Raw genomic sequence first — 70,778 nt, forward strand, 5'->3', positions numbered from 1 at the left:
CCTCCAGGCCCAGTTTTAATAAATAGAACATGAGTATGTGAACGACTTCCCCTGACTTTATATACACTGATTTTCTATGTGCATGAATGAAATGCAGTCCTTCATCTCATTCATATGAGATTTATAACCTAAATACAGAATAAAATCAGTTGGCCTAACAACATCAAGACATTGGGATCGTGCAGAAAAACCGAAAGCAACAACACTGTCTCTAAAATAAGGAAGAATTAACTGCAATGATGGGGCCACATGTTTCACATGCAGGGAAACTGCATCCCAAAAATGGCCTTGAGTTCACTGTCAACTTTGAAACTTTGAATAAAAGCATGCTTCAAGCTAACACCAAGTAAAATAAAATTTAAAAAAACCACACCACTAGAGTAAAAACTGGGCTAATAAACACACATTTCCTGCAAAGTGTGTTGTTAAGTTTGGCGCTATTTGGGATTAAACACATTTTTTGCAGTTTTATTTATCCACATCTATTATGGGAGTCTTATGGGTGTAAAAATGATTGATTTTGTTTTCAAGGAGCATGGAGATGTAGGTTTTCCCTCAGGAAACAATGCTGTTGATTGTCATGTAGCCTTAGAGAACACTGACACCCAGTGGTCTAGGTGCATCCCTACATCCCAGTGTTGAGCACTGTCCCAAGAATCAAGGCTCAGTTTCTATAACCTTTAAAAACTGGAAGTTTTGAACTGAAGTTCCACTTTTGATTCTGATTTTTCTGTGAAATTCTTGTATTATTCTGAAACTGGCTAAATAAATAAATAAATAGATAGATAGATAGATAGATAGATAGATAGATAGATAGATATAAATCAACAACAACAAACTAATAAGTATGGATCCCTTAGAGTAAAACATTAAATGGGGGTTCATGAGGTCTAATGCATGTCCATTTAGGGGTCAAAAACATTTCAGTCAAAGTTATTAGCAATCAATTATCATCCTTGAACCACTGTTTTGATGCTTTAGGAGCTAGTTTCCTCTCTCTAGCCAACGAGAGGCATTGATTTCCCAACAGCGGCCGTCATTTGGCGCTTCGCTGGGCTTCAGATGTGATTGATGACCCAAAGCAATGACGAATGAGAGAGAAATTAACAGGGAGCCAGGATTTGCATAATGTCCTATTAATCACTATGACAGAGGGACAGAGGTGGTGATGGCAAGGAGTGGTGGGGAGGGGGGGCAGCAACAACAAACAACTCCATAAGGAAAATAGAAAATCCATGAGAGACAAGATATTTATTTATCTATTTATTCATATTTGAGATACTAAAACCTCACACTTTGGGTGCAGTTGTGTTGTCAGTCAGGTTATCGGTTCGGTAAGTGCAGAAAACTGTCTCACAGGCATTTTGTAATTACAAAAACAATTAATAAAATACATTGCAATAATATGACAAATTCATATATATACATGTATAAATTAGTGGCCAGCTATTGGACCCTCAGGCAGCAATTACCACACATGCACTGTGTTTCTGTACATTTGACATATTTTACAGTACATCAGACATGCCATTCATTTTCTATATTCAGCGAAGTTGTGATTTTTTATCATGGCATTGATCAAAAAACTGCGTACTTCCTTTGGAATGTGATAGAGTTTTATTCTAATGCCTCAATTCTGAGAAGGGAAGCTCCATTTTCCCATGACCCAAAATGCAACACTTCTAACTCCTTACGTCAGCACGCTGAGCGCCAAATTTGTTTAATGCGGAAGGCGCAACAATAACACGCGAGCGGATTTCGGTGTTCTTAAACACTTATCTCTTTTTTAACAGATATTTTTTCAGATATTTCATTCTTCATTATGTCTCAGCAGGCAGGTTATTCGCCCAGCTTCAAGCGCCCGGCTGAAATAATGCGAATGAGGAGGAAAAGAACCCGAAGCGACGCCGGTGTTTTCTCCAGTCCGAGCGGCCAGGAAAGCACCGACAGTCCCAGACAAAGCGGCTCTTCCCCGGCATGTGTTCGTCCTTTCTCCCCAGGACCGCTTTTCAACACTCAGCACCGCTCCGGAGGTGGAATTAAACGCAGAAACCCGTTTGCAAATATTGAAAACACTTACAGCCCGAAAAAGAAAATCCTGATTTATAGCGACGACGGGAATGCTGAAGCCGACGTGTCAACACAGAAAGAGTGTCAAGGAGTTTTGTCTTTCAGCGCAAGTTTGACAGAGGCAGAAAAGCATGAACACCAGGATATTTCCAGCAAGGTTGGTTAGAATAAATTGTAATTGTAAATAATTGAAATATACCTTTGTCTAGAGCTGCTGAGAACATTATTTAAAGGTAACATATCTATATATATGTCAGTTAGTTAGCTACATCGTGGTTTGTTTGTTGCTAACTTAAACGCTAGCTAACGTTGTTGACAAGGGCTCGGGCACAGACACACAGAATTCCCCTTTAAAAAGGTCCATTTATGAGCTACGCGAGCGTGCAATGAACTACTTCTAAAAAGAGCCTATCATCACCTTGAGCCTATCATTATGTTAAAGCTTTAACAATAGCATGTGGTTACACAGGCTTTTATTTTTACTTAAAATGCTCAAATGTTAAACTTGAAAGACTAAGTGAATTGATTATTATGTTGTTACTGTTGCACAGATGTGTCTGATCATCATGTCTGTCCTCTGCTTTAGAAGTGTCTCAATTTCTCTGAGGATGACTCTCTGTTTGAAGAAGAGGAAGCAGATATTAAAAGTCCATTACTGAAGGTTGGATCTTTTTTCTGTACTTTTAACACTTAAATTTGTGATATGCATATAAAACATCTGTCTGTTTACATCTTTCTGTTTGTTCCTCCTCCTCCCAGAGTCCTCAGTCCATTGCTCCTGCCTCTATAGCTCCCCCGGTCTGCACTGAGTATCCAGCCGATTGGAGCCTGAAGACTCGCCTCCTCTTCACCTCCCCGCTCTCCTTATCGTGGGCTGAGCAGCCCAAAGCCCAGGAGGAAGCTCTGGGGCTGAGCCAGCACTGCAGAGCTCAGTTTAGCACCCTTCCTCACAGTATACAGGTAGCATTTTTACGTTATTATTACATGTGACATGATCTTGTTGTGTTATGTTTTGTAAGAATTCCCTCTGTCCCCCCCCTCCTGCAGGACCCCAGGTCCTGCTCAGAGCTTCGTTGCGCCTTCCAGCAGAGTCTGGCCTACTGGCAGCATCCCTCCCTGCCCTGGATCTCTCTGTTTCCTCGGATCAACGCCGAGAGGAGCTTCACGGGGAAAAGCACCCCCTGGGCACAAGATACATCACTGCAGCAGAGTCTCATGAGCGAATGGTGAGACTGGAGTTATTAGCTTTAGCCACATTAGCCTGTAACAATGTGGTCCAGGGTGAAACATCCGTACAACAAGTCTCATCTCTTCTCCACAGGGCAGTCAGTCTGTCATCTCTCTACAGTCTACTGAAGACCAAATTGTGTCCGTACTTCTACCTCTGTTCTTATCAGGTAGCTGTTTTTTGTGTGTGTGTGTGTTGAATTTTGTTTTGTTTTAAAAATGTGGACTTCTTTTCCCTCAACATGCAATTTCCCCATCTGTCAGTTCACAGTCTTGTTCAGGGCAGCAGGTCTTGGGGGTTCTGGTACTATCACAGCCTTGATTTCTCCTACAACCCGTGGTCTCAGAGAGGCAATGAAGGCTGAAGGTGAGCTTGAATATAAAATTGGTTTCTAATTTGTTTAACTTTATTGATCAGAAGTCCTTGTTCCTGACTGGGCCTGTTTATCTGTTCAGGCATAGAGTTTAGTCTCCCTCTAGTGGAGGAGAGGAAGAAGAGCAAAGACCAGGAAGAGAATGAGGAGGAGGTTGATGAGGAGTAAGTGTGTTTTCCTTTCATTGTCTGTATCTTCTTTGTAGAATTGACAGCATAGGTTTGAATTTTAGATGAGTTAAATGATTGTTTTTGTTTTTTTAATATTAACAGCAGGTGTCCTGAGCTGAAGGACGGTGCGAACTGTGAAGAAGGCGACGGGGACGTCAAGGAGGGATACAATGATGATGAAGACGGAGATTTCTCCTGGCTGAAGGAGATGGGAGTCCAGGACAAAATCAAAAAGCCAGACAGCATCTCCATCCAACTGTATCCTTTGTCTTTTCTGACCCTTCCTGTCTCCTGAGTGTCTCATAGCTCAGTTAAAGGCTCATGACGGTAGCACACAATATGTCCACTAAGAGCGACCAGTCAATGCTCCTTGACCACTTAGTGTAGTCGGAAAGAGGGTCACACCGTGTCCCTGGACCACAAACCAGAGTCTGTGGTGTGCGTGGAGGGACCTCACACTTTCACCCTCATTAACTTCCTCATTAATTGCAAGAGTCTGGTGGCGGCAGCCGGGTCCCAGGCTGGGTTGCCGCCAACGCTGTTGGCCCCCGTTGCTTTTAGAGGGGCAACAATGCACACACTGAAGGTAAGGAGACACACACACACATACATGTACTAATATCTTTGTGAGAACCCTCAAACAGATCTTTTATTTATGTTTTTGTCTATTTTTGTGTTTTTTTTTTGTTATTGTTGTTGATTTCAGGCCCGCAGTGTGAACGTGAAAAGCCAGGTGGGTTCCACCTACCAGAACATCAGCAGTCTGGAGATCACAGGTAACACAACTGCAGGATTTGATCCCATTTATCTCAAAGGATAGAATCTGTCATGTCGAACTTTTTTTTTTCTTTCATTCCTTTTATCCTGCAGGACCCATCCTCCCCTCCTCTCTCCACGCCATCACAGCTCTCCTCCGGCCCTCGCAGAGAGGAAACTTCTCAGCCACGCTTTACACACACACACCCACGGCTGTCATGAACATACACACCGCCAAGCAACAGGTAGCATTCACACCCCTTCACCTTTTTACACACTTCATTGATTTCATTTTAATTCCTGCCAAACTCCCTTCAAAAAAGTACAAATTTAAGGGTCTGAATACTGGTAATTTGTGGATTGTAGTTTTTGATTTTTTAATAAAAAACATGTTTTCACCTTATTATTATGGGTTATTGATCCACACACACCACCACACCTGTGCTTCCTTGAATATGTACTTGCAACTATAACTTCCCCAAAACCAGACCCCTATCAAATTTTCATCAATTCTAAACATGATTTTTAAAATAAATATAAAAATGAGACACAAATGCATCTCTAAAATTGACGTGATAAATTGTCAATAAAATAAATGTCCGCCCTCTGCTGCTGCTGAAAGAGTTTTTCAGAATAAAGTGAAACAAGTGAGTTGTGGCTAATTTACAATATAAATAGTGTTCATTTCTTAATGAAACACATGCAAAAACAAATCTGGTCTTGATCCATTCACGGATGTGAGAAGGGAGGCACAAATATGTCCACCCAGCGCTCACTCCAGCTGTCTCTTTGTCTACATTCACAGTGCTCTAGCGGGTCGGTGGACCTGTCTGGTTGTGGTCTCAGTCCCGCTTCAGTCCAGCAGCTGCAGCAGCCCTCCAACCTGGGCAAGACTGCTCTGACACACATCAACATGAACAACTACAGTTACACCTGGAAGAACTGAAGGGGAAGTGTTACTGTGTGTTTTCCTGGAACTATCATCAGCTGTCTACAAACTGGAAGGTGTGTGACTGAAACATCTGCTCTCTTACACTATTTCCAAAACAAATTTTATTACATTGTATTGTATGTTTGTTTGTTTTTTATCTTTTTAAAATGCATTTTATTTTGAAGAAAGTTGATTTTCTTTTCCCATCCACTTTTTTTTTAACTAAATTAAATTATTGCTGCACTGCAACATGTTTTGAGGTACTGTTCTTAGACTGGATTGCTGATTCCATGTGGAATTTATTAAGTGTCTGTGAAGTCACATTTCCAGAATAAATGCTGATTTAAAAAAAAAAGTTTTCTAGGTGTTGTTATTTCATGCTTTCTGTAAATTAATTGTAGCAGAACAGGCTGAAAAGAAAGAAAGAAAACTTGGGGTTTGTTTGGGTTTATTTTCGTGTGATTATTTTATTCCAGAGAGTTAAGGATCATAAGGGATTTAAAATAGGGGAATATTTGATTTGATGATATTTCATAGGGGGTTGGGTCAACATGATCATGTGTGACTGGTGCTGGGAAACTTTGCTCAGCTGATGTTCTGTGAATCCCTCTCACAGTCATTGTTTGCCTTTGCGCAACCATTTGCGAAAACATGTTGACAACTTCTTGTTTAGCCGGATTTGCTAAAAAACGGGATTTCCAGTTTGATCGCCAGTCAGGGTATAAATGGTTCTGCGAGAACACTCAGAGCCAGTGCAAGCTATCCCTAAGGAAAACACAAGCAGGTAAGTCATTTCAAAGCTCTTCACTTTTAATTTGAAATGCCAGGTTTTTAACTACAAAAGCTCATTTTGCTCCACAACCATTAAATCTGTAGTAACATAAAACTACTACTACCAACAGAACTTTAAAAAAGATAATTAACTGACTTTCATTTTAAATGTTTAGTGTCTTAAACAGAAAACCGGCTCTTGAGGAAGAATCGAAAATGAAAGCCTTTCATCTTGCTGTTGTTCTCCTGATTGTCTGCATCAGCAGTGGTACGTTTTCCCTCCCTCCATCTCCAGGGTTTTTGTGGCTCTGTAAATATACAGATATATAGATGTATATATTTTTGTCTTCCAGCAATGGCTCTGAAGTGCAACCGCTGTGTTCCGTACACAGCTGGCGGCAGGTGCACCAACACAGTGGAGACCTGCCAGAGAACAGATGAAGTCTGCGCCTATGTCATCAATACATTCCCTAGTAAGTCATTTCAGTGACAAAGCTATAAAATTATCTAAACAAATTAAATTTTTTGTGCTTTTTTTCTCAGTATGTTCTCATATTGTCAACCCCACCCCCCACCCCCCATCCCCTTTCTCTGCAGAGTACTCCTATTTCAAGAGGTGCATGAGGAGAGCGGATGCCTTCGCTTTGCAGTCCGTGTCCAGCTTCCAAGTCTTCACGTGCACCACTGACCTCTGCAACTGAGGACCTTCACCACATCTGTAGAAATAACGCCATCAGGATAATCTCATTATCCATTATCAAAGTAGTTTGAAGATTTTTCTGCACGATTTTCTTTTTCCTGTACAAAAAACACGTAATTTCTTATCTGTTACCTTCAATAAACATCTTTTCTATCGTTGCATAACACTGGAATATGTTTTTATGTATGAATAAATAAGGTGGAGGGTGGGTGGGGGTGGGGTCTAAAGTCAAGCCTGGACTGAGTACCCGAAAGAAACCCATGCAGCTACTGGGAGAACATGCAAACTCAGAAAGGTTTCTAACCAGAAGGCTGATACTGCTGCAGTTAGTTTAATATACACTCACCAGCCACTTTATTAGGTACACCTGTTCAATTGCTTGTTAATGCAAATATCTAATCAGCTAATCCCATGGCAGCAACTTAGTGCATTTAGGCACGTAGACATGGTCAAGATGAGCTGCAGAAGTTCAAACCGAACATCAGAATGAGGAAGAAAGGTGATTTAAGGCAATTTGAACATGGCATGATTGTTGGTGCCAGACTAGCTGGACTGAGTATTTCAGAAACTGCTGATCTACTGGGATTTTCCCAAGCAACCATCTGTGGGGTTTACAGAGAATGGTCTGAAAAAGAAACAATATCCAGTTAGGGTCAGTTCTGGCCACAATGGCCACAACAAATGGGCTACAGCAGCAGAAGAACCACACTCCTGTCAGCTGAGAACAGAACAAGAACAGGAAACTGAAGCTTCACCAAAATTGGACAATAGAAGACTGGAAAACCAGTTTGATGAGTCTTGATTTCTGCTTTGGATGATAGGGTCAGAATTCTCTGAGGAATGTTTCCAGCACTTTGTTGAATCTATGCCATGAAAAATGAAGGCTGTTCAAGGTCAAGGCAAAAGAGGGACTAAACCAGTATTGGCAAGGTGTACCTAATAAAGTGGCCAGTGAGTGTAGTTGTTCCCCAACCTCCATACAGTCACAATGTGAATCTGAGAGGTCATGACACTGGTTGAAGAACAAAGAAGTTAAAAAACAAAAACCAACTTAAGTTCTGCTTTTTTGTCTCAGAGCCAAAAAAAAGGTTAATATGTCTGGTTTCATCTTTAAAATAAATGATATAAAGGCATGAACTTGTAAATAGGGGTCAAATGAGTAAATAGGTAGATTCCTCTTTTGTATCACCGCTGGAGAGTCAGTTATGTCGCAAGCAGGCCTGAACAATAACGGCCTGTCAAGTGAAGCTGGGTAAACCTGCTCTGCAGCACTGGGTCCAAAATGAACAAGTGTTCTTTGTACAGTGAATCTGGGGGGGGGGGGGGTTGGGACACTTGACAGTCTGGGGTGGTAGACGAGTCAATCCAGATCTGATAATGTTAACATTTTTCATTCATTTGTATCAGTTTTGGTTGAAATATAAAGAAATCTATGGATACACAGACACAAACTAATTTCCCACCTTTCCCAACCTTAGTGCTTTGTTTTAAATCTTTATTCTATACCTTGAAAAGTAACTTTCCTTTTTTGTTAATTGCAAACAAACAAAACAAACAAACAAACACAAAACAATACAGAACATTAACAGGACGAACAGTGATGAGTAAATAGGCAGATTCCACTTTTGCATCATTGCTGTAAAGTCAGTTATGTCGCAATCTGTAACCAATAACTGCCTGTTCCACTCTAAAAACAAACGTTTCAAGCTTTCTTTTTTAAAAAACATTAAATAAGGTGAATGAGCCACATTGAAAAATATCATGCACTTAATAATCAGCAGCAAAAGATTTAAGTTGACTAGTTCTTTCACTTCAAGCCAAGTGATTTATTTGGCTAAATTCGACTTAAATTTGGCTGGAGTCTGGTTGACGGGGTTAAATGTAACTATAATGTGGGGATGGGGATCAGATGTGCAAGAGCAATGGTGTTGTGTTGCATGGGTAGAGAACTCCAAAGCATAGCTGGGGAGGCAGTCATGATTGCTCCTGCAGTCTTGACCAATCACAGTGCAGACAGCAAGCAGGGTCTTGTGTCTGACTTCCTTGAAAGAGTAAAGTGTAAATGCAGAACTTTTCTGGTGAACACATTTTCAACTGAGCAACTGAGGCACAAGGTAACAACCAATCCTTGTATTTTACCAGTAGATTAGGAACGTTGTCATCTTTATGCTACCTCTGCGTAGACCAGATCCTGCAGGTCTTTCTAAAACCCTGATTGTGCAGTGTGGCACTGAGTTTAAGAGGTAAAACTTGTTGTGACCTGAAAACTAATTTTCCTTTCGTGCATTCTTTGGATTCTAGACTAAAGAAAAATGAGAGCTGCCGTGTTTGCTGTCCTCATCTTGCTGACTCTGCATCAAGGTATGTGGGTTTTTTTTTAGTCTTTGCATTTATAAGCACTGCTTTGTAATAATCTATACAAGTCTATAATGTAGTGTATGTTCTTGTTAGAAGCCAGAAAGGGTCTGGGGATGAGTTAAGAGACTGAATAGGCGATGAAGAAACTTGAAACTAAATAATAGACAAAAAAAGAAAGCATTGACTATTCTAAGCTATGAAACAAGAACAAGAATCAGATTTTTAAAAAATACAAAAGGGGAATAATGCAACAAACAAGATTTGACCCTCAATGCCTGGGAAACTCCTTTCAAATGTCTAACTTCCTGTTTGCGACGGCTTTCGGTTGTGAATTTGCAACGTGGGGTGTTTTTGCAAATGCTCATAAAAATGTTATTGTGTGTGTGTGTTGTTCCCAGGCGAGGCTCTGAAGTGCAACTTCTGCTTCTCAAAGGGGGGCAGCCTCTGCACCTCCACCAGCACCCAGACCTGTTCAGGATTCGCAAACGCCTGTGGTGCTGTCTTGTTGTCAGGCCCCCTGAGTAAGTCCTTCTGCAGAGCCTGCAGTGTTCCACCTGATGCATTATCACCTTTTTCCAAAATTAAATTACCTTGTCACGGCTCTCTTAATTTATTTACATTAATTTACATTAAAACATGTTCCAAAAGAAATTTTGGAACATGTTTCCTTTGTGTATTCAACTCAGATGAGGCCGACAAGGTCTTCCATCACGTCACGTGGAAGCAAATTAAAAGCAGATCTCTGGATGTTTAATTGTATCCCCTTTTGCTTTTTCATTCCAGGCAGTTCCTTCCGTCAGTGCATGAACATGGCGGTGTGTCAGGGTTACATGAAAACCCCGGGAGCGTTCGCCATATGCTGCAGCACCGACCTCTGCAACTGAGCCTCTTTGCTTCGACCTGGGACCCTTGTGATGATGGATCATGAAACCCTGGTCCTCCATTGGCTTCATATTGCTGCTACAGGCACAGCTTCACGACACTAGATGGCAGTAGAGCGCTGAGCAGAACTTTGGCAGCCGCTGCATGTTTTTTTTTTTGAAAGAGCATTATTAAAAAGACAAGTAATGAAAGTGACTTTTTGATGCCTTCCTCCTTCATGATGGATCCAAATGACAAGCGGTGAGGCTTGTCATTTATTAAAGCCAGGTCCATTTCACCTGCAGCTTAATGATGGATCATCTATTGAGCAGAGCATATGCAAATGCATCACACAGTCACGAGCTGAAATAGAGATAAATGTGTTCCACCTGCAGCCACAGGTAATGTGGGTAAAAGGCTCCAAAATGTTCTACAAAAAAACATATATATATGCACAGCAAACTTAATATATATAAGGTCTCTAAAAATGATATTTATTTTTGGGTGCTGACCAACAGAAAAAGTCTCTTTAACGTGAATAAATATAAAGTAAACACAGTGAAAAAAAAAAAAAAAAAAATCCCACGTCCCTGTTCTATTAATAATACTTAGGCCCTCGAAGTAAAGTGAGGACACTTTCAAAAATAATCAGTTAACTTCATACAAAGTGCAGTAAAGAGATTCATATTTGCCGTGACCCCCCTTTTGCCTTGAGAACACCACCAGTTTGTTATAACAAGGTAGTTTGTTCTCAAACTAGACCCTAACGCAACACTTGGCATGCAGAGGAAGGAGTAAAATTTTAACAGTGTATTGCAACACGGAGGGTGTCTCTAGGTTTGTAGGCAGAGGCAAGGTGGCTGGTGTTGACAGGGTCTGAGGAAATCCTGGCATGTGCTCCAGGGCGAGTGAACTAACAGAGAACCTTCCTCTAAAGACCAAACGAGCAGGACAAGGCTCAGAGTAAGCCACAAACAAGTCTGGAGAGTTTCCTCAAACAGGTCAAGTCAAATCACAACTAAAGTCAGCCAACGTGCATGAGGTCAGAGAAACTGGAGAGGAGTGGAGTGAAACGCTGGTCTTAAATGGTCGCAGGTGGGAGGTGAGGTAATGACCAAATGCTGATCAGGTGCGCAGGTGAGTTGCAAGGGTCCCCATACTCACCATACACACCAGGAAGGGAAACACAGCAGAGACACAAGATGAAGGAGAAGCCCCCCCACCACCACCACCAATTTTGGACTCCCTCCTCCCCACCACACACATGTAAAAACCCCAGGAAGTAGCCCAACCTCCTCCTTTATGAGGTGCACCCCATTAAAACGGGGGCTTCCCTTCAGTAACAAGTGCCTGAGAGCTATGTGGAAATACCACACAGCTGTCTGGTCTGTGCAGAGCCTGAAGGATCCCCACACTGGAAAAAAACACACTGGGATTCCACCAGCTACCACGCAGAGATGCGCACATATAAACATATAAACAAGCATGGGCAGAAACAATGGAAAACCTGATGGGAAATCCACAACAGAGCTGGGTTTTATATATATATATATAGCCATTATGAGTCTTGTTTCAATAGCTTTTAATTTACATATTTTTATATATATTTAAATATGTTTTACTTAAGAGCTTTGTTAATATAAAGAACTTTGATTATGTTTTTCCAAAAATATTTTTTTACGGAACATTACAACACTTTTATTTCATATTAGTTTTATTATGTTTCCTCATTCATCTTATTTTAATGATTTGTGTTTGAGTAAAGTAAAATTTATATTGTCATATTTTCTCTATATATTTTATATATTCTACATATGTGTATATATATTTTTTGGTTGAATATATCATATTAGATCAGACCACATCACATATCATGCTTTTATTATATTCTCCACGATAATTGCGTTTATATTGCTTCATTTATTTTGAAATATAAACTATGGGCTATGCACACAGCCACAGAACTGGAGTTACATCTGAGTAACTTCTATTTAGATCCCGAACCGTATTGACTGAACTGTATTTGACATTTTGAAAAAAACATCTGCCCCGGCCAACTGGCACACGCAACTCAATGCACAATGAGTCAATTACACCGTCATCAAGTGTTGTTTTTAATTTGTGAAGCAGTAAGTCAAATCCTTAGCAGCGGGGGGTGGGGGCATCGGAGGGCTCCTTCCTGTTTGGGGGCTGGACCACCAGAGCGTCAGCTTCCCTGTGGATCCTGAAGACGATCACTTCATTAACACCCTATTTTGGGAACAGCCCAAACAGATTTGGATGCCAGTTTCTTCAGTCGACTAGGTGAAACACATGAAAATTGATGTGAGAACACCTCATTACCTTTTAGTCTATGAGATTATAAATATAGAGGTGTAATGATGCTCACTCTCCGAATCAGAGAGGTAAAAACTCTCAGCTGCAAAGGCTCATTAGGCTGAAGACATGGATGCTATAAAACCTGAGAAGGAGAGCACTGGATCATAAGTGTGTTTGTAAAATGCAATGGAAATATAGGCGTCTTGTTAACCCTGCAGGATCCTCCAGCGAGGGGCAGGCGGGGGTCCCCCCTCTTTTGTGCCAGGCATGTGAGAGAGAGAACCTGAGGAGGAGGATCTCCTCAGAGTTTCCAAAACGTCATGTTTTTGCTTCTTTCCCTGGGCAAGGAAACCAGCTGAGGTATGTTTGCGGTTACTTTAATAGAGGAGTCCATAAAATATATTGAGATAGATAAATAAATAAATAAATAAATAAATAAAGTTGTTTTTGTAGCTACCAGTGATTACAGCTGGGATTCCCTGCTTCCCATGCTGAGGAGAATCCTCCACACTCCTGGAAAATCTCAGATTTGCCAACGTAAATGTTTCCTCTGCTTTAATAGAACAGCAAGAGGTGTGAGAGAGTTTGCTCTCGTGCTACAACATCTGGCCTTACCACAACATAAAACCCACTGGAAATACGCCACACAAAGCAGCGCTCCCCCAACCCCACACCCTCAAAGCCAATCCCAACTGACACTGGGCAAGAGCTGGGGTACACCTGGATGCCCCCCCCACCAAAAGGGTCTGACACCGGGGGGCCAGGCCAAGCCTTGTCCAGGCTTGCCTCCAAGCACACTTCACGGCTCATCAGCACAAAAATAGCCAAGAGAGTGAACATCCTGGGTCAAGGGCAGAAGACCTACCCCCCCAGCACCAGCACTACTAATTCCTTATGGCCATCACAGTCCAGTATCCAGCATCCTCTAGCAACAGTCTTGGTCTGAATAAAAAGCTGAACCCCTCCCCTCGGGTTAAAATAAATAAAACTATTTTAAAATTATATGACAGATAATATACAAGAACATACAAAATAATGAAAAACCAAACAGATTTATTGAATTAAATAGATCCAGTTTTCTTTAAGAACTGAAAATTAAGTCCCTGAACTGAAGTTTTGCCTCTTAAAAGTTTTGGTCTGGTCCTGGTTTTGTTACTTTCTTATATATTTCTTTTTAACACAGGAGGAAGTTCTGGTTGTAAATCACATCAGGTGCTTTGGCACAGGCTGGTGGTTCAGAGCTCAGCCTCTCAGCATCCTGACCCCGGACTGTGTACGCCTAGATCTTCTAGCTCCTCCCTTGGCTATATAATTTCTAGTTTTAGCTGGACTTCCATCAGATTATACTCCCCACTGCATCCTCTTGTTTCACAGCCCCCCGCCCCCCTCCTTATACCCACGACTACTACCACCGCCGCCCCCCTCCATTGCCGGACTCGAGGGGGAAGAAAAAAAAAAGGATGCCGGCAAGCTCGTCTCTGTGGATTATTTTCCTCCTCAGCTCCGGTGTCTGCGCCAGAAAGCAGCGCGCCGAGGAGGATGCTGAGGAGCCCTGGCCGGAGAGCGTGTCCAGGGCGAGGTGCGCGTCGCGGTGCCTCAGCCTGCACAGCGTCGCCGCGCTCTCCACATCGCTCCAGGTAAAGAAGCCACGATGCGCACCGTTGCGCACGGGGTTCCAGCTGCTTTTATTGTACATTGAACTCAATTCAGAGCCATTCAGTTATAATAATGATAATAATAAGCACGTTTAAGAACCAAATAAGTTTACTTTTATTAATTAAGTTTATTATTTAGCATGAAAAGATAAGAAGCTTGCTTGAAATCAGTGCACAGCATAAATTTAGTAATGTAATTCCATTGAAAGTAAATAAAAAAAATCATACGGTACAAGTAGCTGCCATGATACATAAAATCATTATGTATAATTATTATATAATATTAATTAAAATTATAATATTTTATTTTGTTAAATATTACATAATGAATAAAAACACTCGCACACACATAGTGCAGCGAGTCCCCTCTTTGCTCCAGGCTTCAGAGTGATAGCAATTCACTTAAACCAATGATAACCACAGAGAGTGATGGTCCACTCCACGAAAACGGAGCAGTCAAACTCAATCATTTGCTTTCTTTTATCACCATGTAACCAAGAGCTGCACTACTCCAAGAACCTCCTGGGTTTAGGGCCTCCAAAGTCCTCGAAACTGCACCTCAGTACCCTCTAACAGTTACCCAGCATTCAATAGAATTAAGTCAGTGATGGTTTTGCGCAGAGCGAATGTCAAATCGTTGGCCGGCGAAGTGTGAAACGCACTCAAATTGACCTCATGGATGTGGCTGGGATGGGTTTTAGGAGGGTGGGTGGGGGGAGGGTGCCTGTCCGATCCATGACTGGCATCATCCCTCCAACTGTTTCCCACTATAACAAGCAATAGCTTCGGTCCACTCAGATAAAAAAAAAAAAAAAAAGAAGAAGCTGTGACCATCTTTTTGCCTCGCTAAAGTCTCTATAGATTTAAAGGGCCCCAGAACTGGATAGGGGCCCTGGATCATGCCAAGGTTTATGGGTATTTAAGGTGTTCCAGAGCTGTCAAACCGGGGCAAGAAACCCCGCATTTCTAAAGGCGCAGTTTCAGTTTTGTTGCCTTGCTGCTACTGGACCCACCATCCTTTTCAGGGATGGTAACACCCGGTTAAAGCCACTATCCCACTAGAGGGGCCCATTTTGCCCGCCTCAAGAACTTGTGTGGTGGAGACATCAGTGGGTGATATTCACTTGTTTACCCCACCTATTTAGGTTCATTTGGTGACCAGTTGGCTCCCGATCAGTCACAGCACCCTTATATGTTACTTGCTACTCCCGGGAGCTGCCTGGTTCGATGACTGTATCGCCCAAGCAGCTCCACCGAAGCGTGGCATAATCATTTGCTGAGGCACTGCAGCTCAGTTCGTCTTGAGGAAGTTCGGCGAAAGGAATAGAGCTCCACTTCACCGATCCCCCACCCCCCAGAGGAGACAATTTAACTCTGCTCGCCATCTATCACGCTCTATTTATTTATCGACAAGGCAAATGTCAGCGTTTGAGAGGCCACATGCTCTCATCTCTGTCAGAAACTCACCAGCAAACCACAACAGTATGTGATCCCATGAAGTTCCTCTACTGTAACAAACATTAAATAATGTAAGATGATGTGAAGGACAGCAAGTCCCACACACTGGAGAGGGGAAAAAAAGTGTGGACTCTGTCACTCTGTAGCTCTGCTACAGCAGGGAAAACTATAATTAGGGAATTAAAATCTTAATCCCATCAAACCAACAACATTTATGTCTCTCGCTTTTGTCTCCCTCTTTTTTCATCCTCCTCTTTAGAATAACGGATCCTTGGGCTGGTGTCAAAACCACAAACAGTGTGCAAAGGTAGGTCTTTGTCATCTTTCACACACAAGCCATCATGCATTCTTAACTTTCCTCTCTTCCATGCCTGAAGAGCCTCACTATGTCTGGACTGCCATGCACCCGGAAAGCATGCTGCATTACTATGACAACCAGGCAACCAATAGGGTGTCATCATAACCATCATCATCAATCTTAGCAGCTGCATAAGTGCATTTTTAACAAGGGCTTTTAATTGATGGTCATTTTTGAACTTCTATGTCACCTTGTTTTGTCATATCGTGGACACAGTTATGTGTGTGCGTGTAACACTGCATGATGTTGTGCTGCAGTGGCTCTCAGCTCGACCATTCATCACCAGGCTTGGCCCTTTACAATCTCAGACACCCCATACATCACAGCAGTTCCCCCTGCTAATGCAGCAACTCTCGTGAAAGAGGCTGACAATAATAGATGCCTGCCACGATATTATGTTCATATCATAGAACTTCCCCTGGTAACTTTCATGAAATTATGCTCACATAATTTTATTTCATATCCAATGTGCGACCACTTAGTCGTGTCGTTTTTAGATATTTAACAACCCTCACGAGGAATATTGCCTCCTTTTTTGAGCTATGGAGATATTAACGCGCCTTAGCAGCCTCTCACTTTGGTAACCATTGCATCCCAGCGATGGGTAATTGTGATGACATGCTAGCGCGTTAGACGTCCCTCCAGCTGCATTATTAAGCTTGCAAAGTGAGATAAATCCTGGGCCCTTTAAGGGAATGATCACAGGAGCTGCTACACCTTAACACAGCAGTGTTTTTATATAGTTTGCACTTTAAATGTGATGTGAGGCCCCAAGTGAGAGCTATTAATTATCTTAGTGTATACTAACACATGCAAAAGGCACCTTACATTGACAAGCGTGCAAATATGCATGTATATAAATATATGTACAGGTACCAAAACACGAAATACAAAAACTAAATAACATGAAATATGTAATCTTGTTGTTTTATTGGCTGCATAGGATTAAAAAATGTTAGGAGGTAGCCAGAAACACAAAGGGAAGAGAACCTAAATGCAGACTGAGGACTGAAGTTACATTAGTGACAAAAATCAGTAGCTTATAGCTAAACAGAGGTGAAAACAAGATGCCATACAGCCAGGAAAACCAAGAAGATCTGAAAAGAAGACAGGGGAGCACAGAGGCTTAAATACACAAGAGTTGATTGGGAACAGGTGACACAAATTAGGCAATGACAAAGGAGGGAAAAAACCCAAAGACAACTGGATGTAATTCCAAAAAAACAAACAAAAAAAAAAACAGGAAATACAAACAGGAAATAAAACAGAGACACAAAAAAGCCCCAAAAAAGAGTCTACAAAAGAGTCCCTGCTCACTATAATAACCTTATAGTGTTAAATTTAAATGACTTTAGATTACATACAGATGCAAATGACCAACACTTTAAGACTTAACCACTAAGAGTTCAGGTGATAAAATGAAATTAAATGTGCCGTTTTCATTTTGGACACTTTGCTGTCACTAACTGGATTTAGTTTTTGGAAATATTCCTGATGTCTTACTTCTGACTAATGTGGCAATCCAAGTAGTGGCACAAGCCTGCCCAGCTCTTCAGCTCAGAGATGCCTGACAAGAAGCTCGTTGAAGCTCATTGCCGCAAGACAGCACCATCACTTTGGCTCGTGACCATTTGGCCCCCTCGTCGTCCTCATGGACCCCAGTGGTAATGAGTGCTTGTTAATCCTTCTGTCGCTATCTCCTCCAGGCAGGCAGCCATTTGCAAGTGCCAGTGTTGATTAACAACACACTCCCACACAGTCCAGTTCAATTCAGCTCTTTAAAAAAAGAGCTTAAGATGACACTACCCTAGCATCCATGTGTATACACTGACACTCGCAACCTAGACAATCGGCATCGAGCGTGGTGTAACGACCTCCTTTCAGTAGCACTTGGCAGTCATTAGTGGACTTCAATACTCCCTATAGACTTGTTGTGATGTTTAACTGAGAGCCAGACATCCTTTTATTTCTCTCACATTTTCAAATGTATAAAAGTACTTGTGAAATAATTTGCTTGCTAGTTTGTTCCTTGGGAAAAGCCAGGGCCTCGTGTGTGGATGTTTAAAGGTCTGGAACATTTTCAAAGACAGTGGAAGTTGTTGAAACAGGAAGATAAACATGGAGGCCCGTGTCTTCTCCAAGGGGTTTGCCTGGGCAGCGAATCAAACGGCATCGCAGCACCAAAAGAACAGCATTTTGCACGGTCAGCAGAGAAGTCATTCGCTCCATTATCTCCAGTTGGTCAAGGAGGAGTGGTGCGCAACTACTGCCAAAACACACACACAGAGCTTCACATTGCAGCCAAATAAACACAAGTCACGTTCTGTGACCTACAAGATCAGCTTGGATCTCAAACCAATTTCAATTGTGTGCTAAATTCTTCAGGCTAGACGAAAATATCTCTGTTGTCTTGCTACAAATGGGGGACTTTCTTAAATCTCTCTCAACCACTTCACAAAGTTCGCCCCAGTCAGCTTTATTTGCGGTGCGGTGGAATGGGATGCTTGATTTAAGCTTGAAATGGGGTGGAAAACTAACTGACGCCGAGGTACAATGGGAATGGCAAGGGAGTGGGAACGTCAGTTCGGATTAACCAGCGAGTCCTCCGGTGGAGGACCGGGGAAGGGAGATGGGAGATGGCAGGGGCTGGCGCAGGGGGCTATCAGATATGCTTCAAGACATTCTTCATTGCATAGCAAGGAGAGCTGTACTTTATTTTTTTTCTCTCCTCTCCACTCTTACTTTGTAGTGGTACTCATCACTGGTCTGAGGCGACGTAGACTCTAGAAAACGCTCTGAAGCTGCATTTTTAGCCTGTGTTGTAACAGTCAAACACTAAAACCCAGGACAAGAATCATGAACTTTGCATGAACTGAGTGTGGAACCTAATGAAAATATCTAAAATTCATCTAGTGTTCTGCAAAAGTCTTGCTTAGAAAAGAAATCAATTGTAGGGTTACAACTTGCATTTTAATTTTGTAACTCCAGCCGTTGGTTTTTATTGATTATCAGGACGTTATTGTCACCAAATTACATGCTAAGATCATGGAATGAGAGACTGTTTGTGAAGTAGGGGTGCTGGAGGAGCAGAGCTTTTACACAGAAGACACACAGCAATAGTCAATGAAGAGGGTCCTTGAAAGAATTCCACAGTGTTCCATGAAGGAAAGGAATGGGTGACTCTCTGAGCCTGCTGGAGATTCGTGAACCATCTCAACAATGTAGGACAACAAAGCCGCCAGCCCTGGGAGTTTGGGCAAAACCTCCTTCAGCATATACGAAAGACGAAATCCTCTCCTTGAAGCTTTTGACTCCGTGAACAGTCAGGTCTTCGTCCCATCAAAATTTGGATGTCCGGAAAAGTGCATCAGGAGGCTCCTTCACTTCATCGCAACATGTCAGTAACTCTGTAACCTTTCAAGGTCACATTTTACCTCCCTCTGGCGTCCAGATCATCTAAAGAAGAATTGACAAGCTACTCAACTTAAACCGTTTCAAGGCCAATTCCAAGAATTTTCACTTGTCCATCATCAAGCTGCAGTAAGGCCCTTCACAGTCCTTGTGGTGGGCACTGGACTCCTCTGCACCCTCCGCCAACAATAGCAATTGATATCCAAACTCCTGTGACATAGTCTCTGCAGACCTCAGTAAACACAAGTTTGTTCAGCATCTACTGTGCCTCTCTAACTTTCACACAACTTGCCGTGTCCTTGTGATGCTGCTGTACATTGCCCCCCCCCCCCCCCCCCCACTGTTTCTCACTACAGCATGAAATTACAATTAGCGCACACTTGCTCCCCTGGGCTGCTCCTGCTTAGGGTATAGAGGGCGATGCTGTTAATTATTTCAGGAGCTTTCCCTCACTTTTTAGTGTGTGCTTACTTATGCTGTCACACCAGCTGCCTCAGATTACATTTACACTCACTTATTGACAAGGCAGCAAAATGTTTGTTGAACCACTTTAATCTTATTTCCTATAAAATATAACTGGATGCTTGTACTTTATAAGTGAAGAAGTGCTTTACTGTAGCTACCTCCAGGGACACCAAGGTCACTGCAGGTTAATTAAATTGACCCTAAAGCAAATGCTGTTACAAGCCTATTCACCTCATGTGTCAACATGTTTGTACGGACTCCTGATGACACAACTTCTTGTTCTTTTGAAACCTTGATATTTTCGTCTCACAGCAAGATGACAGATTGTAATCTGACAGGCAAAGCTTATCGATAGTCAGTCGATAAAAGCTTTAATAATAAAACTCACAGTCTGAATGATTCATATTAGAATCTTGGAGGAGTTATTGTTACCTGGGATAGAGATGTTGTATTCTCAGATATTCTTTTGACTCAGCTTTCTGTGGTAAGAGAAGTTTTTAATCAGTCTAATGAGATAGACTCAACCTCCAATCTTCGTATTCCTATCTGACAGTAATGTTTACTTCATATTTGTTGCTTTCACTCCCACAGTGCCTGGAGCCCTGCAAGGATTCTTGGGAGATGAAGAGGAAAAGCAACTGCAGAGAGCTGTGTGAGGTACAATGCAACACACTGTTTGCTTCCTGTGCACTAGGATCAGGAGTTTTTAATGGGTTCAGAAACAGCCTGTGGGTCACTGTGCGCAGCTATTGATTTCACATAAAAATCTGTTAATCACAAGCTTGTTTTAGCAAAGTAGAGCTGGAACAGAAGGTTACAGGTAATGGGGTTCACCACCTCAACATGGCCATTGAGCATACTGGGACAAATCCCAGTGGGCCACCACATAAGTGGCCACAAAAATATATAGTTTTTTTACCCAGCCTCTGACGCTAACTCGTCTCCCTCCAACCCATCTAGCGGGTGTTTCCCAAGAAGCACTGGGAGTGCGTGACCAGCTGTGAGTTCCTTCAGTCAGTGTTGGCGATGAAACAGGGCAGCTGTCCGCCTCCGGAGAGAGCCAGTGGCTTTGCAGCTGCCTGCGTAGAGAGCTGTGATCATGACCGGGAATGCTCAGCTCAGAAGAAATGCTGCTCCAATGGCTGCGGCCACACCTGCCAGTCTCCCAAAGACCCCTACAAGGGTAAGGAGCACCACAACAACTGGCCTGACTAAAATATGTATTTATTTTAAAAAAGTTAAAATTGAATGATCATCAGAGGGTTCATCAATGTACCCTACAATTCATAATCCAAGCATCCTCTACTGTGCCATCTGTGCACTGACTCAAAAACGTCTCGTCAACCTAAATAAGTTGTCATCCCAGCCTCCCTCTGGGTCTTTACTCGGATAAATGAGGTAATTCCAGGTTGGAAAATCTCTTGCTAACAAACAGCGTGCTGCTGTGAGACTGAGTCGGGTGGAGCTTGCCCTACTTTAGGCCTCTGTTGTCAGAAGAGGGATCAAAGAGAGCAAAGGCAAAACAGAACCTGTGGCACAGTGTAAGGCCGTAACCCCAGGGACTCTGACTTAGAGCTTGATGTCTTTTCCATTAAACAATCTTTGTGGTCTTTAGACGATAGCTGAACCCCGAGCACCATCATGTATGATTTGTTGTTTGGTAACAGGATGACATTCATGTCCCAGGTGCTCCTCTGAAGCCCAGGAAAGAGCTGGGCTTCGAAGAACTGTCCTCCGGTCAGCTGGAGGTGCGCTGGTCTTCCCGCTTTAATATCTCAGCTGAGCCTGTGGTCTACGTCCTGCAGAGGAGGTGGAACTTTGGCATCCAGCCCAGTGAGGACACTGCTACCTCCTGGCAGGTGGTTGCACAGGTTAGTTTACCTACAAACTGTGTGAGTTTAAAAGCCAACATTTTTTTCCATGACTGCGTGAAGACCAAGAGTTAAAAAAAAACAAACTACAAAACATTCGGATACATCCTTTTATGTCTTGTTTCATTTCATTCCAACTTCCCCTGAACCATCACAGATCACAGAGCAGGGAGTGAGGCTGTCTGACATCCGACCTGGACGCTGGTACCAGTTCAGAGTGGCAGCTGTCAACACCCACGGGACCAGAGGTTTCACTACGCCCAGCAGGCACATCCAATCCAGCAGAGGTCAGTTTGTATGTGTTTGAGAGACTTCGGAATCATACAGAAGTAGTCTTTACTAATAATTAAAATAGAGCTAATAATATTATTGGATTAATTGTCATATGCCATCCCCTCTGCCTCAGACCCTTCCAGTCCTCCAGCCCCCACCGAGCTGAGAGTGGCCAACATGAGCTTCGGCCCCGGCAGGGCGGTGTCGGCTAGTCTCCGTTGGAGCATGCCCACTGACCTGGATGTCCCCGTCCACCACTACAAGGTCAGCTGGAGCTGGACTGCAATCGGGCAGGCCTCTGCTTCATCCCTGACCAAGAGGAGGAAGACAGTCAGAGGGGTGAGGACTCCGAGATATGACAGTGCTTTGAAAATGTGTTGAGGTTACTTGCTATAGTGTTGTGTGCATTCCCTGTGTGTGCAGAGCCAGGTGGAGCTAGACAGCATGCGGTCCAACAGGAGCTACAGCGTGGAGATCCAGGCCGTGTCCTACTGGGGACAAACTCAACTCAAGGGACCCCGAGCCGTCCTCCACTTCACCACACAGCGTGGTACGTCTTCCTACATAATCGAAAAGGAGACTTTATACTTCGTATTTAGATTTTCATCTTCCTGTCTGCTGCTTGGCTTAATGCTTCTTTCACAAAGTTTCTTTAAACCAGCAGCATGTTGAATTTGTATTCCTGCACTAAGTGTTTCCTCTTGGTTTTGAAAATGCATCTGTATGATCTGAAAAAAAAATCCTTTGGGGTTTGAACATCTAAAAGACTTTTTTTCCGCCGCCCAATGTTTGATCCTCAGTAGTTCACAGTGTCACCGCCACCCAGACGCAACCTTAACATTCCACTCTCACCAACTTATCAGCGCGACAGAGCAGAGAAATCTTTTTTAACTTTGATTGAAAATGTCACAGCGCTCCTTTCAAAATGACAGGTTGACATTATGACAAAGAAAAAAAAGGTATGTTCTTAACAATTACAGAAGCGAATGCATCATTAAAACATGGTGGAAGTGATTTTTTTCCTCCTTGCTGAGTAGAAACTGACAAAAAGTCTTATCTGTACGTGTCTGTTAAAAACAGGAGAGTTTCCAACATTTTGGTTGAGAGAAAGATATTTCAACATCCTCTGGGGATCTTCATGATCCTCAGAAGACAATTCATTCATGGCAAAGTGTCTCAGAAGCCTTTGAGCTCTCCAAAGGACACACCCTAGTAGTTTTGATGTGCCCCTGACCTTTAATTTACAACCACCATTATGTTATTAGCATATTCATGCTCCCCAGAGGAAGAATAACATGCAATATTGGTCTTATGCATATAATTATGCACATATTTCCCCAACAGGCCAGTTTGCACCCACAAAGTTTAATCATAATTTGTCTCTTTTGAAGCCACCAGTTCAAGCAACCCCACAGGCGACATTCTGGATGTGGGGACACCATTCTACCAGGACGGCCAACTCCGGGTTCACGTCTACTGGCAGAGCAGCACCGGTATGTACTGCTCATAGAAGGGGTGAAATATTTTGTGGACTTCGAACCCCATTACCTACAGACTAATTTTAGCATAGCTCCAAAATCCAGGGAACAGCCAATGAAACCAGATTACAACAACATACACTGCCAAAGTTTGGCAGAACCAAATCGTCTAAGACCGGTATATGCTGCACATGAGCTGATGTGAGCATCTGCCATCAAGACAACATGGCAAACAATCTGTCTTCCTCTGATACAAACACTGTAAAGCACCCACCTGTCAGATCTACAAACGCTATAGAGCTTTTTGAAGACTGATAATCTGTAATTATACAGCAGCACAAAGGCACTTTGTTTAAGGATGACACAGCAAGATGTGCAGCATCTGTCTTCCTGCATGTCTGAACGTGAGCTTAGTTACAGCTCAGCTGCACATTTGTTATCCCCTTTTTATGTCCCCCTTTTTCTAAAAACTAAGTTCCAAAACCTTACTCTTGCCTAAGACAATGAATTTCAAACTCTCGTTTGTGTAGATCCTTCAGTTGAGTTCTACAGAATCCAATGGGGGCCGGAGTATTGTGGGCACAACCAGACCAGACCCATGGAGAAGACTGTCACACAGGTAACCTTGTATTTGCCAGACACATAACAAACTTGATTGCTATGAAAATCAGCAAAGAGAAACAAGAGAGTCTGGACTCACCCTCCAATCAGCCATGATGGTTTTCTGTCTTTGTCCGATCCAGGAGAGCTTCATCAGCCTGCAGGGCTTGCTGTTCTCCTGCAAGTATAAAGTCCTTCTGCAGCCGGTCAGCAAGAAGAGTCGTCCTCTGGCGGAAAGCGCAAGCTTCTTCACTCCGTCCTGTGCCACCATCCAGGCCAAGAGTCCCAAATCCATCCACTGTCCTGGAGAAACACGTGAGGTTCTTTTGAGAAACTCTTCAAAAATTACTTAAACAGAAGAAAATTTACAAAAAAAAAAAAAAAAAGCAAAGTTGAACGATGTTGAAATGTAACAGAAATTCTGGAAGAAATAAACACACAGGTGCAAACTATTCCATACTTGTTGAGAAACCATCTTCATGTTCTAGTTTGTCTTTTTCACGCTCCTTCTGGGGACTTCTTGGCAGTCTGCTGATGCCTCAGGCCTCCCGTGAGCTTCCTCATGTGGATCACGAACATGTCGTAAGAATTTCCTCACCCTCCCAGCACCTGTCTTCATTTAACCCCTGGCTGTGTTTCTTTTTTTCCCCAAAGTGTCGCCTCAGAAGGTCCTGGTGAAGGCGACAAACCTGACAGCGTCCTTTGAGGTCCGGGGAGGCAACGTGACGGCCATCTTCAGCTGGGATTTGTCCAAAGTCCCGCCCCGCCAGCAGCTAACTGGTTACCAGGTGACCTGGGCGGAGGTCATCCCCACTAACCGTCACAACGGCAACAACAAGCTGCCTCACAGCCTCATTTCCCAGTCTCAGATCCTACCCCCGGTCAGTACTGGTATACCTTTTTGAGGTTTAGATCTGACAAAAAAACACAACAAAACAAAACACACAAAAAAAAACCAAAAAAAAAACCAAACAAACAAAAACATTTGCAAGAAATAAAGGATCCCCAGTTTCCAAATTTCCTTTTTCAGTTTCTTTCAATTTTGGGGTAAAATATATACCATTTTGTCTCCTTTTATTCTTCTTCTGGGTGAAGTTGTCCTCTGAAAGAGTTTTAAATGCAGATTCAGATTTGTATTTTCCCCTGCAGGCAAAATTCAGGGTCCAGTGGGCTCACACAACACTTTGCAAACCTGTTGAGTCTGCAGCTTTCTCACAATTTCGCACACCTTGAGCATTTTAAGATCTGTTTTCTGCTTCCTCTTCCTCCTCTCCTCACTGCTTTCATCTTGTCTCTTCTATTTCAGGATAGCAATGTTCTGGTGGTGTCAGGCCTGCACCCTGCCAGTCTGTACAGGCTGGAGGTCCAGGCCATCACAGCAGAGGGTGAAGGTCCTGCAACCAGCCACACCTTCCAGACCCCTGGATACCAAAGCACCCCGAAGCACAGTAAGCAAACAGAAAAATGATAATGGAAATTGACATTTCATTTGATTTTTCGAAGATAACTAATCCCGTGTTTCGTCTCCCCCGTCAGGATCCAGGCATCACCATAAACAGCCAATCATAGAGAGGCACTGAGCCCAGATGGCCAATCAGCCTGCATGAAGTTCCCCCTAAAAGCCCCACTTTGAAAGGCTGCCAATCATCAGCCTTTGTCTCATTGATTAGCAATACAGAAGTATCACAGCTAATTTGATCAAATAAATGCATCACTGTGAAACAGCAGTAAAGTTTAAATTTGTGCCACTTAGAAAACATGTATTTCCCTTTGATTCCCAGCTGAGAGATAAATCCTAACACTTGTTGTTTGTGATATGTGGGTGATTATATGTAGATAAAGTAGCTATACAATTTTAAACTGACTGTAGGGCTGGGTATGGTCAGACCAGAACCCAGAGTCTGGTTCCAAAACAGCTCAACATGAAGTTTTCTGCAACTCCTGTGTTCATGTGGGTTCCTGGAGACCCAGAGTTCTCTTTAACCTGTTTCTGATCTCTTCTCCTGATGAGCACAATCCCCACTTTTTGTGATGGAACTGCATGAGATGTTTATAGTGTAGATCCAATGAGTGGTCACCTTCAGTGTATTTTTAAAAACCTGGAAAATAACTCCCTTCAGCTGATGCACCGCCATGTAGCTCCACATTATCTGTAAATTCTGTATATATGTATGTACATATATATGTCTGTATTTATTGTGTCTGGATGAGTAAACATCTGTACTGTATGTGTGCTCAGCCTTTTGTAAACCCATAGAGACCCTGTACAAAGATGTTTTTTTAACTGAAGATAAATTTCGTGTCAATATGTGTACAGCCTTTTTTTTTTTTAAATTATTATTATTCTGTCCTTTTTTTCTGCTCCCTCATCATTTTTTTTCCAGCATCCAGTAATGACCTTTGTCCATTGAGAGAATTTATAATGATGGTGTAAGCGAGGCTGTGTATTCCTGGGAGGGTATGGGGGGCTAAGCCATGAGAAAACAAAGCTCTGCTCGCTCTCTAATTCTTCCCCCATTATTCTTGCAAACGCAAGGTTTGAAGCTTCCCTTGGGGTTACTGGTGAAATATAGGATGAGATGTTTAACTCAGCTGTCAGCGATGGAAAATAGACTGAGATCAGAAGTTACAGTTAGATACAGGAATGACTCATCCTCCCACGCTGCCTTGATAATAAGGCGCTCACTGATATTTAATAGAAACCAGTGCCATCGGCGGCGGCAGCAGTCGGACTTGAGGCGACAGTATCACAGCTATGGGAGAAGCTGAGTGGCTGAAGAGGCGAACCTCTCTCCCGATTGTTTGCATGTCCTCCAGCTGCAGCAGCAAAGACAAAAGGCCCCCCCCCCCCCAGCTCCCCAGAGCATTCAGCCTTCAGCCATTGTGTGAGTCCTTGGCCAGCAGAGTGAGCCACAGTGCTGATAACAACCTTGGATTCATTGATCTGTGCAATTCACCTGTGCATCATTAGATAGTTGCTATTGATTCCACCTCATTAATGGGGCTTTTTTTTAAATAATAAAAAAAATAAAAATAATAAGCTTGAAATTATCTTGTCGGCTCTCCAGCTCGCTGCTGTTCCATGTACGAATCCAAATCTCTGTGGAGACACTAACTTACATAAACGGAGACACTCGGCTCTTCATTAACCCATCCTCCTCATCAGCTGTTTCCTCCACACAAGTGTGGAGTGTCAAGCAGATGGACTGTGAAAAATAGCTAGGGAAGGAAGTGTTGTGGGGCTGCAATCACATGCAAGTGTGCACATATGAGCACACCAACATCATAAAAAAAAAAACAGTTGCGTGCAGTAATCCCCCCACGATCCAAACCAAACCATCAGGTCTTTGAAGAAATGCTGTCTGGCAGTTTTTCCTAAGGTTGATTTGTGTCCCGTGGCTGATCCAACACGGTTTGAGGTCCTTGGGGAACCACAGAATCGCTATGCAGCACTGTGGAACTGGGAAGAGGCCTCACAAAGGGGACTCGCACCGAAATCGATGCTTGATGCTGATTCCTTTGAAAATCTTCCAGAGATGAATCCGGAGGCAAAGCGGCTCTGTTCAATCATGGCGGTGATGTATATGAAATCAAAAAGACTGATTAAAGCTGTCAGTTATTTTTGCCCCACCTTCTTTCTCCTCACACTTATTGGTTCTCAGTGATAAAAAACTAAAAGCCTTGCGTTGTTTCAGAACAGCCAGGAGGGAGTCGACATTACTGCCCTCATTTCCCAGCTTCCCTTTCCCAAAATGCTAATCCCGCGTCCTCCTGCAGGCCTGCGAACCGCCAACTGTCCGCTTCGTTTAACCTTACCCCGGGGCCTCACTGGTGGGATTGAGCTGGCTCACGTTGCGGCGATGCAGATTTCATCAGCCCTCGTCATGACTAATACAATTTTCATCAAATCTAAAAAGCAAAACATGCCAAGCCATGTTATTGTTGTCTCTTAGTCACTGATTAAAAGCTCTCTGGGTGCCTCACATGCTGCTGATGGAGAATGATAGAGATTTATTGATATTTCTGATGCACTACCAACACCATCCATCAGCTACGCTTGAAGGTATAGTGTTTATTGATATGTGACATCAGAAATAGAGTTGCTGCTGCGTCTTTTTGTGGTGTTGGTGGTCCAGGAGAGCTCTTTGGCGATGTGTGGAACCTTAAAACAGGGGGACCTTTTTCCACACAATCCAAGCTGATGATCATCTTTCAGGACAAGATTATTCTCTTAACACACCTTAAAACTCTAGAAATAAGTTGAATCATCTGCAAACTTCATGATAAAGGGTAGAAGGAGTAGCAAAAAGGGGGCTCAACATGCAGTCCTGGAGGGCCCTGGTGCTGGTGCAAGTATGGATGAGAGGTGGGGCCTAGTCTATCCAGGTATCACAAATCACAGCCTCCTCTCAGGTCACCCACTGCTTTCTGAGGTGTCAGAAGCTAAATGAATTGATGGAAAATAATAGGCGCAAGATGAATTTTTGATACGGTTTCCGCAGAGCCAATCGGAGCTCTGACATGGTAACTACAAAAAGCCATCAATTCACTGGTTGTCTGTTGAGCAACTCATGAGGTCCGTCCAATGTGAATAACCCTGAGGTAGAAAGTGACGCCCAAAAGAGAGTAGTTATGCCATACTACCTATTAAAAAAATGACAAAGCTATGACAACATCACTTCTTTCCTCAACAAAACACAACAAATGTCATGCCACGCACTTCTGCCAGCTGATTTCAAACACTTCCAAAGGCCCCCTGGCTGACCAGGAAGTGATGTGTTGCAGCATCAGCCTGTAAATTTGGAGGTCAGATTGCAAAAATTGATTGCAGACGCCTGAAACCCCCACGGGCCTTGGCCATGGCCTCTAAACCAAATGCTCCCAACCTTCGCAAGTCCTTCCAGAATTAGTCTGATTCTGACGCACTCGCTCTCTCTCTCTCTCCTGAGATGTGTGCGATCAACAAACACACACAGATGCACAACTGAATGAAATGCAAATAAGCACGCCATCAGCAGGATCAGAGGAAACAAACTGTTGTGATGCTTCGCTTTATTTCTGAGTCAAAAGAAAGATATTTTCAGTCTTATTAGATCTTTGCTTTTGCAGTGAAGCATCTTTGTAAGACAGGATTCAAAAGTGTTTCTCTGTACATGAACTGAAAACCCAGAGGGGGCCAGGAGTTTTGATCAAGTCTGCTTTATTTATTTTTTTGTGTTACTGCAGTGCTGTACTGACTCACGTGCGCACCCGCTGTCACATGCACATGCTCTGCCCTAGTTCCGCCGTCAGAGCCCGGTAAATGCAAAGCTCTCCCAAACTGCTGCAGGCTGAGGATGCCTTTCATGGCTCTGACCTAGAGTGTGTGTGTGTGTGAGAGAGAAAAGGAATGGTGAGCTCTCAGTTAAGCAATGGAGAAGCAAATAAATAAATAAATAAATAAATAAACCACCCATGAAATGCACAGCAGCAATGTTGACTGCAACAACCCGCAAATCCTAGTTGGGTTTTAGGAGTGTTTGATATAGCTGTGGGGGAAATCAAAGCTGTCAGCCATCTGCTGCTGCATGTTCTTATCCCTTTAGTACATTTGTTTTTCTAGTATGTCAGAAATATATATAAAAAAATATAATTTCCTTGTTGCAGTTGCTTTTGAAGTTGAATTTATTAATTATAACGTGTCTGTAAATGTGTTTTCTATTATCCTCCTGTGCTCAGCTATCAATAAAACCCAATGCATGAGGAATACTTGGTGGCTTTAAGTTCACATTTCCATCAAAATGTGGGTGATAAAGGTTATCTGCTATAATGGTGTCAGCAGGGGTGAATTTTCTTAGCCAGCAGGTGTTTCAGTATTCAGGTATATAAACCTGAAAGAAAAAGAAAATCATTTTAATAATAAAGTTTCATGCATGAGAGTCTTGGATACTAATTTGAGCTGATATCATACAGATAATTATTGTGACTCTGAACAAACAGTGGGTGTCTTAAATGTGTGGAGGCTGATCAATATGATCAATATTCAGCCCCATTGAGGAGGCACTATATCTAGGAGCTGTAATGCAAGTGTTTCTTCATTGTGTAGGTCGATGGATCAGAGTATAGCACTCAAATCTATAAGGAAGGTTGGAGGCAGTGGTGGCAGACATTGGGGTACAAGCCTGGACAGGTCTCCAGGTTTTCACAGGGTTGACACATAGAGACAAACAACCATTGACAGTGAACCGCACGGGAATTTTTTCAACTGGTTTGAACCCAGAACCTTGCACCATATGACTAAATGGAATGGAAATATTCTTGTTCTCAAGCATTTCCCACTAAATTCCAACTCAGTCTAGATTTGAAATAAAAGTCTTTGAGGTTTCAGCAACTCTGGGCTGAGCAGCATGAGTTTGTCAAGATGGACAAATTCTCAAAGGAATAAATCTTAAAACAACGTCGGAAAATCCAAGAAAGAGTGAAAAGGTTTAAATCCTTAAAACTGAACCTTCACCGTGGACAAAGGCTACTATAATATACTTGAATCATGTCTATCTGCTCTGCATCACTGTTCCTGCTTCTGCAAATGCCCTTCGAGATTGCTTTACAACACTGCTCCCTGCTGGCGACACCGCGGTACCCCCAGGTTTAACTCCCCCATCTGTTTCCCCCGCCCCTGAAGCACAGCAGCATTTAAAACATAAATAAAACTAACCCCCCCACAAATTTCAAACCTAAAAAAATTTCTGAAATATCCAGTGATACACTGTTCCTGTATAATCATATACTGGGGGTTTAGTTGGAAGATAAAGTTCCAGGAGTCCAAAGAAAATGAGTTTAACGTTTAAGCTGCTCAGGGGTGAAAACTGACATCTCAGACTTTTATTAGTCCTGTAACAGTGTGTCAATCAATTACTGTGTCACCTAATTGGATGAAATACATCTAAATAAGATTAAATGAAGTACAAATGAAGAACAATGTGTGTAATGTTGTGGAATTTGCTGAAAAATCAAGCAAACACACACTAGAAAAAATATGTTTTCTAACAAAAATCCTCAGTTTTATCTTCCCTGTCAAAAATCAAACTCAAAAATCTACCCGCCTGCGTTACCCAAAATGCTATCTGAATCACACACAATAGGGTTTGGGACATAGATAGGAAATGTAATTAGAAGATAATGAGGAAATGGGAAAACACTTCCTGAAAAAAAAAATTGTGCACTTCACCCTGCATCACTTCACACACTGTATCTTCTGTCACACTTTTTGTTGCCTTTGCGAGTCCACCAGCAGCAGCAGCACGCACACAACGTCGCCCGCGGCGCTGTTTTAATTCAAAGCTCTTCCCAGCCAAATGGCTTTTGTCGTCTCGCTTTGTGCGTGTGATGCCTCAGTCTCCTCTCAGGTCCTTAGGTGTTCGAGCCAAAAAAACCCTACCTGCAGGAGGCCTGTGAGCCGAGCTCCGCGGCCTTTTGTGTGTTAAAGAAGCCTGACAACGAAGGCGTCTTTAAAGGGGCCTTAGAAGAAGAAAAGGGACTTTAATGCATCAGGTGGTGCAGACAAGAGAGCAGCGTTTTTTAAGAGCTGTGAGCGGCAGGGAGCTGCAGGAACCTGAGGGGATGTGACTTGAGTGCTCATGGCGACGCCTAACGGAGTGTGGACAGTCTATTATGAGCACCTGCCGTCGCCACAGTGCACTCATCTAAGAAACAGATGCGCACACACATATCAGCAGCAGTGCTTAATTATTTGATACACACACATCATCATGCATTTATTTATTTATTTATTTTGCCGTGTGTGTAGCTATGATTAATCAGACGAGCCGTCGTCCAATCACATCACAGACAACAGTGTTTCTACCTGTTGACAAAGCTTTGAAGTTCTGCAATGTTGGACCCAGACAACAGATGCCAGTATTTCCCCATGCTCAACACATCAGGTGCGAGGGGAAATTAAAAAAAAGAAAAGAGAAAAAAAAAAGGGATTTTTAACAGCAAGGACACCTGGCATTTTGCAGACTGTTGAGGCTGTTTTGTTGTGCGACTGACAGTGAATTAGCAAGTTCGATTGACCTGTCAGAGGACCTGAATACCATGCCAGTCTATGAGCTGCATGAAATACAGCACCTTCTCTTTAAAGTCCACTTGTAAGGAAGCTAGAAGCAGTAAATGTATGTCAGGGTCATGGTTCATGTTGTTGCTGCATTCCTTGTGTTGAACATTGGCCTTCAATTGCATGCAGCCTACACACACACACACACACACACACACACACACACAGTTCTCAGAGCTCAGTGAAATAATCTATAGATTCATAGGCTGTCTTTCACTCCCATGAAGAGTCAGGGTCATGTAAACAAAATCAAAGATAATTCCTCTTTCATTTTCTTTTTTTTTCTTTTTTGTAATTATATTCTTCAAGTTTTACTTTGAAACTCAAAAAACAGGAAGTGGTGTCGTAAGCCACCTCCTCTATTGAGTGACTGTTGCTCCAGTTTGACAGGCGGCTTCTTTGTTTTCTCTGAACAAAATGTGAATACTGCTTTCCTTAGATGAGTGTCCTTTGTCCTTCAGGTAGGTGGACTGCTGAGTCCAGACCTGAGGAGCTGGCTCTCCTGTGCCATGTGTTTTTAAAAATGGTTGTTTTGTCTCTCCAGTGTACAGATCTCTGTTTATATCTGGGTGTTTTGTCCTTAGGGTGGACAAGTTTCTGTCTGAGTGTTGCTGGGCTGTATTAATTGTCCTCCTCTCTGTCTGCTTTGTGTCTTTTTGTGGTTTTAATAAAGTCTTAAGTTTAAGGTTTTAAGTCCTTCCTTTATGTGTTCTTGCTCCTTTTCCTTCCCTTCTGTCCTTGCGGATACATTGTGGTCCTAATGGTGTCCGGTTCTGATGCCCCTGGGCTTCAGAATCAAAGACTAAATACTGATCTGTGTGTGTTGGTTTCATGCAAATCACATAAACTCCAAATGAATCAATATTTGATGTTTTTTTTGTCCTCCAGTATCTTCTGGTTTGACAACATGAAGTTTACATGGCTGCCAGCTTCTCTTCTGATGCTGCTTGTGGCGGCAACCGTTGCGTCTCTTCCCAAAAACAGCAAACCCAATTTTGTTCTGATGATGGTGGATGACCTGGGAATTGGAGACCTGGGCTGCTATGGCAATAAAACCCTGAGGTAAAATAAAACAAAACAAAAAACTAACTCCCGCCATTGTCCAGCAGGGGAGGTTGGCAACAGTCTCAAACCTCTGGGCAGGCCTCCCACTCCAGAACCCAGCCAGTAATTACAGCTCATTAATTCCACCTGTGCATTTTCTATGATGACATGTCAACAGCATGACTGCCCATTTGTTCCATATTCTCCCCGATGGGGAAAGGTTGTGTATTTCCACATCTTAGGACACAACTTTTAACACAAAACAGACAAAAACCATCACAGGATCTTGTAGTTTAGCACATCTTGGCCTCATTTTTAAAGCGTTTTACAAATATGGCTGCAACTAATGATTCTTTTCTTTATGTAATCATTATAAAGTTGTGAAAATGTGTCATGGACACACACTTGTAGATTTTAAAAATAAAATCTAACAAAAGGTGGACTTAAAAATGATGCTTTAGTCACCAAAAACAAAAAACAAAAACAACAACTGGTATATAGAGTCTGTTTGGCCAAGAAACAAAACCAAAAAAAAAAAAAAAAAAAAAAATCATAGGAATAAAACACAGGAACAAAAACCCGAAGGAACACTGCCACGCAGGTGATCCACAGATCCTCAGGGAACAGGACTTAAACATAAAACGTGAAATAATCAGAAATGCAACAGTCACCAAGGGGGCTGATCATGACAGTACCCCACCCTTAAAGGCCAAAATCCAGATGGAAGAGGGATTCTAAGGGCCAGTAAACAGAGTTGAAGAGTGGAGGAGGAGACCTCAGGCAGATGGCCTGGAGGCCAGACAGGAGTAGAAGCAGGAGATTTGAAATTTAGGGTCTGTTGGGTCCATAGTTCATCATTTTGTAATGTTATGGTGTGTAGCTGGGAACACGGGGGAAGGACCTGAAGGCAAACAAGAGTACAAACACAGACAAACTGACAAAGAGACAAGGGAGGACCGAGGCTTAAATACAGGGGAGGTAATTGGCCCAGGTGAAACACATTAAGGCGGGGCAAACAATCAATAAGGCAGAAAAAGCCAGCCAGGGAACACAAGGAAACTAACTTCAAAATAAAACAGGAAATATTAATCAGATGTGCAAAAAACAAAACAAGAGTCCAAAAACAGTCAGCAAGACCTTTTCCCTGATTTTTTAATGATAAGTTTCTCTTAAATTTAATTAAAGTCCTTATATTTGCCTCTCTGAATGCTAAACCTGCCTTGTGACTGGTTGATGGTCTGTGATTTGTCAGGACCCCCAATATTGACCAGCTGGCACAGGAAGGGGTGAAGCTCACGCACCACATTGCCGCGGCGAGCCTGTGCACCCCCAGCAGGGCGGCGTTCCTCACTGGACGGTACCCGATTCGATCAGGCCAGTTCAAAGACATGGACGCAAAAACTCCCCCCAAAAAATTATGTGGTTCTAACATTTCATTTCCCTCTTTAACAGGTGTAGCTGGTACTATCAGACCTGGTGTCTTTATATTTAACGCAGCATCTGGAGGTCTTCCCAGCCACGAGCTAACCTTTGCTAAGATCGCCAAACAGCAAGGCTACGAGACGGCTCTGATAGGTACATGCGTGTAGCTCTTACAGCTAACAGCAGCTTTATAACAAAGTTGTGTCCTAAGGTAGGAGGAGCCAATTTTAGAAAAACAATCACAATTAACTTTAAATATATCCCCCTCCTACATTTACACACTTAGTCCAGCAATCGTGGAGCATACGGATCCCTACGTTGCAGAAGTCTTGGACTTCCGGGAAGTGGTTCACAACAGCTATGATGTCATCATCATTGGTGTCAAAATGGCGACCACTGAGCTCTTTCTTCATCTTGGGGCAGAAGTAGTAGTCTGAGGGGGCCAAATTAGGCCGAGGACTGCACGGAGGAGGCAATTTTTCAAACACCCAAAACAGAAATACGACAAAAATTATTAATGTCAAACTTGTTGCGGGAGTTGAACTGCACCTGCAGAGTTTGTTTCCTTCTACCCGAGGCCACCAACTTATCTAACTTATGATGAATGTGGAAAAGCTCCAACACCAACAAGGCCAAGGCTTTGATTCATTTGACAAATGTAGTAATGAACTGATTTTCTTGTAAATAGAATTATGGTGCATTAAGGGAGATGAATGAGTTCAGTCCTTGGTAAATTTCTACTTGGTTCCAGGAAAGTGGCACCTAGGACTTAACTGCGAACGCAGTGACGACCACTGCCACCACCCCAGCGCCCACGGCTTCAACTATTTCTTCGGTATCCCCTTGACCAACCTGCGAGACTGCCAACCTGGACATGGCACCGTGTTGCAGATCCATAAATATTTACCATTCCAGACTCTGACTCTTGTCTTGGTCACCATGGCCATACTCCACTACGCCGGCATCATCACCATTGGTGGTAGGCTGATAGAGAGACTGCTGTCTCTGACGCTCGTGATCACGGGTCTGGTGGCGGGCTTCATCATGGTCTTTCCATATCTCAACTGTGTTCTCATGAGGGACCACAGAGTTGTGGAGCAGCCGTTCACTTCTGAAAACTTGACACAGAGGATGACAAGTGAGGCAGTGGACTTCATAGAGAGGTCCGCTTTCCTGATCCATGTTTATCCAAAATTTTTTTACTATTTACATTATGTAATGCTTGGAATGAAACTGTATTTCCTGTTCCTACAGGAACTCAGCGAGGCCTTTCCTGCTGTATTTCTCTTTCCTTCAAGTGCACACAGCCATGTTTGCTTCTGCAGCATTCAGAGGAAGCAGCCGTCATGGCATCTATGGCGACGCTGTCCATGAGGTGGACTGGAGCGTAGGTAGATTCTGCAGGCTATGTTTTGTTTCAAGGACTGGTCTGGTGGATTATTTTAGAAAGGCAAATTGCTTTCGAGTTTTTCAGATGGACTTTTGTGAACTGCTATGACCTGCAAGTTGTCTCAGATACAGGCTCAGTTCAGGCTAGTTCTTCATTATTCAAAGATTTTGAAATAAGGCACATTCTCTTTGCTCTAATTGCCATTCATTCTCAAGGACAGCCTCCACTCGACAACACCCCACAATGGACTGAATGCAAAGGGGGAGAGGGGGGTATGTGTTCCTAATGAACGTGTAATTACCCCAATTATTTTAGCTTGAGGAGTATTGTGTCAGCACAAAGGAGGAGGGCAGTAATTGCTTTGTGTTTTGCTTGCTGAATGGGAAAAGAAGTGTGGTTTCCTTTTCTTGCTGGCTCTTTTTTTTGTCCTGAAGTTCAACTTTCATGCAACACACACATATATATTTTTCAATAGGGCTGCATGTCCATTTAAAAAAAACCCAAAAAACAAAAAACTAGTATATTGTTTAAAAATACTGTGTCTGTCCTTAGGTCAGATCATGCAGACTCTGGACAGACTCCAGCTGAGAGAAAACACTCTGGTCTACCTGACCTCAGACCAGGGTGCTCACCTGGAGGAAATCTCCTCCACAGGGGAAGTCCACAGAGGATGGAACGGGATATACAAAGGTACAGGATTTTCTCTGGGACTTAAAAGAGCTTGCAATACACAACATTTAATGAATTTAATCATTAAATACATATTGAAATTATTGAAAACTCATGCACAGGTAATTGATGATACAGGAGGTGGATGGCTGATGGCAGACTTGCAGAGAGGATAAGGAGCTCAGTGTGTTTTTGTATGCCGGATGACACAGCACGTGACTATAAAATGACTTCCACAGCAGTCTGAAATAGTCCACTAGGATACTCGGTGCATCATTTACAATTATTGACAATTAATTCAAACCACAAATAATTCAAATAATACCTGAATAAATAAAAAAATTAAAAATTAAAAAATAAATACCTGTATAAATATATAACATACAGAATCAGGCCTAATGACAGAATTTTTACTTAAAGGTGCATGCATGGCGAAAAATTTCTTATCAACCAAATAATGTAAATTCCTAGAAAGGATCATGTAGTTCAATACCAATCATAACAAAATGGAGGCAGCATTTAATTAGTACACTTCCATCAAAATGACATTTAAACCCAGAGAGTCTATTAGTCAGAGCATATAATAAAGTTACCAATAATACATTTCTCAACTCAACAGCTGTTTAATTAAAGAATTAAACCCAAATTGTCTCACAAAGTACTGATGCACCTTGATAACAAAATGCATGATTGAGGCTAAAAATCTAGATGATGCTTAAAAAAAAAATGCAATCAAAATAAGAATTTGCTGTTTTCACGTCAGACTTGTGGTGCTTCCTAAGAGAGTCAACAACAGACTCTTTGTCAATGATTTACACCCGACACCACTTCACAGTGTGGACTCAGATCTTTCTGTTTGGACCCAGAAGACTTCATTCAAAGGTTTTCGTAAGTCTGCCACTGTCAGCGATGCTGTTTCATCCTGGCAAGTATTTTTTTTTTATCATCTGTGCAGGAGGGAAATCCACAAATTGGGAAGGAGGGATCCGGGTGCCCGGGATTCTCAGCTGGCCTGGAAAAATCCCTGGTGGCAGGGAGGTGGATGAGCCCACCAGCAACATGGACCTGTTTCCCACTGTGGTGCACCTGAGCGGAGCCTCAGTGCCAGAGGACAGGTGAGGTGATCCAGAGGCTTTGATCAGATAATTATTATTCACTCTCCTGAGCGACTGGATGCTCACCGTCCTCTGGTCTGCAGGGACATAGACGGTCACAACCTCATGGATTTGCTTCAGGGACGAGCTGAAAGGTCCAAGCACGAGTTCCTGTTCCACTACTGCAATGCCTACTTGAACGCAGTTCGATGGCACCCTGAGAACAGTAAGTCAAAAACAATCACCCAAATAAGGTACACGTACCGGCAAGAACTTTAGCATCTATTAAAAACAGCCCTTTGTCTCTCATGTCTGACTGAAATTACTCTGCCGGCCTTAAGGGAGGGTAAGTTTCATCAAGTGGTTTCATTTGGATTTCTACAGGTAGCTCAGTGTGGAAAGCCTTTTACTTCACACCAAACGCCTACCCAGAAAACGAGGTGGCCTGTTTCCACACGCACGTGTGCTTTTGCACGCCAGGCTACGTGACCCACCACAACCCCCCGCTGCTCTTCGACCTCTCGAAGGACCCATCGGAGTCCACGCCCCTGACTCCAGACACCGAGCCAGCCTTTTACTCCATCCTGGCTGCGATGAAAGAGGCCGTGGAGTGGCATCAGAGATCGGTGAAGCCTGTGGCGAGCCAGCTAACCGTCGGGACTCTAATTTGGAAACCCTGGCTGCAGCCTTGCTGCTCCACACTTTGGCAGCTCTGTCAATGCCAGCAGGACCAATAGCTTATAAATAAGTCCTGCTTGCAACAGGATCACATAAGTGACAACAATGACAATCACATTTGTGACCTCAGCAACACTGAATTCCACACAACAACCTCCACCACAACTTATTCAGCAGCTTGTACCAGTTTTAAGAATACACAGACTCTTTAAATACAGCTCGACTGTCAAACACTGTCAAAACCCTGCAGTGTGAAGTGTGTGTGTTGCCTTTGCATGCTTCTCTCTCTGTGTATGGGTTGTGTGTTCAGTAACTTTGCCACAGTTCGCCATTCACTGCAAAAAAAATCTCATCGAAAAAGCGTCTTGACAGCTGTCAAACGCTCGTCGAAAGCGCATCTGCGCCCGAACGTAGCGCTTTGATGCAGCGGTAGCATTAAATGTGCTTCCTGTCCGGGTAGTTTCTTTCTGCCCCTGCATGTGTTTTCTCCTCTTTTACTCGTTTTACCATCCCAGTCTTTAGCTGTCATATTTCCTGCTGTCAGTTTTATACTTGCGTACAACTCAGGTCTTTTATTTATACACCACCAGGCGGCCAAACAGTACACACACACACACACTTCCCCCAGGATATTATTATTTTTTTTTAGAATTGAATAATATTTCAGTTTGTGTTTACAGCATGTTCTGTTTCACCAAAGTAGCAAAAAAAAAAAAAAAAAAAAAAAAATCAATTAACACAACTTTAATTTAAGAAATTAAAGCGGAAATTAAAGTCTTCTATTGGTGGAATCATGGGAAATTAACTCACAGAGTTTTGGAGGTAGAAAAATCGGGATATAATGACCTCTATTTTTTTTTTTTTTAAATAAATCTTCTTGTATGTCCTTGAAATTAGGTTCAAGTGCGACAACTACATGCTGAAAGCTCTTACACAACTAACTGTGCAAATCTTTAACTGAAGAATAAAAAGATAAAACAATTTTGATCAAAGAATAAAAAAGCATGAGTGAGAGTTTGACTATTTTCTGAAGTTTTGTTCAGTTTACTCAGTGCTTGCAGTTTAGTGTTTCTGCTACTAGTATATTTCTTGTTAAATGCCTTTAAAATATTCCTTTAATTATCTCCTATGCTGACGCAGCATCAGTGTGACATGTACCTCACTGTGGTTCTGCAGAATCTGGATCTGTGCAAACCATTTTCTGTCCCCATGATCCTGCTGTTCATCTTCTTATAGTAATAATAATAATAATAATAATAATTATTATTATTATTATTATTATTATTATTATATAAATTTTCAACACCTCACTGGATTTTCAACAGCTCACTGGAGTCATCCCACGTGCCAGCCTGGTTCAAATCCTCCACCATAGTTCCAGTCCCTAAGAAGCCAAGGATCACTGGACTTAATGACTACAGACCTGTCACCTGGTTCTGTCCCACCTCAAGACCATCACGGCCCCCCACCTGGGCCCCCTACAGTTTGCCTACAGACCCCACAGTCAACCTGGCCCTTCGCTTCATCCTGCAGCATCTGGACTCCCTGTGAATCTAAGTCAGGATCCTGTTTGTGGACTTAAACTCTGCCTTCAATACAATCCTCCCAGCTCTCCTCCAGGACAACCCCCCCCCCCCAAGACTGTGTACTTTCCCCTCTGCTCTTCTCCTTGTACACCAACTGCTGCACCTCTGGCCACCAGTCTGTCAAGCTGATTAAGTTTGCAGACAACACCACCTTCATTGGTCTCATCTGGGATGGGGATGATGTTCTGTGTTCCTTTTCCCGCTGCTGACTGAACTTAAAGCACAGCTTAGAGACTATTAAAGAACAAACATCTCTCCATGTGGTGCACACCTACTCTCCATAATAGAGTCTTAAGAATAATCATTAAGTAGCTATTAAGTTATTAAATGTTTGCTACAGAGTGAATATTGTTTTCTCGCTGGGCCCTCACTGCGTGGATTTCCCAGCAGCGTCCGTGGCTCAGCAGGAGCGTCTTCCCGAAATGAGATTTAAAATAAATAAAGAATTAAAATAAAAAATAAAAAATGACTCAGCCCGTCTCTCTACGCTCGACAAACACTTGCCTGCTTTTTTCAGCTGATCTGAGTACGCTTATCAGAGTGTCTGCAGGTGCGCACCATACGGTCAAGTCAGCAGCTGAATAATTACACCCCAACAAACAGAGGGGGGTGAGGCCTCCTTCAGCTGGACTGTTTCCAGACAGTTTTCAGTGTTTCATTACTGGGGGAGAATTTTCCAAACAAGACAAGCTGAAACATAACAAGAAAAAAAAAAGAAGAAACAAGACATGGAATCTTTGGCCCCCGGGTGGGAACTGTAATTTAAGGGAAAGCCTTAATTGAGCCTCATTACAACAGACAGCAGGTGGGCTTACATAATACCAGCGGGGAAACACTAGTGGGTACATCTGCTTGTGTGTGTCTGCATTCTTCTACTTTTCTTTGTTTCCATTCTAAAGCTTTTTCTTCATTCTTTCATTATGTATTTATATGACTCTTTGCAACATCAGGTTCACAACATACAAATATGTATTTTTATTTGACCTAAAAATTGTTTTTTTGTAGCTAAAAAGTTGCTTGTTTTTCCAAGGTTTTCAGCTCTATCATGGCCTTCATCAGTAGTCCGACCCCATCTAACACGAAAACCATGTAAAACAACTGAAAACGTGTGAAAAGAGCTAGTAAGTAAACCTTGAGCTCATATTGTTTTGTCAAATCAAAATACTTATTTTTTTTAATGGACTTTGGTGCAGAAATAAAATCAATAAATATTGGCTTATAGATTGAAGTAAAGATGTTTACAGACGCTCAGTAACGGCTTTTGGTGTTTGAACTCCCCTGTGGAGTTTTCCTGTCAACAACCAAGTCATGTTTACATGCAGTGTTTGTTGCCAAATCACACTGTGTGTGTGTGTGTATCCTTGAGCTCTAAATAAACATATTAAACGCACTTCCTTTATGTGCGTATGATACACAAAACAAAAACAAACGGAGGATCCACGCATAGAAAAGCAGCTCTGTAGCAGAAACCACTATAGATCAAAACCTCTATAGGGACTCTTTAAGATCAATCATCAAACGAAGCAGTGACAGTTCCTGTAATTTCTATGAACATGCATCCATCATTCTGTCATTTCTACATCAGATCTACTTTATATTTTGCTTCTAGTACATATAGATTGAAATTGACAATATCCTATCAGGAAGTATCATTATAGCCAGGAGATACTGGACAAGAGGACGGGAAAGAGGGCAGTGAAGACAGAAATTTTGCGTGTTAGTTTAATCATTTTCTCATTCTCAAATTTCACAATTTCACAAAAAAACAACAACAAAAAAACAATAAAAACTTCATTAAATCACTGGTTAGAGTAAACAAAGGTTTTATTTAGTGGTACCTTGAGTGTAAATAACATGCTACTCCGTCCTGGGGGAGGACAAACCAGGAGAACTGCATTCCTCCCATGCTGGAGGAAAACAAAAAAAAAAAAAAGATGTGGTGTGTGCATGTGTGACAACACTTATCTGATCGAAGCTCACAATGATACACACACCCATTCATGCTCTGTAAGTACACACAGAGGCCAGCACTGGTGATGTTTACGCATCAGTCCACATGGAGCTGTTGGTATCAGTGTGTTTGAAGTCTCTCTACAACATTACTCCATGGAAACACTCTTAAAAAACTAGGAAATAAATAAAGTCAAATCTATGAAATCCACTCTCACATTTCTGTAGATGGCTCTTGGTTCTTTCCACGACCGTCAGCTCGCCCAGGCCTCCCTCTTCAGGAACCTCATGGTGTCGCCGAAGCCTTCCTCACATAAAAGCTGCATTCTGCCGCGAGATGGAGGGAACAGCGCCTGGTTCAGACGTTTGATGTTCTCCACGGAGAACTGAGGAAACCAAAGAGAACACCACGTAAACGTCGAATCTTTGATGAAACCCGGAAGTTGTGCAGCTCCCACATAATAACAATCGATGCTATCTGATGAAATGATCCAATACTCGCCATTATTTTCATGTTGGCCAGTCTGAGCTGAGTGTTGAAGCGCCCCCTGTGGACAGGACACACATCCTGCAGGCCGGCGAAGGGAGACACGGTGATGGTTCGTCCCACCGGCGGAATCGGCAGGCTGTCCGTGAACCCTCCGTCTATCCATTTCTAACCAGACATAGACTGGGTCAAAAGACTGAGGCAAAAATATTTGCTTCACGTTGTTAATATTATTTCACTGTCAGAAACTACGAAGCAGCACCGTTTTTATAGGATCTCAAATTTTAGGAAATAAGCATTTTCAATTTCCAATCATGGGACTTTTACTTTGGAATTGCTCTAAAATGACACAGTAAAAGTGCTTAACATTGTGGACATGTGTTGCCTGACTGTTCCTCAATACTTATCAGTCACAGACCATGCTGCCTTTAGAAAACATTACATTTTTAGAAACACACGAACATGTCAAATTTGGCACTTTTACTTTGAAAATTACTCAAATTATGGATGTAGTAAATATGATTCATTCTGTTAGTGAATGAGCCCATTACCTGTCCCCTGAATTCCACTGGTCTGAGTCCAGCATAGACTGGTACAAAGCTGCTAGCCAGTAGAGCCTGGAGAAGTGTCATTTTCTAGTTAGAGCATTAATGAAAGTGTTTTAAACTGAAAAGATCAGTGTAATGTGTGTGTGTGTGTGTGTGTGTGTACCTCTATGAGCTCCTCCCTGGAGGCAAACCTGGACACCATGTGGTTCTTGCCAGTTTTGGAGTGTGTCAGTGAGATGTGGAGGCGGTCTGCGGCCAGACTGTGAGCCTCGCTGGGCAGAATCTCTTCTATCCCCTCCCTGGAGAGGAAGCACACACACTGATGCTCATTTTAAATACAACTTCCTCAATCTGTTGCACATAAACAGAATCGTTCTCTACATAAAACTTAACCTAAAGTCCTTGTGAAAATAAATATAAATATATACGAACTTGGACCCCTGTTCCCAAAGCAACTTTACAGCAATATTCACAGGCAACATGAATTAAAACAAACTCATCAGAGGCAGCGAAAAGCAATTAAACTAAATAACAAGAGCAGTGTCAGGGGATGCTCACTAAGGTAGCTAATACAGCTCAGAGTATGTGTGGCATCTTATTTTAGAGTGTTAGCATGATAATGCATGCAAATTAACACCCATATACACCCGAGGCTGATGGGAAAACGACATCAGTTCTGCTAGTGTTTGCTGAAATTTAATTTCTTTACCGTAGCGTGAGCATGAAGTCGTAGCCCGGTGTGACAGCTCCAAACCGCTGCCTTCTCACACTGTCAGCAAACCTGTACGTGAATTCTTTACAGTGCTGCAAGACAAGGGAGACCAGGGAGACCGGCTTGACAGAGAGTCTTCACAGATCCACAGACTTCTCGCCATGGAATGAATGAGGAGCTCAGCACTCTACCTCCAGCTTGTCGGGAGCCGTGATCATTACAGCAGCCACCAGGGCCCCGGCCGAGGCGCCTGCGCAGGCCCCGAGAGAGCCCAGCAGCTTGTCCCCGTGGCGGAGGAAGGCCCCCACGGCGCCCAAGTGGTAGATCCCCAGGAAACCACATGCAGCAAAGGACAGATTCAGGACTGTCATCCTCAAAACCTACGTAGACACAATGGCATCAGGCACGAGTCATTATTATTATATTCTTATTTTTTATTGACAAGATAAAATTATTAATATTATTAATGCTAGAGCAGTTCTCACAAAATTAAGTAACGCCATGAATAATAAAGCTGTTTAATTAACATAAGGCTTAAGTCAAATCAAATGGTTGAAATCAGCAAAAGCCTGGACCTCAACCAGTCCTATGTGATTTGGAAAAAACAACGTCGGGCTTATTTTTAACCTGGTTTAGATGCAGCAGGTGATGTAGTAAGTGATCAAAATTCTTCAGCTGCTTCTGCTTTCTGATAACAAACTGCTTGTAACAACTTATCATTGCTTTTTGAAACAGACACCTTAATAGGAAAACTTATTACCTTTCATAGCACAGTCTCGCGGTGCATTTCTGTATGAGGACAGCACGTGAAGACACATTTTAAAAGTGAAATGCATATTCCAAGTCTAAAGAACATTTATGGCTTTTGATTGTGTGAAAACATCGCCTACTTCAGTGTGATTTCTTAACTTTCCACCAAAGTAGCATTTACAATGGCTAACAGGAGAGAAACAACGCTGGAGCTAACTAGCTTTTCCGAATTAAGTTTAACACTAGCTAAAAAAACAAGCAAACAAGAGGACATACCGTGTTTACGGTCCCGACACGGAAAACTTTTGGCATCAGCTCATTTGGACAGGTTTTGGCTACGCACTGTTAGCAACAGAGGTTTGACAAAAAAAAACAAAACAAAAAAAAAAACAATAGCTAACGGTTCATAAATTTACTTTTTAGTATAAAACTCCCCGCTACTCTGCAGCGCCATTACCGGAACGACGACGTTAAGCAAACAACACTCCTTCCGCTACATTTCAAAATAAAAGCGTGACAAGTAAAAGCAGCCACTGCTGCACCTTAATTCACTTAACCTTGGATTTTTACTTGCAGGATAAATATTATATACTTATAAAGCGCTTTAAAACTACATTTCAGTCATTTGAGATTCGTTTATTCTTAAACCTTCAAACAAACTTGAATCCCTTGCCTGTCTTTTTTTTCTGGTCAGCAGAACCACAAGCAAATCTCTGAGCTGGTTTCAGTCTTCATAACAGAATTAATGGCTATAATAATATGGGCACTGCAGTGGAACATATGAAGTTTCAGCGGGGGGGAAAGAAACAAAGGGGCATCACCACTTTGTTGTACAAAGCAGTGCAAAGAAAGAACATTGTTATTAAGGGAGAGAGAGAAGGCACACAGTTTATGTTATGCCTAGACTGAGACTGGGACACTGTGGTCTGGCACTGGACTTAGCAAAATTATGCAAACATGCAGATGGTCTGTGTGACACTTGCACAAAACAACCCTGCAGCCATTTTGTTCCTCTATGCAGTTTTTGATGCTGTTATGTATTTGTCTATTCTTCTGCCTTTGGGATGAGCGTAGTCATTTTCATGTCTCATATGACACATCAAATCCATGAGATTTAAAGCTCAAGCTGCCTGACACAGCAACACAGGAGCCTGATTTACTGCCTGACATTAGAGTAAAGCAGTTATATTTTCAACCCTACAAGTTGTAACAAAACTCCTCCCACAGGATGTCTGATAACCCAAATAATAAACCAAAGTGCACTTTTATTATTAGCCCTACTTTGTTGTTTTCACGCCTAAAGCAGTGTCCCTGGAGCGCAATTCTTCCTCCGCTCCCACTCCAGTCAGCATTTCTTTCCCACGGACCCCCTTCTGCCGTCGGAATCCTTACCCATGTTTCGCAGTCTCAACCTTCTTTCCTGGCACGTCAGCGCAAATTTCCCCCGCTCCTCAAGTGTTACTTGCGACTACGTGGGTTAGGTGGGTTCCACGCTTTGCAGAAAAAGCAGAGCTGAGCTGCCATCAGAGGAGGCAACGTGTTGGTAGAGAGCTGTTGAAATAATGGAGGGAGTATGAAGCTTTTTGTCTGGTAAAGGTCTAACAGATGGTTCTGAGAGATGAATTAAGGTGCACAAAGCCTAAAATAATTTATGTTCGAAAAGCGGAACAGCAAAATGTGTTCCCAGAAGAAGCACTGAGCTCTTAAAGGACCTGCACTCAATGTTGCTTGAGTTTTATTAATGTATATCACTGGATTATCTTTAGTGATGCGTGAGACTGACACCATAGACCCTCTAATGGCTGTAGTAATTGTTACGATAGCAAAGGAGGAAGTCAGGTGACCTAGTCACAAAGTCCACATAGGGACATATATAAATGTTTTACAGGTTATTTTATTCTTTTTTTTTTTTAAACTCAGTATCAGCTTTAAAGATCTCAATGGGAGAAGTCAGCGTGTTATTACTTGTATGATATATCATTTGAGCAGAGGACCCTGCAGTGTGTGTGTGGTGTGAGAGGAGATTATTTAACAGTTCATAAAACCTGCCTCACTACGCCTCCAGGAGCTGCTGACTTGCCTAAAACTGTTTCATTAGTCTGAGTTTGGAGGAAACTTTTTCTTTTCAGTTTGTCAGTATTCTAAAGGACCAGCGTGAACACACTACATACTACATAAACCTGCAGGCAAGAAAACATTTACATATGTTGAATATTCTCACAAAACACTAAATTATACCTTCACAGCATCATCTTTATCAAGAGGCTTAGGGTGATTCCTGAATAAAAGAAAAGAAAAAAGCCCATTGATTTTTACTGAAGACATATACCATAAAAAATTATAATAAACATTTAATGATTAATAATTAATGACAAAAATAATGAGTATTACCATTACTGAGGATGATGGCATCATCATTAGTTAGATCTTTAAGGAAGAGGAAATGCTGCTTTTGTTGGGGACTATTTTCAGTCACGGATGAATCCACATTTGGTGCTTTTGGGGGCCGAAAATTGAGTGTTCTCATTACGGCAATATCTTGGAATCATGAGAAAATTTTCATTATGATTTTGCAAAAATAATGAGCCTTACCATTGCTGAGGATGACGACATCATCATTACTCAGATCGTAAAGGAGAATATAAAAAGAAAGGCTTTTAAAATCAAGTTTCCGAAAATGTCTTCATATTAGTAACATTTCTCATGAGATCCATTGGAGTTAATTTGAGGTCACATTTTCAAGTTATTGTTATGCTAAAATTACTATCATTTTTACTTCATGTTGTGAATATTCATCAGGACTACTGTTCCACTGAAACACCTATACTGGCTTGCTTCTTTCAGGGGGTCTAGCACATTTAGACACATGTACCAGAGCAATATCAACCAGACTCCTTCAACACTGTTCCAGTAACAGCAGAGGTCGAGCTCACGATGCTTCAGCACTGAGCTGTGATTTAATTATTCCCCTCGATAAAGGAGACGGTGGTTATTCAGCGGAAAGCCTGTGGCGGCGAGGCTTAGCTGTGAGAGGGAGAGAGAGTGTGTGCATGTGTGGAACATGGGCTCTTGTCCCAGAGTCCATGAAATTCATGGATAAAAAGAAAATGAAGAAGTCCAATTTCAGATATCAGACTCATTATCCAGCGCAAAGTTATAATCAAGAGGCACTTTCAGAAAAATGGCAGAGGGAACATTATCTGAGTCACATCCAGTGTGAGGACTGGACTGAATGTTTCTGTGTTGGGGTAATTATACTTCTCAGGGTTTGGACTAGCTGATAAAGGCCTAAAGGCTTCTTTTTTTTTTTTTTTCTCCCTCATCCCACTACACCCCAACAGAAGCCCTGTCGGAAAGACGTCGCAAGGTCACGCTGATAAAGTAAATCTGTTAAAAGATCAAATAGTTCCTGTAGATCGAAAAAAAAAAAAAAGTGGAGCCAAGGAAAGAGAGGGGAGAAATCAAAGTGAAATTGAAAGCGGGGCAGAGAGGCTGGAAGGGTAACAGGAAGAGACTGGATGTGACAGATGAGAGGGGAGAGGTGACGCCTCGCTGAAAGGCCATTAGGACGATCACATGTGCAAACGTGTACCTATCATTGTCATATCACCGCGCATCTGCATAGCGGAGTGCGAGGAGCATGATTCATCACGTCGGCTCAGAATTCGAGGCGTTTCACTGCACATCCTGTGAGACTAATTAAAGATTTGTTACTGACACACAACAAAGAAAGAGAAAGTTGCTCTCCTACACAACCAGGGGCTTTGATGGAATTACACCCGAGTACAGACGGAGTTCAGGCTAAAGTGACGGCACAATTTGAGGACTTTAATATTCTGAAGCAGCAGATTTAAAAAAAACAAAACAAAATCGATCACAGGAATAAGCAGCAAAAGCCCCGTCATCGCAGGCAATTTCGGAAATCTTACTGTGTGTCCTCAGGAAAGTGGAGGACAAACTATTTAAGGAAGGGGAAAATTGGATATCCTTCAGGAGGAGGACGGAGGGGAAAAACTGTGATTGCGATTCTTGGAACGGATGCTCAGACAGACAGAGGGAGGGGGGAAAAAAAAGAAAAAGGAAAAAAAAGCAGTATCACATTTGGGCCCCCCCCCAGTCGAAACTCAATCGTTTTTTGTGATGGGACGCTTGGAAGAAAAGGGCTAAAAGTTTTTGGGGCCTCGGTGTAATTGGACAACTTCACATCCTGAAGCAGCTTTCTGAATCTTAACTCCCACTCGGGCGTGCCGCAACAAATAAACACTACACAGGCTTGTTTGCAAACCTGAATATGAACTACATTCCTTCCTATGATCACCATAATCTCTTTCTCCTTCAAAGACTATTTGGAAAAACTTATGCGTGAAATAAAGGAATCTAATTGGACATTAGATTAACCTTTCTCTTTAAGAGTCCAGACTTGTAGCTCTCTTATCATTCCAGCACTTCCTAAACAACATAGCATACACTGTCCCTTATTTTACTGATAAAATTGCAAACATCAAATAGGACGGTCATGAATTATTTCTCCCCGCTGAACCTTGAAGCTAGTTACAAGGCCGTGTGATTAAATATTCATCCTTTATTCCAAAAATACCTCTGAAAATCCATCTCTGAATTGGGAGAAAATAGACAGCAGGAGTTTTGTATCACTATTAGCACCCCCCCGAAATGAAAAGTTCTCATCTTGCCCGTGTTCTGTGCCCGTATGACGTTACATTCCACTACAGCCCAGGCTCCAGGCTCTGCTTACAAATCTAATCAATAACTAAACTCAAGCTGGATATGGGCTTCATATGACCTGCACCCACTAGCAAAGAGTTGTAATGAAAGGTATAGGAAGGAGAACAGTATACCAAACCTCCTTTAAAAAGAGCTCAATTTTACTACACATAGAATATAATTATCACCTCAATGATGCATATGTGGATAAGTGTTTAAAGAGGATATAATATAAAGTAAATTAGCTTTGGCAGCCAAGTGATAAACTGAACTGAACTTTCAAACTAGCCAAACTGTTCCAGACCTGGTACTGAAGACAGTTTCCTATGAGCTTTGTAGGAAAATACTTACATAGGTTTTTGAAAGCTTAAGTATATAAATAAAGTTTTTTTATAAGTGTGTCCAAGATGATGAAACGTATGCTAAGCCAACCTCAGCTCCAAGGATTGTCAAGTTAGTTTTTTAACTTTTAGGGAACTGTTCCTTTAACTGCATGTAATCCTGTAGAATGTAGGATTTGCTACACAACTGTGCTCCTACGCTGATTTAAACCACCATGTTGATCCCTGACAGTCATTTCAGGGATGAGAGGTTCACCTCCGAAAGAAAAACTCACAACCCCTTGTCAATTCGAGGATCACCTCGCCTCACCTCGCCCCCACATGGGAGATTTCCACCAATTGCATGGCAGCATTGTTTGTCTTCTGTCTGTGCAAAAATATTTATTTAAAAAATAAACAAGGGGAGTCAGACATGTTTCATCTCTCCGATCTGCTGCTGTCGTATTTCTCTGGAGTGGATCATTTTTCACAGGGGATCCCCCCCCCCCATCCCCACCCCCATCCCCTCTGCATTACACATAGCACACATAACAGCATTTCATGCTTGTATGCTGCAGGGCAGGCAAGTCTCTAATGAGACAGATGCCATGTCCCAGCTAATTCGAACAACATACAAACTGATTATAAACAGGGCGCCTCGAGGCAATCTGTTTTCAATTTCAATGCTCGATCGCAGCATGAGAGCGTGTAGCGAACCCCCCCCACCACCTTCAGAGCACGCCGTGTAAAGGACGATCAATACCAAGAGAGACATCCACCAGACTGACATTAGCCATTCCAGGGTTTTTGTTTAGGCCTCCGGTCAAAGCGGGACGTTCTCCTGACAATTCCATTGATCACCGTGGGCTTGGAAACGCTGAGCAGGGAAGCCTGCATAATTAGCTCCGGCAGTCATTACACAAGTGGCCGTAAACACAAAGAGCATATTTACAGACAGAGTTTATTGAAATGAAAGAGTAGTTTCAGTAGCACAAGATCATAATCAAGTCGTAGCAGTTCTTGACCTCTTTTAATGACATCATCAATAAATCACTAAAGAAAAAAAAAAAAAAAACGCCACTGAGTAATTTTCTTCTTCTGCCTTAAAATAATGAATTAATCATCAAGTAGTTTTTAAAAGGCTGTTAAATTTGACTTATTTGGGATACATCCAATCATATTGCAAGATGCAACTTATTTGTTTTTTTTTTAGCTTTCGACCATTAAACAAGGTCTTCATTAGCAGGAAATCATCTCATGCAAGCTAATAAGAATAATAATAATGTTTCTTAATGTAGTTTGTGACCCCTTCACCAAATTTCTAAGGTTGCAGTCCCTGAGTAGCATCGGCACTGTTGACTTGACATAAGATAAAATTAGATGTAATATTACTATTACAGCACATCTGCCTTTTGGTAGATCCCACTGTGGCCTAACAGTAGCTTATTGTACAGGACACTTTTGCATTGGTGGCTCTACTGGGAAATAAGCAGCGGTTAGACTGGATCAAATTGCTGCCTCATATTGGCCTTTAATAAAAAAAACATATAGGATATTGACCAATTAATGCCTTCTACCAGCAGTGAATGGGCGAGGGACTCTCGCTGACACTCGCTCTTTGGCTGTAAACGTTAGCTGGTAGCTTGTAAAGCTAAACAGGAAGTATATGAAATTCTGCTATGGTTTTAATAAGCAGGGGAAATGTTGCTGTGGGTGTAGAGTGCATCCATCCACCTATGTGCTACAGCTGCTAAGGGTTAGCAGTTAGCTGTAGCCTCGTCTGGTACACACCTGGACAGCCCAAAGCAATCAGTGCGACTAAAAAGTCACCCAGCGTCATCACTGACTTTTGACATTGCTGCGTCAGAGCAGCGCATAGCAACCCCCCCACCCCACCCCACCCCACCCCCACCCCACCCCCAACCCTCCAGCACCACCACCTCTCTCTCTGAGCCGCCCTATCTCACACATTATTCCCCCCTTTTTGTGAGTTCCTGACCTGAAAAGGTTAGGTCACCATTCTGTAAAAGTCAAGCTGCCGCTCACAGCTTTGTAGTTTTCCTTTGAAAAAAAAAAAAAAGACATTTGGCTTTGACGATATCCTACCATTTCTACACCACAGACTGTGTGTGTGTGTGTGTGACTTTGATGATGATGTAAAGCTGAGTTTTCCCTCCACCCTGACCTAAAAACCTTGTCGCTAACAGCAGTACATCCTGCCTTTATGTATGTTTGTGGTATTTTGTGAATAAACCCTTTAAGGCTTCACTTTTCAGATCATTTGAGTGATTAAATTCACTTGTTTTCCCATTTACTGTGATTTTCTTCATGCACATTGTGTCCTTGAGAATTGGTTAATGTTAAAGAAGATTGTAAGGCATAAAGGATGTTGATCTGTACAGAAAAAAATGACAACTATATAAAAAAGAATCTCCACACTGGCTGATTCTCAGAAAAATCAAATTGTAGGACACAATGAGAGTCAGCCAGACTTCTTTATTTGGAGATTTTCCTCAGCGGCGGCGGCTGTATGGATGTTGTCTAAACATTCATTTCGAAAAAAGACGAAAAAAATAAAGGTTTTTGAACAGAGCCCGCAGGCCATTGTATCAGCATCTATTCAGCCAGACGCAGTTTGTGGAGAACGGCTGCTATTTCATCCTTCAAGGAGGTTCAGACAATAGTCATTAGGAATCAGAGAACAGATAGAGGAAGAGGCTTTTGTTTATTATGTCTTTTTTTTTTATTTCACAATTGTTGTGGACATGAGTAACATACACAGATTTGTCTGTGTGGGGGAGTGTTTGTGTGTGTGCGCAAGCTTCTTTGAGTGAGTGTGCTTCTGTGGGGGCATGCAGCGCCGAGTGATGCTGAATTACATCTGATGCGTAGGTGTGTCCTCTGAGACGAGTTCTTCGCAGGTGGGTGTGGGGGGGGGGGGGGGGTTGAGGAGGGGAGGGGGGTGTAGTACCACTTTCTAGCCATTTGGGGGAGCAGTTGATCTGCAGCTGCTGCCTCCCAGATCTGCTTGGTATTCAGCTCTCTAACACAATCCAAAGAACCTTGCTCTGAAATAGATGTGCTTTGGTCCCGTCAGCCACTGTAATACAATCACTTGCCTAAGAGATGTTACAGATATCCATCTATGCAGTAGATAGGGGCAGATTTTGCAGCCGACATAAAGCATCCAGCCGTCGCTATAGCGATCCTCCACATGTCTAATCGGACCCATGCGCGCACACTTTGTCAAGGTGGATGGATTTGCAAGCAACAAAATAGATGTTGTGTGTGTGTGTGTGTGTGGAAAAGGGCAGTTATGTCATAGCTGGTGGAGGTAAGGTTGGGGTTTATGATTCCGTAAAAAGAGGTCATCTTTCTTTTTTCTTTTTTTTTTTTGTCTCCCGCTTCTATTTCCAGCCTCTTCCTCCATGCCGATCAGGGTAGTTATCATCCAAGGGGATTATACAGCATCCATTATTCATGACTCAGCAAAAGTAATAACACTTCCTCCTAGGGCAAAGCAACCACTTCCTCTTTTTTTTGGGAAGGGGGGGGTGTTTATATTCCCAGAGGTGTCCATTATGAGTTTTGAACCGTAATGGACGGTAAAGTGTAAAAGGTGGCATGCTCCGCACGATAAAGCGTGCAAGTGTTTCAGCTGTTTGCCGCCAGGCCCGGGAGGAGTGGGTGTTCCTGGGTCCGGCAATTGGGTTCAGGTGCTGGACTCGCCAGTGCCAGAGTGCTCTCAGGAGTGACGCACTTCTTGATTTCAAATTTCAGTGGAAATCTAAGGATAATGAGGAGGGAAAGTTTGGACAATGTCTTCTAATCGGTTTAATCTCAGTTTAGGTTTGGAGAATACAAATTGATAACAGAAACTATATCGCAAATATGTCAGGGGACAGCGTCCAATAATAGAACTGCTTGCATTATGGAGGACCTAGTGTTTTTAGAGCTTGACCACCTAGGGACTACAAATCTCAGCCTCTGCAGCGTTAAATATTTTATTTATCTGCCTCTAATTCTAAATAGCTGTATGGCCCCTTTAACCTGATTGACTAGAAGAACCTTTATCACCATGGTTACAGTAATTAGGTTAAGCTTAAGGTATGACCATGGTTCATAAAGTTGCTACATCTATCACTTGGATGTAAACACATGATTTACTGTAATGACCATGATGAAAAGATATATATTATTTAAATAAAGTTAGATATCAACATAGGCACAGGTTCAGGATCTCTGATTGGCTGCCGAGCTTCAATGGGGCAGGTCTTGGGCAATGTAAATGTCCTCAGGTGCGTTAGAAAGAAGAGAGCTTGCTAGGCATCTGAAGCCCACACCTCGTAGCCAGTTCTGCAAAAACAACAATCGTCAGTGGTCAACATGTTGCATTGTGGGTAATACAGGCATCAGGTATTGACAAGGAAGAAATTGCCTCACATTCTCTGAGCTCTTGAGCAATGCAGTCAGGTGTACCAGCTCCTGTGAGCTGCAGGGTGGTGTGAGGTGTGGAGGAGTCTGATGGTGTTCTCCATCTTTACACTCCTCCAGCTAAAAGCCAGTCTGGGGTGGGGTGAGGTGGGGGGTAATGAGCCACATTAACAGAGGCTGCAGATAAAACAGACGCCAGAAGAGCGTTTTAGATGCTTATCTCCTTTGAGGAGGTCCAGGAGGAGTGTTGAGCTGCTGATCTCAGATGCAAGATAAAGCTAAAAGCTTGCTCATTGGGCGATGGGAGATGTGTGTGTGTTTCTCATTATGGTGAGGACAATCTCCTTTAATCTCTGATGAAGTTAGATCATTTCTGTAGACGGTGCTGACCATGAGAGCAGTGAAGTTGCACACGTTCACGGATTACGAGCTACCAACCAATGGCAGTGGAGAAGAAGTAAACAGTAAACATGGATGTAAACAATGCAGGTTTCGAAAGAACCAACATATTTTCCAGGTTTTAAAATTTGTCTCACTCACAGCAATTAAGGAGTGTTATGTTTGACTGACATCACTTGGTTAAGGTTAAAAAAAGGAAAAAATGGCGGTCTTGGAGTGCCAAAACAGTGTGTTTACTTCATTAAAGGACCAGTGCGTAGGATTTAGTAGCGTCTAATGGCATGTAGAATATGGTAAATGTAGAAGTAAAATATGGTGGCCTTAAAGTGACATAAAAACACAAAAAAGGTCCTCTCTAGAGTCAGTGTTTGGTTTGTCCATTCTGGGCTACTGTACAAACATGGTGGCGCAACATGGTGGGCACCTTTAAAGAGGCCCCACTCCCTTTCTATATATGAAGGGCATTTCAAACGACACTAATCATCATACACTAATAAATAAATAAAATATAATTATGAATATTATGCACAGTTTCTGTTATTAGATGCCCTGAAATTCTACACACTGGTCCTTTAACATTTAACTAAAATGACAATTAGTCCTTTAACCTTAATTTGAAGTGATATTGTAGTCTAAATCACCATCCATTCTCACATGTGGTACATAAATGTAAATGGAATGCATTCAAGTTCCTGAATATTTGCCCATTAACCTTATTCAATTAAATTCCCATCAACTTTTCTACTACAACTCCGCCTTACTGGTCAACAAGGTCACAGTCATTGGCATGTGCGCCTCCACCGTAATGACACATTAACTAACAATGGTCACTGCTTTTTAATCAGCCGTGGGCCGCGATGATATACAATTATGTATGGACTGGGCCTCTGAACAGATCTGGAGTTTTTAAATTGCGATACCTCGTGCTCTCATTAGCAGAGGGGAGCTTCACATCCACACATGATCTGTATGCACACGGTCGCATTATTGAGTTAGAGGCAAGGTGACACCCGCATGCTAATTAAGAGAGGGGAATGCGCTCTTTAAACTATTATTGATGTTTTAGTAATCGTTGCCTCGCTTTGATTTTAGGGCTTGTCAAGAAAAAAAATTGCTGCTGAGGAAGTTTTTTTTTTCCCCTCCGTTGAACACGGACAAATCCTGGCGAGTGGTGATCGAAGCGCTAATTTATGCAAACTGCGCAAACGGCCACGCTTAATTACTACAATCAACGCGCTTCTATTTATTTATATATATATATATTTATTTATTTATTTATTTTTATGCTTGTTGTTACACCAACATGTCCCTCCCCTCCACAGCCCCCCTGGTACATCATGTAAAAATAGCAGACACAAAGAAAAACTGACAGTGAAGAATAACAGGGCGGTGTGAATAGAAGGCCCCACGGGGCTTCTACATATCAATAATGAGGGATGAGCTGCAGTGCTCACATGTTTGGGCTCCGTCTCGGAGGGTGGTGTTGGTGGTGGGGATTCATTCAGAGGGCCTCGCACAAAAGCCTTGGGTTTCACGCAGCCTGCTAGGGCTTTAAAATCCACTACGTTTCTCTCTCATCTTGGCATTTTGAGAAAAACCTAACGCGCTGTACAGACGGAAAAAATGAAATAAAATGTATAGGCCGAGGATTTTCACAGCATGTTCAGGATTTCGGAGCTTTTTTCACTTGATATGAAACTCTATTCCCAGTTTCGGGTGTTTTTCGTGATGCACAAACACCTAAATCCTGGTTTAAGCTAAGATAGCACAAGCATGGCTACTTCATCATTAACTGTAGCTCAGTAGTTCCTAATCTGGGGGCCCCTCACAAAAGTTCTGAAGGGGGCCAGATGTGATGTGTGATGAACAGGTTGGGGACACAAAAATATCCTTTCGAGGATTAACATGCCAAAAACAAAAGGTCAGGCCATCTTGATGTAGCTGCAAATATCAAATAACACAAGCTAAATTAAGCAACTTAAACCAATAATTATATATTATATGTACATTGTAGGAGTTTTTGGTCACTTAGAGAGTTCCACAGTCCTCTAATTTCTTCTCAAGCTAAAGCTGATTTTCATTTATTTTCTTGAGGTTAATCTTGAAATCAAGATCACTGTAATGCTATTCTCACAATTAAGAGTTTAATCATTAACCCATTAATAAAATCAGTTTTGATAAATGGCTTCTCAAATTATCATTATATGATATTACTATTATGTAGCATAGTTTAAGATTGGGCTGATTTGTCCCACCCAGAACACTTGCTGGCTCACCCTCAATGGGATTGTGCAGCAACATGCACCCCCCCCCCAAATGTTGCTTTATTGACACCGAAAGACAGACCTGACATGTGACACGCTGTGCTGAAATGGAAAAAGCAGGGGTTGTTTGTGTAAATATGATGGCATCTGTCTCCGGGCTCGGGCAGACAGAATGTGAAACAGAGCAGGCAGAACGAACTTGTCACAGGGGGGTGGGGGGGATCAGATGCCACCGGGCTGGCAGCAAAACGGCCCCCAATACGCTGCTGACTCCATCACTTCTGTCTCTACAGATCATTCAGTTTTTATCCAACCTATCTCTACCTGTACCTATGTAGATCTGATCAGGGAAAAACTCAAGGAAGACCACCTACTATGGGAAAGGTCCAACCAAAAGCTGTCCATAATCTCGTCCCTAAATCTTCCATAGGTGTTCTATAGGTGTTCTTGAATCTCTTTTGAATCTTGAATATTTTTCCCCCTATTTTCCAATAACAGAAAAACACAAAAAAAGTAAAAATAAAAGTTACATGACTTAATTCTGGCATTGATAAAGATGTCTGATATTCTTACTTTAAAGTCTCAAGACGATTAGAACATTAGCAAATATCACAAGGAACAGAAGGCCGCAAACATGGCAGCAAATCCCCTGACTGTGGTGAGGATAATAAAACCTGGCAGCTACATCTACAGAATACAGTCCAGTGCATTCATGTAAAGTGAGCAGTGTGTATTTGTGTGCAGCTCAAGGCTTCAAATCAATCGAATTTTATTTGTGAGGCACCTTTAGCGTAGGTCAGCGCGGTTCAGAGTGCTTCGCAAATGACTGATGAGCTGATAATGAGACTGAACAAGGTTAGGTTAGAAAGACAAAAAGAACAAAAGAAAGGGAAGAATCAACATTTAATATTAATAATAACAATGAAATATCAGGATAAAAAGGAGCAACAGGCAGGTGGACTCATCCAAAAGGGTCCGGTAGAGGTTGGAGAGGTTTGCAGAAAGATGGCGCGGCCTTAACATTTAAAAAGCTCTGGTAAAAGCATATGACTGAATAAGCCATCTTGAAATAACAGAGCTTACTAACGCTTGCTGCAAAGTGGCAGCAAAAGAAAGCCAGCCGATTCCAGTGGCTCATATGTATATGTGTCATGGAGTTAGACTTTTGTGGAACTTTCGACCACATCTTGTGGTCTTTGTCAGCGGGCGAAGCTCTGTGAGCAAACTGCAAGGTTCGTCCCAACCAAGCAGGTTCTGTTGCAGCATCCCTGCAGGTTGCCTGGCAACCTCTCACGGAGACAGGGCTCACAAGTGTACAACATAGTAAAAGACACAGCCCGTTCTAATCTAGTGTTAAACGAGATCCACGAGTCCGGGGAACAACAAGATGAACACAACACTTGCTGCTGCTTCAGATCAAGAAGGCGAAGGCGAGTGATGTGCAGTTTTTAGACAGCGTCTTTGTTGATGATGATGGTTGTCGTAATTCCTCATGAGACTGGGCAGCTGCTCGGGGTGAAATGTTGAAAACTGTTACTCCGCAAACTCTTATCACGAGCTCTCGCTAAATATTTCTGCAGGCTCTTGGTCGCTGGGCGTTTTTATCTAGGATCCACTTTCTTCCATGTAATATATACAAATTCTAAACCACGCTGCAGAAATCTGTTGAACTGCTGAAGTCATGTAATAAATGTTACATCTGTTTGTCAAATATGTGGCGTCAAAGTATTTCCTTTAAAACATCGCCATTTTTTTCCTTCTTCCTGTATCTAAACCTCTGTGAAAATGAGAATTCAAGAGATACAGCAAATCCTAATTCAGTTCCAGCTGTTAATTACAAATGTGTGTAATGACTTCCTCCAGCCTCCTTCACTCCAGCCCCTGCCGCTTCCCCACAGAGCTGCAGTGTCCAAGGAGGCTTTGTCCTAGATTCTGTGAATCAAACTCAGCAGCCAGAGCAATTTAATGACACCACCAACGCAGCGGGGGCCTGTAACCATTAGTACTCAGACATTTCTGGACACCAGTAACAACCATATTAAGTATAAAGGCATGATATGTTTCAGAACTATATGAATTAACACCACATTACATTTTAGATCAAGTACAGCAAAGGTTGTCTTAGTCGGGTCTGGAGACTAAAACTTTGAGAAAGTTCATTTCTAGTTGAGACTCATACCTAAAGGCTACAATTAGCTTCTAAAGCATGATGCTAAATAATATCTGACCATAGCCAAGTTGCATTGTTGGTAGCGTAGGCAAGGATTTGACAAAGAAGACAACTTGCAAACAAGCCCAAAAAGCAACGAGTGATTCTGGGGCGGAAAATTAAAATATTCTCATTGCAAGATTTGCTTTGGTTGCTTTGTTAACCACTTATCTTTGGCACACACATCATTCACTGCTGCACTGGAATATTTTGGGTCGGTCTGTTTTTTTTTGTTTTTTTTTTAATCACCAAAGCCTACAGAATCTAGTTTCCAAGAGCTACAGTAGACTCAGGTCATCTGCAGGGCTCAAACTCTCAAGGTAGAGGGAGGAAGGGAGGGAGGCTGCTCAAATAAAACCAGAACCCGGCGTCAGGTTTAAGTGGACCTGTTTTTGAATTAAGGTCCATGCCAGCACATTGCAAAATTACCTCCTCTCTGCACAGACAGCACAGCGCTGCAATGCCACTTACAAGTTAGCCCAGAGGAGAAGCTGTTCAAAACCCCCCCGAAAAGTCCAGGTAATGAAGGGTCGCGACTTTTAGCACTTCCAAGGCCCGGGAGAGCACAAGAGCTCTTTGACTAGTGGAAGTGGAAGACAGATTGAATGCCTGGACAGCCACAAAGAAAAAAAATAAAAGAAAGAAGAAAAAAGAGCCAAGTCAGTCAAAGAGGACTCCTGGGAGAGAAGATTGAATTGATTTCAGCTTCCCCTCCCACACGAGTGGGACAAAGAAACGCTGTTGTATGTCAGCGATATGTCCAGGAGCTTTAAAGGAGTGTAAATATTGTGAGTGGAGGCAGGACGAGGTCAGATACTAAACATGGGAGTATAAGGTGGCGACCTTAAAGCGATGATTACCCTGTTCTCTGTTTTCTGGAACACGTTTGAAGGAAATTACATTTGTGCATCAGTGGATTTGGGAACTGCCTCCATGTTTTCTTCAGGAAATGAAGAAGACTTCATTCTTAATCTGTTTCACCAGATAGAACTTTGATATTTATCAATTCAGGAAGAACCCTGGATTACGTTGCATTGGCGCCAAACTGTTTTATTGTCATTAATATTTGCATGAATGCAACTTTAACTTTTTTTCAGTGTAGATTCTGACTTCACTGCAATAAACATATATGAATTGTGACATCATGTGTAAAGGAATATACATGAGAAGGATTTGCACATTTGTGTGCATGAGTTATTAATTCTGGGGCTAATTTTTGAGCTCGAATTATTATTTCATGGGCACAAATTATTAATCCAAAAGGAAGGGATTGATTAATTGGAATAGCATGAATTACTAATATGTGGACACATGTTATTAACTCTTGTGAACAAATCACTAAATTCCCAGAAAATCTAAAGGGTCTTAACAAACAAATTAGTTTGATGTTCTTATAAGCTCAATATATTAAGAGTTGACCAATTTATGGTCACTAATAATTTAAACTAAACAAATAAATTATATAGTGAGAGTGGAGGAGGTTTTGGAATTAAAATTAAATGGAATTAAAATGGAATCTAACAGTTAAGTAAGTTTCTGGTGTCTTGAAATCTCCTGCTGAGTGAGAGGGGGATTCGTGACGTTTTTGTTTTTTGTTTTTTTTTTTTTTAAATACTGGCCTCTCTGCTTGTGATTTTGCTTTCTCACATCCTTGCTTTCCAACTGATTCAAACCGACCTTTATTTACCTAGACGACCGTTTTGCGAGCAGTTTCCCCTGCAAGACCGCCTCAGTCCCCCAAGCGTTGATGGATGGCGAATAAAGGACACTGTAAATATGATTCATCAGAAGCAAACGCAGCTCAGAAAGCTTGTATTGTGCTGAATTATTCCTGAAGGGATAAGCACCATAATCACAGTGCTTGAGGTACTTGCTCTAGCGGGCAACACTCCGAGCACTTCGCACATTCCAATTTCTCTAGAATATATTAATATTGTCCTCTAGTTCTCCCATGATGACAGTGGGAATTATACATTTTTATGAGGAGATCAGAGGAGAAGCAGAGCATGGAACAAGCAGCATTACAGAGCACTGAATTTCCACACCACTCCAGATTAAAAGTTAATGGGGAGAACCGGAGACGGGATGTGACGAACGGGGGGCTGCGCTCGCCCCGCAGTCCTCCCCGCCAAAACCGAGGCTATTCCGACTTCAGCCCTTCGAAATCTGTGATTCACAGTTCATGGCTGCTTTGATCATGTAGCCCCTGACAGAGCTAATCAGAGATGCTTTCCCCCTGGAACAGCCAGTCCACATACACAGCAGCATCTCCCTGTGTTTTATTGCCACGGCAACGCAGACTTGAGCAAGTTAGAGTTTCTACATGTAACATTGAAATTAATGTTAGGATGATGCTGGGGGATTTAAAGGGAAATGGAGTCTAGTCACATGATGAGAGGTGGTTGTATGGGGGGGTCTTTTCTTTCTCCTCTGAAAACCGTTTTCTTCATCTTCATCATTTTAAGTGTATGCAGGATTGTAGTTATTGACTTTATAGACAACAGCTGCAGAGAGCTCTAAGAAACAGACAAATAAAAGTTTTTCTAATGGCTCCGACGCTAACATGCCGCACAAAGCTTTATTTATAGCTGACTAGCTGCAATCAGCTGCCTCCTTGAGGGGGGGGGGGGGGCTCCAAGCGGCTTTTACCACAGCCGCAGGCTGTTAAGACGGCTCATCAACATGACTGACAGCTGCTGGCGCGCCTGAGTCAGGCCAACTGAGGGCAGGACAAGCAATACACTAACTGCTCCAAGGCCATTAACGGCGTTTATAAAGTGCAGGTTTGGTTTCTCTTTTTTAATATCATAATGGACACTGTTGATTTTCTTGCAATTGCGTCAGTGAGAAGCAACACATTGGATTCAAAGCGTGGGCGCTGCGCTATCAGCTTGTAGAACAAATGAATAATTAGAAGAATTACAACTGACTTCATTTTTTCTTTGTCTCAGATGTAAAATCTTATCTCCTGATATCAAAAGACCTAGAACCATACAGGTTGTTTTTCTTCTTCTATCCCCATTTTTAAAGGCACCTGTCGGATTTTTATGAACTCTAAAAATAAAAAAAATGAGCAAAGCAGACTCAGTCTATAAACTGTTTGCGAGCTGTTATTTGTCCAAAGGGATTTAAGACACCAAAGTATCTGAACCAGAATAGATCAGAAATGATATGGGCTCTCTGGCTGACTTTGCCTTAACACCTATTTCCTGGGAGTCTACAGGTTTAAACTAAACTGCCAGTTGCTGGAAGACAGTTTTTTTTTCTGCATTATATTTCAAAGACCTTACGGAGGCCAAGCTTTGATTTGTTTCATATTGTGGATTTTGTTCACCTTAGTCTGTGTATTTATTTCTAAAAGACTGAAAATAAAAAGACTATATGCCTTGATGAGGTTGGCAGCTTTGCTAGTAATCTAATATTACATCTGAGCGTTAATCCTCCCTGCTCTGACAACTCATCAACAAATCCACCACAGAGCACTTTGCAACTGCTGCACAGCCGACAGTGTATAATTAAGGCAGCACTAATGCTTTACATTTAACGGGCCTCGGGTTTTACCTGACCGTCCAGGGTCACATTTAGAAGAAGCGCATAAAGGATTCATTATATAATCATTTTATATTATGTACACAAGGGTGTTGGAGGGGAACAAAGAGCTACTTTAAGTTTGCACAGTTTACAGCAGATTAACTTCATGTACTATGGAAGGAAGTAAGACTTTTCATGTCCTCCCTGCAGGACAGAATGAAGCAAGGCAAAGACAGAAGCAAGAGGACAAGGACACAGAAGCTTAAATAGCTTAAAAGAGGTAATAGGGAACAGGTGACACACATGAGGGCGGGGCAGGCAATCACAGAGGGGAAACAAAAAAAAACAAAAACAACAGGAAGTAACATCAGTGCAGAGACACGAGACATAAGTACAAAATAAAACAGGAAATACTAAAAATTGAGATAGAAGATGATGAGAGACACAAAAAGGGCCACGGGCAACAGGAAAAACAGCAAAAATGTGGCTAAAATCTCATCTGGATTTTATTTGGACTTGAGACACTTGAAATAACAAATGGAAATAGGTCCAAAGGGATCCATGTGGACCACTATCAAAGAATACTGGGTCCTACAGAGTCCTGAGAGTCGCTCAACATCACAATTAACGAGGGGTGACTGACAGAGTTTTGAGGATTTGATATTTCAAATTTCCTTTTGTGCATATATTTATATGTTTATTTCATTTATTAACACATATATTAGTAGATTGTGATAATCGAAATTCTCTGTATGAGTCTGATGATTTAATTGCCTTTTTTTTTGCCTCTTTTATTTCCCCATCCTCATGGCCTTACTCACTTAGCCAATAGAATTATGCACTTGTGACAAGACAATTAATCTCACTGATAAAAGATGCAGCAATGAGGATCTGACTTTGTAATTTCTAATTACTGGAGTGTAAATATGTGAAGTAATGTTACAAGACTGATCCATTTCTCTGCAGGAAGGCTAATGAGGCAGACGTACATCAGGTCGACTTTGACTGTTAATCACTCTACTACAGTGTCCTGGGTTAGTGGTGGGAATCAAAGACAACCACACCAGCCCTTTGTCAACACACCTGCAGATCCTGGTCCAATATGTTGTCCTTTCCCTTGATCAGCATCATGGACAACCAATAGAGAATAAGCAGCCATATTGGCAGGAATATGGTAGGAATAGTTAGGGAAATATGTGCTAAGTGCGTGGGCAGGGCATGGTTGGCCTAACCATGCAAATATGTGAAAATTTGTGGTTAGCGAGTACAGCACATGGCCGTAAATGAACCAAGCAGCAACTCCTGGACTAATGTAACTTTCCTCTACTCTCTTTATTAATAACAACCAAAAAAACTGAGCTGGCAACGCCTGAGGATCCAGAGGCGTTGCCCGCAGTGGGAACACTGTGTAGAGGCCATGACCAGGGTGGTGTGCATCCTTGGTGGCGTTCCATGGGCCTGAGTTCTGCATCTCCCAATGTAAATATCTCTGAAGTCTCCACTGACCTCCCTGGATTGCCCCTTGTGGTTTTGCTTGAGCTGTGGTGCTGACCCTATAGTGCGTTGGAGGTGATGTAGGCTTCAGGAGGACACTCCAGGAGAGGTCTGCTATGATCCTGTCCACTGCAGCCGATTGTTGAAAGTTGAGGTTTTTGTTTCAGATCCACATTTGGAAGCATGGCAATGGCTGTAAAGTGAAATTTATAATGTTACATGAATCCTATCTTATTTGTCATTGCTGCTAGTTGATTTGAATTGCATTCTGGGACAATTTGCCCACCACAAATTCACACAAGTCTAGCTCCTAAAAAAAACATCCTCAAAAATGCATTTCTGATTTATGGTGGAGTTTCCCTTTAAAAACATGACACTAACATCTACATCCTCTCGTTCCCTCTTGGACGCTCTTGACTTTTAAAGGGGTTTCCAGTGAATTTCTTGCCGTAAGAACACAATGCACAGCACTACCTCGAGGCCTTGTTAGTCACACCCAATTAGGCGCACATTATTTACAGCCTTCCACAGGGTTCGGTTTGCGCAAATGATTACAGCCTGTCCGAAACCCTGAGGCTGTAGTAATTTCCAACCTCAAACTGCAGAGCTTCATAGGACGCCGCTTATATTTACTTAGAAGGCCAGTGTTTTCTGTAAATAACTGAGTGGGGGGGAGGGGGGGGGGGGGTGTAGGGCAGCGGCGTGTCGCGCATAGATATGAATATTTTATTGGGCTTCTCAGGGGTCACTGCACGTCAGCCGTGACAGCCACATAAATCAAGAGCCATATCAAGCAGGAAGATGTTCCTGAGGTGCAGCAGACTGTTAATGCAGGGTGGGTAGGAGGGGGGGGTTGTGACCCTTTCTGCTGGTGACACTAACACACAACAGGAATGCAGATAATGGCCATCATTTATCAAGATATTTGTATGTTTGTTTCTGCATAAAAAATACGTTTTTTACACAACCAGATTCAGTTTTTTTGTACATGGAACCTACCAGTTCTGATTTTATTCATGAGGTTAAATGTCAAGCGTCCGGAGACACCGTGACTCCTATGCTCATAAATTCCTAACAAGGTCAATTGAAGCATTTTCTTAATATCTAAACTCTTCATGTAGAGGTGGAAATTCATGGTTTGTGGTACTTTTGTTGCATGTCATATCCATTTTCTCTCTCCCTTGCCTGTCAGCACAGGCTAAATAAAACACAAAATCTAGAATTCCTTGGATTTGTTGGACAAGAACTGTGAAGTGTGGGATCTTGTATACGGAAGAGTGACCCTTTCTAATTAGCCACAGGTGGACTCCAATCAAGGTCTCCACACTCGCTCAAGGGTAATTAGAGTAAACAGGATGCACCTGACCACAATTTGGAGTGCCACAGCAAAAGGCTCTGAATACTTATGGGAATAAAATGAACTTTAAAATCATTCCGGATCACTGATGGCTAAAAAAAATTACAATTTTTATCCATTTAAAACCAAATTTGCACCAAAATAAACTGGTTTAAAGGTTGCATCCATCCATCCTCCAAAGGATGTTGGATACTTACTGCCAAAATAAAGCACTGTCAACAATATATTTTAAAATTACCCAGTCCATGAAACAATTTAATAGCTAAAGCTCCTCTCCATATTTACAATTTATTGTTACATCCAAGATATAAATACATTTTCCCCCAATTGTAATTTTCCCCAGTCTTTTATTCTATAGTAATCATTTAATATTTCATGTTTGTTTGTTTCCCCACCATGTCTCCAGGTGGCCCTTATAGTGGAAAACCTGGCCCATTAGCCCTCAGATAATTTAAGATTTACAGCCTTTGCACCCTGCGTCAAACTTTTATTATGTTAGACTTCACTAACTCCAACAGAAACAGCAATAAACACTGTTAGAATCAAAGAGCCATTGTTGATTTAATCTTTAACTTACAGATAATTTTTCTACCTTTCTATATAACTCTTATCAAATATATCTGACCAAGAACTACTAAAGAGCATTTCATAGTTTTTAAACTTGTCTTTGATTAGATTTTTGATTTTTATGGCGTCACTGGTTCTGATTCAGGTCCTGGTAATTTAATTCCACAATCAAAATGATCTCAAAGTGCTTTACAGAGACCCAGAGCCTGACCCCAGAGCAAACACTTAAGGCGACAGTGGAACCTGGCTCATATGGGGGACCCTCCTGCCGATGGCCGGGCTGGGTGAAAGGAGAAAAAGGAGGAAGACAGCTGGGAATGGAGGAGAGGAGGATAAGGACATGCAGCAGTCCTGGTCCTACTAGAACTGAGATAAACTTTGTTTCTTGTCTGAGTGTAGCAGGTAGTAAACAGTGCAGCATTGGAGTCCTGTTGTGTGCCTGTGAGCCAGGACTTTCACACCTGACAGAGATGACACATCAGTTATTGATTGCAGCTATTACCAAACCTCAAATGGGTTATTTCTGAAATCAACGTGGGATAAACAGGCTCCAGAAGGGCCCCTGAAGAGAGGCTGCCTTTGTTTTCCGAGGCTTCAGCTCTGCAGATGGAGCCCCAGGGTGCAGCCAGCACCTGTTGGTTGATGGATTAGCACCTTTAAACAACAGTCTGCTTTAAATAACCAGACTGTGATGCTGCTCATTTGAGGTGTTTTCAAATGGCTGCCTTGTGATATCCATGTGTCATTTCAATGTCAAATTGACTTTAGTTGCTTGATAATTTTTTGGGGGGCTGTGTTTTAAAAGCAGATCTTAATTCAGGGTCCGTTTATGGACCTTTTCCCTGGGGCTTCCAACCACATCAAAAAGTAGGGTAGTAGAGATATTCAAGGAACCAATGGAACCACAAGGTCAGTTGTGGGACTTCTGATCACCATCACATGATCTTCATCAGCAGATGATGTTTGACTAGTAATTGTTCATGTTTTGCTGTGTCTCCATGGTCAGGATGGAATTTTCAAATTCAGCTGGCAGTGGAAATACTGATCATGGTTTCATGGTACTACCTCTGGATGATGATTATTATTCCCCCCCCCCAGTATTTCCCCTCTCACACTCTCCTTAGTCCTCTCTCAGTAAGTGACCCAGTGTCCTGAAAGAAAAAAACAAAACAAAAAACAATGAATCCTCAGAGTGTGTCCAGCCTGAGGCGGTCTCTCTCTCGCCGCTGTCCTCACATCAGCGAATGATTGATATCTTGGTCTTGAAAGGTAGCAGAGTCCCTTCAGCTCAGTGACACACTACTCCCAGAGAGTCGGTGGCCAGCAATTAGCAGTAGTGGAGGCTAATTAAAATCTAACACTTCTCTATTTGTTGAATAATCTAATGAAGCTTTTGTAGGTTACACTTCAAAACATCCAGTAATATGCTGCATTCACTAGACTAGTATCCCCAGGAATTACATCCATACTGAGCCTCTAATTTACATTCTAGGCCAATGTTCTCAGCCAGTGCAAGAAATAATGTGCCCTATATGAGGTGGAAGGGAAGGGTGTGTAGCACGAGCAGCTCTCATGCATAATATTGGAGTCAGGTAGAATAGACTTTGGCGCTTAGACCCTGATAGGAAGTAGATCCCCATGGGAAGCGACCCTATGGATTAGATGTGAAGGAGACTCCCTCAGAGCTGAGGTGCTGGTGGTGGTGATGAGGAATGGAGGCTGAGATTGCGACGTCTTCTCAGAAGGAGACCTCAGATTGGAAGGTTTGATTGGAGAGGGTCGGCAATTGGCAGTTGAGGTGGTGAAGGGGGTGGGGGGGGGGGGTTGCGAAGGCGACCATATCATATTGCCACAAACAGAATACCTTTCTGGCAGTAAGCAGATCCCCAAGGGTCCCCAAACGATCCTAAGATTTCTATGCTTTCTGATATATATCAGGAACAACAGTGTGTTTAAAAAGCAGCACAGGGATCAGAGCTGGGCCAAGACTTTCTGATGAAAACAAATGCACAAATAAAAAAAACACATTAGAAGCTTCCCAAAATGAAAGACATTTGCCAAAGAGACCAACCAAGAGCTTTGGGACAGTTTCAAATGTTTTGAAATGTGTGAAATACCCTGTCTTGGTTTTTTTCAAGCACCAGTAGTCTTCCATATTTGCCCCATGTAGCCTGAAAGCCAGGAAAGTGCTTCCAGGAAAGAAGACAGAAGTGAAACCCTATGTTGATGGACCACAAGACGGACCCAGGGCCTCCTGAGTAATACTTCCAGGACAGCAGTGGTGAAGCAGTTACCCGCTAACGAAGGCTTTCGGAGAGTCGTTGTGAGTGTGAGAGTGTGGTTGATTGTGTCTTTCCCTCCCAAAGTGAGCATGGAGTAATTTCTCTGATCCATTGCCCCTCAGTCCCTCTGTGTCTGCTTGGACGTCTGGCAGCTTGAGCTTAATCTGTTGGATGTGAAACATTAACTCACATAGCGCCTCCCAACCCCCCCCCCCCCCCCCCCCACCCACTCCTTGGGGTGTCTCTGATCCGCTTGCCCCTGACCAGGAAACACAAGTAAACATTAAACTGATACTCCGTAATGCTCCATCAACCTCAGGCATTCTGAGCCACTGTGTGTGTGTATGTGTATGCTGTCTTGTATTTCTATATACTGTATATATGAGGACCAAACGCTCTCAGAAGCATTGACCAATCAGCAGCGGTTACCTGCACACACGGTTGTTAGCATGGCAATAGCTGCCCTTACAGACACTGAGGTCATATTTTCTGTATCTAAAGGTCTTCATATTAAGAAATAAATTGTACAAACATACCTGAGCAATTAATAAAATAAATAAAAATAAAAATATGAACAATTCAGATGCAGCTCAAATGACAATCTCTTTGCTGTAAACCAGCAGCAATCCTCCTCAGATAGACATGAATGGGCGACTAGCTTTTTCTTGGAAGATCTTCCAATATAGGAAAAACAAAAACTGAAAAAAAATTTCTCCACTGCCCTGAAGTGACAGAGTCTTCAGTACTGAACCAACCCAGCCTGTTCAGTCACCATTCAGCCCAGTGTCGGGTGTAAAAAGGCACAATGGAGCTGTGAGGTTCTTCAGTGTCCTTCATACAGGCAGAGGGCTGTGATTCAAAGCTTTTATAGTCCAAATAAAGTTTTCACATTCACGGCTTATTCACAGTTTCCTGCCTCTTTTGACACTATTAAAGAAAGAGAGGAATAATGTCAACTTTTCAGTATAGCATGGCAGCAAAGAAATCAAAATGTCACAAGGAGCTTTCGAGTTTCCACCCCCAGCTGCATGTCGGAGTTTCTGTCCTCCTTGAGTATCCTCAGACGGTGTGATAGTGATAGCACCATCACTCCCCATCGCTCACTCCCCTTCCCTCCCTGCATCATCCTGACTGCAGCTTCTGATCAACTTCTGTTGGTCAAAGGTCAAATTTGCCGCTGAAGAATCTGCGTTGCTCGGCAACATTTGGACAATGTGCGCTAATTAATCTGAGCTGACACAGATTTAAATGTCGGAAATATTTTATTATCTCTGCCTCCCAACAATCACACTCAAAATTGCCCTCCAATGTTTTGTTAAATCAAACTGAAGTATGTGTGCTCATTTTGACTGAAGCAGAAATATGTTTTTGGACCATCATTGTGCACTCCACTCACTAATGAACCCAATTTACGAAGCCCGGTTAAGTTCAATTGGATCTGCTTACTGTTTGCCAGAATTGATTTATTCTCATTAAAAAGTTTGTGACGTCAGACCATTTCCTGAAGGGCTTTATAATTAGTCTCTCATTAGGACAACAATGCTTGGCATAATTTTTTAAGTCCATGAAAATGCCTCCCACTAAATGCATGAGAAGGAAAATATTCCGCAAACTGATCTTTGGAAAGCTACATGCTGCATCAAAGTCAATACGTTAATCAGTTTTTAAAGGCTGAATGTTCAAAGCTTCCAGCTCCAGTACCTCCACCTCCCTTCTATTTCTGTGGAGATTACTGGTTCCTCAAATTTATTTTTACTCTCTCTGCGCCACATTGACCCTTGCATTTCACTTGGTCACGCGTCCTCAAATTTTATATTGGTTGAATTTCAAACAAATCCAACAAACGGCTCAATTTTGTTGTGCGAGAAATGAGAAATATGGTGTAAAAGTTTGCTGCGGTTCCACAAAAACAATATTTTCTGATTGAGAAAGGCATGCATATTTCATACACACCATCTCTGCCACATGGGCATCAACAGTGGGGATATTGATTCAGGTTATTTTCTCATCTCAAAAATGTACCATGGGGCTGATGTTTGTCGCTGCTGCTGCTGCCTATTGCTGTCATGTTTCCATTGAACAAAAAAAAAAAAAAAAAAGAGTAGCCATGAATAATTCTATAGATCCCCCCCCCATCTTGTTTTACCCCTACTGTACACACTGACATACACACCACCTGCTGCAACCCTCTGCAGACAGACACAGCTGGTTGTTGCTCGTCACTGTCAGCAGTGACATGAGCGGCTTGTGAAGTTGTGTTAACGCAACATTGAGACACAGACGTGGAGGAGCTGCCGGCACAGGAAGCATGACACACACACACACACTGCTAACAACACAGGAGATGTCAGCACCCCCCCTCCACCCCCAGCCCCCCCACCACAGAGCTCCAATTCCATTAAGGACCAAATAACAGAGTCATTTTTCTCCCAGCCGAACCTGTGTTTATCTCTGTAAGATTGCATGCACAGTATTCGTTTTTTTTACCGTATTGTATGCATGTGTGTGCATGGGTGTGAAAACAATGATGACAACAACACATTCAATCTAAACTGGGATAATCTGCACGGCGTCATCCCTTTTCGCAGCCTAAAACTGATTATTTTAACTCTAATTCTGGCTGCTGTTGCATTAGACAGAGGTATTTCTCTTATTTAGCCATTAGTAG

The 70,778-nt window shown here is 42.3% G+C and overlaps 4 protein-coding genes across 6 annotated transcripts; 3 read left to right on the forward strand and 1 right to left on the reverse strand.

The window, feature by feature from the left end:
• The first annotated feature begins 1,730 nt into the window (after positions 1-1,730).
• Positions 1,731-5,870, forward strand: LOC121178105 (protein downstream neighbor of son homolog). The gene is made up of 12 exons (XM_041032625.1): positions 1,731-2,227; positions 2,657-2,731; positions 2,830-3,030; positions 3,118-3,296; positions 3,392-3,467; positions 3,562-3,664; positions 3,754-3,835; positions 3,944-4,099; positions 4,229-4,427; positions 4,548-4,617; positions 4,712-4,842; positions 5,403-5,870. Exons 1-12 carry the CDS (start codon positions 1,823-1,825, stop codon positions 5,541-5,543), a joined length of 1,818 nt encoding a protein of 605 aa, XP_040888559.1. The 5' UTR covers positions 1,731-1,822; the 3' UTR covers positions 5,544-5,870.
• Positions 5,871-13,997: 8,127 nt separating this feature from the next.
• anos1a (anosmin 1a) lies at positions 13,998-25,686 on the forward strand. Its single transcript, XM_041032815.1, has 14 exons — positions 13,998-14,174; positions 15,910-15,957; positions 20,476-20,541; positions 20,845-21,067; positions 21,571-21,755; positions 21,913-22,042; positions 22,162-22,367; positions 22,452-22,578; positions 23,420-23,521; positions 24,037-24,125; positions 24,250-24,421; positions 24,761-24,987; positions 25,413-25,554; positions 25,643-25,686. The coding sequence occupies exons 1-14, from the start codon at positions 13,998-14,000 to the stop codon at positions 25,684-25,686; spliced, it is 1,938 nt and encodes a 645-aa protein (XP_040888749.1).
• Positions 25,687-32,572: 6,886 nt separating this feature from the next.
• Positions 32,573-40,498, forward strand: sts (steroid sulfatase (microsomal), isozyme S). Its single transcript, XM_041032691.1, has 10 exons — positions 32,573-32,662; positions 33,090-33,263; positions 34,498-34,619; positions 34,698-34,820; positions 35,419-35,830; positions 35,922-36,058; positions 36,610-36,747; positions 37,682-37,841; positions 37,925-38,046; positions 38,205-40,498. Exons 2-10 carry the CDS (start codon positions 33,109-33,111, stop codon positions 38,555-38,557), a joined length of 1,722 nt encoding a protein of 573 aa, XP_040888625.1. The 5' UTR covers positions 32,573-32,662; positions 33,090-33,108; the 3' UTR covers positions 38,558-40,498.
• A 1,296-nt stretch (positions 40,499-41,794) lies between these two features.
• Positions 41,795-44,995, reverse strand: pnpla4 (patatin-like phospholipase domain containing 4). 3 transcript variants are annotated; one of them, XM_041032049.1, is made up of 8 exons: positions 44,808-44,995; positions 43,973-44,161; positions 43,779-43,873; positions 43,233-43,368; positions 43,073-43,138; positions 42,537-42,689; positions 42,253-42,420; positions 41,795-41,991 (listed from the first exon to the last, which is right to left on the reverse strand). In XM_041032049.1, the coding sequence occupies exons 1-7, from the start codon at positions 44,841-44,843 to the stop codon at positions 42,289-42,291; spliced, it is 807 nt and encodes a 268-aa protein (XP_040887983.1). In that variant the 5' UTR covers positions 44,844-44,995; the 3' UTR covers positions 41,795-41,991; positions 42,253-42,288. The 3 variants fall into 3 exon arrangements, with proteins under 3 accessions (XP_040887983.1, XP_040887984.1, XP_040887982.1); XM_041032050.1 differs by adding an exon at positions 44,542-44,570 and having other exon boundaries at positions 41,795-42,420; XM_041032048.1 differs by having other exon boundaries at positions 41,795-42,420.
• Positions 44,996-70,778: the final 25,783 nt, after the last annotated feature.

This window comes from Toxotes jaculatrix, chromosome 24, assembly GCF_017976425.1.
Source record: "Toxotes jaculatrix isolate fToxJac2 chromosome 24, fToxJac2.pri, whole genome shotgun sequence".
Lineage (NCBI taxonomy): Eukaryota > Metazoa > Chordata > Actinopteri > Toxotidae > Toxotes > Toxotes jaculatrix.

Bases quoted from the DNA above. Each gene is read 5' to 3' on its own strand.
- LOC121178105 (XM_041032625.1), top strand. From the start codon at position 1,823: ATGTCTCAGCAGGCAGGTTATTCGCCCAGCTTCAAGCGCCCGGCTGAA. The intron at 3,031-3,117 runs GTAGCATTTTTA...CCCCTCCTGCAG, and splicing joins CCCTTCCTCACAGTATACAG to GACCCCAGGTCCTGCTCAGA. The intron at 3,836-3,943 runs GTAAGTGTGTTT...TAATATTAACAG, and splicing joins GAGGAGGAGGTTGATGAGGA to CAGGTGTCCTGAGCTGAAGG.
- anos1a (XM_041032815.1), top strand. From the start codon at position 13,998: ATGCCGGCAAGCTCGTCTCTGTGGATTATTTTCCTCCTCAGCTCCGGT. The intron at 21,756-21,912 runs GTTAGTTTACCT...GAACCATCACAG, and splicing joins CCTGGCAGGTGGTTGCACAG to ATCACAGAGCAGGGAGTGAG. The intron at 24,988-25,412 runs GTCAGTACTGGT...CTTCTATTTCAG, and splicing joins AGTCTCAGATCCTACCCCCG to GATAGCAATGTTCTGGTGGT.
- pnpla4 (XM_041032049.1), bottom strand. From the start codon at position 44,843: ATGCCAAAAGTTTTCCGTGTCGGGACCGTAAACACG. The intron at 44,162-44,807 runs GTATGTCCTCTT...GTGTCTACGTAG, and splicing joins GTGTCGGGACCGTAAACACG to GTTTTGAGGATGACAGTCCT. The intron at 42,421-42,536 runs GCGAGTATTGGA...TGGTTTCCTCAG, and splicing joins TGGCCAACATGAAAATAATG to TTCTCCGTGGAGAACATCAA.
- sts (XM_041032691.1), top strand. From the start codon at position 33,109: ATGAAGTTTACATGGCTGCCAGCTTCTCTTCTGATGCTGCTTGTGGCG. The intron at 34,821-35,418 runs GTACATGCGTGT...ACTTGGTTCCAG, and splicing joins CTACGAGACGGCTCTGATAG to GAAAGTGGCACCTAGGACTT. The intron at 36,059-36,609 runs GTAGATTCTGCA...GTCTGTCCTTAG, and splicing joins TGAGGTGGACTGGAGCGTAG to GTCAGATCATGCAGACTCTG.